The sequence below is a fragment of the Wolffia australiana genome, chromosome 10, assembly GCF_029677425.1.
Source record: "Wolffia australiana isolate 7733 chromosome 10, ASM2967742v1".
Lineage (NCBI taxonomy): Eukaryota > Viridiplantae > Streptophyta > Magnoliopsida > Alismatales > Araceae > Wolffia > Wolffia australiana.
In genome coordinates, this window is record NC_135844.1 from 10,312,997 (window position 1) to 10,385,085 (window position 72,089).

At 36.1% G+C, this 72,089-nt stretch overlaps 2 protein-coding genes and 1 pseudogene across 4 annotated transcripts; 1 reads left to right on the forward strand and 2 right to left on the reverse strand.

Annotated features, from left to right (window-relative positions):
- Positions 1-6,379: 6,379 nt before the first annotated feature.
- Positions 6,380-17,283, forward strand: LOC144708622 (twinkle homolog protein, chloroplastic/mitochondrial-like). Its single transcript, XM_078582028.1, has 21 exons — positions 6,380-6,689; positions 6,771-6,889; positions 7,308-7,363; positions 7,447-7,504; positions 7,597-7,710; positions 9,900-9,983; positions 10,060-10,140; positions 10,634-10,699; positions 10,778-10,891; positions 11,314-11,361; positions 11,437-11,522; positions 11,629-11,689; positions 12,573-12,755; positions 13,884-14,015; positions 14,231-14,292; positions 15,033-15,116; positions 15,321-15,452; positions 16,002-16,098; positions 16,296-16,430; positions 16,504-16,571; positions 16,899-17,283. Exons 1-21 carry the CDS (start codon positions 6,464-6,466, stop codon positions 16,936-16,938), a joined length of 2,046 nt encoding a protein of 681 aa, XP_078438154.1. The 5' UTR covers positions 6,380-6,463; the 3' UTR covers positions 16,939-17,283.
- A 19,658-nt stretch (positions 17,284-36,941) lies between these two features.
- SUF4 (zinc finger (C2H2 type) family protein) lies at positions 36,942-41,000 on the reverse strand. 3 transcript variants are annotated; one of them, XR_013582786.1, is made up of 8 exons: positions 40,659-40,999; positions 39,872-39,969; positions 39,224-39,317; positions 38,725-39,092; positions 38,019-38,164; positions 37,439-37,904; positions 37,269-37,328; positions 36,942-37,104 (listed from the first exon to the last, which is right to left on the reverse strand). XR_013582786.1 is itself a non-coding variant. In XM_078581785.1 (8 exons), the coding sequence occupies exons 1-8, from the start codon at positions 40,847-40,849 to the stop codon at positions 37,033-37,035; spliced, it is 1,083 nt and encodes a 360-aa protein (XP_078437911.1). In that variant the 5' UTR covers positions 40,850-41,000; the 3' UTR covers positions 36,942-37,032. The 3 variants fall into 3 exon arrangements, 2 of the variants coding, with proteins under 2 accessions (XP_078437911.1, XP_078437912.1); XM_078581785.1 differs by having other exon boundaries at positions 37,851-37,904; positions 40,659-41,000; XM_078581786.1 differs by lacking the exon at positions 37,269-37,328 and having other exon boundaries at positions 37,851-37,904.
- A 17,029-nt stretch (positions 41,001-58,029) lies between these two features.
- On the reverse strand, positions 58,030-58,123 carry LOC144708999 (small nucleolar RNA R71; annotated as a pseudogene).
- Between the last annotated feature and the right edge of the window lie 13,966 nt (positions 58,124-72,089).

A 72,089-nucleotide genomic window follows, 5' to 3' on the forward strand; every position in this document is an offset into this window, starting at 1 on the left:
TTAGTACTAATGCATTGGGAAGTCATTGAGGAACTATTGCTATGATATTTCCACTTACTTGGCAAAGGAATGATAATATTTGAAATCCCATGACCAAGAACCTGTTAGTCATAATCAAACAAAACCACCCATCTAAATTATAACTTTTGTGTCTTGGGTTTAGGTTACACTTCGACAACTGTAATATGAATCAACTTGGTTGACAGATAGGCATAAATGCCTCTAGGGATTCATATGGATGAATTTAATGAACTCTTTCCCTAAAGAGCACCCCTAATATATCATTTGCATCTCCCCAAAAGTGGTTACAATAACAATCATACTAGTTGTATTATAGGGAGCATATAGTGTTATTCTATCTCACTATTTTGATGTCCTTCTTGAATGTTTGATGAAAATAGAAGTGTTTAAAATCTATAATTAAAGATAAATGATGACTGCATCATGATATCATCATGATCCACTAATCATTGCACTTATTCACATATATAGTTATATGAATCAGACATTCACAATATTGAATTTATTTGTGTTAATAAATATTGGATGAGGTATGGAATGTGTGATTGGCTTAAAATCCACATATAGTTCTATGCTTGCTTCTAAATAAATATCTCACGTTCATTTGTGTACACCATAACTTCAATTGAAGTAGCTAATTTTATTGATTCAGAATACAATTTCATTGAGTATACCCAAACTTCATTATAGTCATCATATCATGGTCATTCTGCATATCTTTCACTTGTCATGAACTTGCAACTTATTAAATGTTATTTGATCGCAATAGGAGTAAATACAATGGAAACCTATTTGATTCCCCCATACTTCATTTGTTCATGCGTCCACTTATGCGCTAAAATAACTACCAAGGCTTAAAGTACCTAGTTTTGTAGATTCAGAAATCAATTTCATTGAGTAGAGTAAAACTTCATTATAGTTGCTACCTTATGGTCGTTCTACATATCTTTCACTTGTAACGAACTTAAAATGGATTAGACGGTATTTAGGCGAGGTAGAAGTGATGGCGTAGCCCTCAAGTTATCTAGTTATTTTTTTTGTTTTTCTAAGTCTAGGTTAAAATTTCCTGTTTTCGCTTAGGGTTTTTCCTTTGTAACCCAAATATAGGACCCTAAGGTAAGAGTAAGAACAAGTCTAGTTGGATTTTGGAAACAGTTCCTAGAGAGTAGAAGAGTGAAGCATCAAGAAGTAAATGCAGTAGAAACCTGTTCAATTCCCCCATATCTCATATTTTCATTTTCCCATTAACACATTTCAAAATAACCTTCAAATTTATGTTTATCATAGTTGTTAAAATAACCATAATCATAGTCATTGGTCTTCTTTTATCTCTGAACATCAATATCTGCGCATCAAATAATTTTGATAATTAGAGTTTTAAGAGTGACTTTATGATAAGCTCAGTTTTAAGGGGTTTTTACTGGTTATTTATCAGATTAGTCGTGTGAGGTTAGAGCTTACACAACAATTTTTATAAACCTCACGTCGTAGGGCGAATGAGGGTCGGTCCACAGGGAGCGGCAGAAAACAGCAGAATACTTTTTATCTCTCCAAGTTTCAGTTCAAATCCCAAATTAAGTCATTCAGTTAAGTCTCTTAATCTTGCTAAATGTTATCGGTTTGTCTTTTATAAAAACTTCTGCAAAGGTTATTCAATGGAGAATAAGTATTTTCTGTCCGAATTTATAATCAAATCTGTCAACAGAGTATTCCTCTGTTGACTGACCTTCTGCCTTTTGGGCAAAAGGTCGAGCACCTGGTGTGCAGGTTTACCTGCACCCAGGGTACTCGCTGGTGCGTGGTCCTTGAGCCACGCACAGCGCATGCAAGCACCACGGAGCGCTAGGCTGCTAGCGCAGGGCTACCCCGCGACAGCTTAGTGCGATAGTGCGTGCTGCGCCGCGGCTGCACGCGGCTGCGCGCGGTCGTGCTGGCCGCGACCTGGCTGCGTGCAGCGGCTTTGGTCGCGGCTGGCTGCTGCAGCTTGGTCGTGCGCGGTGCACTTGTGCTGGGCGAACTACGAGCCGCGTTGTAGAACTGGCTGTGAGCAGCGGCTCTGCTTGCGACCAGGCTACACGCAGCGGCGCTGGTAGCAGCCGCTGAACAGGTTGGAAGAAAAAGGAATGGATGAATCAGACAGATCTATAGGATTCCGAGAAAACGAAATTCTGATTAAAGGAACAAGCAATGTTTAAATGAAAATCAAACTAACAACAGACGTTGGAAATCAATGGAGCCACAGTTTGTGCGCTCCATCCCAGTTCTAGTTGTCTTAGAAAGGAGAAGAGAAAGAACACTGAAACCAGAGCAATTACGCCTCCGTGTGTCACTCCCTTGCGGCGCAGAGACGATCCTCTTGACCTGGCTATTCCTCAGCTTGGTTCTCTTCTCCAGCTCCAATGCTCAGCAGCTCTTGGAGGGTGCAGAAATCCTTCCTCTCCCAGCCCTAGCTTCCTTGAGAGAAATTCTGAACACCTAAACTCCTCTCTCAAGAGAGTATTTATAGGTTTTCTCTTAAGTCATGCCCAGGGGCATTTTCGTAATTTTTGCCACTTCGAATTTTTGCCCACTTCTCTTGATCCTCCTCTCTTCCTTGATCTTCTTAACCTGTTTCTGAATGTTCACTAGCCATAAAATGTTCAATATATTCTTTGATCCAATTAAAAGAATCAAGTGGGGTTAGTGATTTCATAAAACAATACATATGCATGAACTTAGCATGAATTCACAAGATAATTGTAATGAATTTAAACTTAAGAACTTGATTATTTGATGACATATTTTAGAGTCATCACTTTACAAGTCATAAAATAATTGTGTTGATTTTTAAACCTCCAACACACTTCATCTTAAAATATATATATATAATAATGACACAATCTAACCAATAAGTCATAATGTCTGATAAGCTAAGGCTGAAAATTATCTTCAACAATCAACAACCCCACAATGTCCAACATAGGCACCGTTGCAGATGCCAAATGGGGACAAAAACCAGCTGCTGACAAACTGATGACTTCCCACCGACCTATTGATGCCTTATAAGCCAAAAATAAGGGTGAATTTTGCAATTTTTTTTAATCTCTTATTGATTTTAGCTTATACAATAGCCCTAACTTAAGATGTATAGTGATAAGTAGAGGTATCGTCCAAGGGAAGCTAGTAAGGTAATTCAATTGTGATCAGTGTGAATAGTTTGACCCTAATTAGAGTTAATTTGATCTTCAATGAAGATCCAACCACCCTAGTTAGATGAATTCAGAAAGGGGGGTAGAAGAGATGGGAATAATAGAAAAAATACGGAGCTCTAAATTGAATTCTTTGATCCAATTAAAAGAATCAAGAAGTCAAGTAGAGGGTTTACGAATGAAATTTGATTTGGTTTTAGTTGACTTTGGGGATTTGGTATCAAAATTCACTAACTATTAGATCATAAAGACAATCTATTTTATCCTAGAAATTGAACCTTTTTTATAATTTTGTTTAATGTGCAAATGGAATAGTTAGGTCAATTTCATGATCTCTCCTCTCACTCCTGGTTAGGACTTGTACATGCCGCTCAAGCCAAGCGATTTAGAAATGCATACCAAGTTCAAGAGGAAAAATCACAAACTTCAATAAACATAATCAAAATTACACTAAAATTCAAATACAATGAAATAGAAAGCACCTAATAGGGTTGATCCAGGATGAAGCTCCCCTCTATCTTGCACCTGTGAAAGAACCACCTCCAAAATGACCTCCTCCTCTCAAAATTTGGCTTTTATACTCAGATTAGATGGTAAAAATTACCATTTTACCCCTAATCAGTACTTAATTTTCATCCATCAATGTAGTCTTGATCTGAATGTTCCAATTGCACAGATAGAAAGAGGAGGTTAAGACGAGCAAATCCAAATCATCTTAATCGGACTTCAGGATCAAAAGTTATTAATAAATGAAAATTGACCAATCTAAGCTGTTGGATCAATTTTTTATTTATTTAATTCATTTTTTTCTTACACGCAATGACGTGTTGACGGCTGATGGGCTGCAAAATTTTCATTTCAATTGGCGCCTCCTCTCTTTGTGCGCCACGTATCCCCTCCTATATATAAGAAAAATAGAAAAAACAACTTTGTAAATATCGTTTAGGCACGTACCTGTACTCTAGCACTGCTCTCAGGCGCTCACAGGGTGCCATGTCATCCCTTGTGTGCGCTCTGTATATGCGTGGGCCGGGCGGTGAACTTACCGCTCAGAGAGAGAATTTACTGCAATTTTGTAGATAATTCCTTAATTAAACGTGTGCGTGCAAACAGACGACGCCCAAACAAGATTTTTGTTTAAGTCTTCTCGCTCTCTAGCTCTCTCTTTCATTTTTCCTGAAAATCATTTAAAAAATCATGTTTAATTGCTATAAAACCCTACAACTACTTTAATAATGTCTTTACGCCTGCGCACAAGACCGAGAGCTGTTTTAAGGGTATAATTGCTATAAAATATGTGTGAAAAACCCCTCCAACTTTAGAAAATGCTTAAAAAATCTTATTTTTCTTACAAATATACCTTTTTCCCATTTAAAAATTCATTTCTTTCTCAAATAATTCCCAAAATCCATTAAAATCCTAGAAAATCCTATAATTTGTCCCTACATTAATTAAGATCAAAAGTAATATTTAAACCTGCCATTTTTAAAAAATAATTATTCCAAGTTTAAATAAATTCCATAAAATTCATAAATTAACATAAAATTAGGAAAAGATCAGAATTCACTTGGAAAAATTAATAAAAATGTAATTTATGATAACAAATCCATTTAAAACTTTTTAAGTGCATAAAATTGTGCTAATATCTTGAAATAAATACCAAATTTAGGGTGTTATCAATGCCTCACTATTGCATCTATTATTACTTTGTGTCGTTGGTTTGAGAGAGTGGGTTCAGTGTGTAATTGGGATATATATATATGCTTGCTCTATGTGCACAAACTCTTGCAAACACTAAACTGTAACACATATAACCCCCCACGGCTAGATCAATCTATGAGCACGAGTCTCGGGTCGGTCGTAACCTGCACCATATTTTTTGCAAACAAAAATTCTAACTCTAAGTATACATTTTAATTATGATACTCGACCAAGCCCCTAATCAGCAGCACTAATTCAATGCATAAGCTCTCGCTTTCAGACTGTTGCAAATATTAACTCTACAAATAAGTGACATGCAAAGAAAAAGATAAACATTTTAAAAATTTCAACATACTTCAAATTCATTGCATTATGAAATATCATATAGTACAAATTCATTAGATTAAATTCTACAAATAAGTGGCTTGTAAAGAGCAAGATACTTCAAATTACATCACATCCTAGAAATATAGCATAGTTTCAGACTATGCAGAGATTTGAAACTACGGTATTTGGATTGAGTATAAATAGGTTGAAGGAGAGGAGTTGGCATAGAAATATATTACAACATAGAAGTAGTAAATAATTTCAGAATATGCAGAGATTTGAAACTACGGTATTTGGATGGAGTATAAATAGGATGAAGGTTAGGAGTTGGCATAGAAATATATTACAACATAGAAGTAGACATGGTTGTCCTGTTCTGTTTGTTGTAAACGAACACAAAATTCCCACAAGAGCACCACATAGGGCCTTGTTCATTGTTCTCTTCTTTTTTTTTCAAAAACAAACAAAATTTGCACATTTGCACAAAACTAGAACAAAATTCGCACAAAGCAAATAAAAGAACCGCACACGGGTCTGTGCGATGTTCTGTTAGAATTTGTTTTTTGTTCTGTTTGGAAAACCAAACAAAACGAACTATGAGCACAAATTCACACAAAAAGAACAGAACGACCATGTCTACAGATAGAAGTAGTAGATTGTTTCAGATAGAGATGTGAAAATATGGTATTTGGATTGAGTATAAATAGGTTGAAGGAGAGGGGTTGGCATAGAAATTTATTACAACATAGAAATATTATATAGTTTCAGAATATGCAGATACTTGAAACTATGGTATTTGGATTGAGTATATAAATAGGTTGAAGGAGAGGAGTTGGCATAGAAATTTATTTCAACATAGAAATATTATATAGTTTCAGAATATGCAGAGATTTGAAACTATAATATTTGGATTGATTATAAATAGGTTGAAGAAGAAGAGTTGACATAGACATTTATTACAACATAGAAATATTATATAGTTTCAGAATATGCAGATACTTGAAACTATGGTATTTGGATTGAGTATATAAATAGGTTGAAGGAGAGGAGTTGGCATAGAAATTTATTTCAACATAGAAATATTATATAGTTTCAGAATATGCAGAGATTTGAAACTATAGTATTTGGATTGAGTATAAATAGGTTGAAGGAGAGGGAGTCGCTAAAGCGGGAAACGGAGTGACCTCGAAGTTCATCGCCGACGCCGGCGGAGAAGAACGGCGGAGATGCCGGCGACCGGCAACACCGTCCGCAATTTCATCCAATCGGGGATTCTGATGAACACCTCGAACAATCTCTCATGGCGGCGCGCCGTTTTCTACCGTCCTCTTCTCCATCGCTGTCCTCTGCCTTCTCGAAGGTCTATTTCAATCTCAGATGTCGGCATAGCTCCGTCGGCGATGCGATTGTGCCTTGTTCGTGCTTACACGCCCTCTAGTCTCTCCAGAACGGGTACCCGTTGAATTGCTCGGAGGGTGTTTGATTTTTCGCCTTGATTTTGCGCTTTTTTTGATCGATTTTTTGGGGTTTCAGCTGTGCCGGAGGCTGCGGAGGAGGATAGTCTTGAAGTTCTGAGGAGATTGTTGGAGGAGAAAGGGATACCCTGTCGTGCTGGGAAGCCTGGGCAGTACACGCATATGATATGCCCTAAGGTTTCTTTTCGGCATTCTTCCATTTTCAACATGCTTTGTTCTCTTTTTCTTCTTCTTCTACCTAGTAATCATACATAAACCGAGGACACTAAATTTCACTATTTTTTATCAGTTGCGGAATTTTCTCTAGAGTGAGAATGAAGATTTAAATATAGAATTTGGGACAAGCACACTCTCCCAGTTACATTTCCCCCCTATTTTTACTCTTCTTATTTAAGTGGAAGTGAGAGGCAGTGTTGGCCATTGCATTTCTCTAAATTATCTCCCTGTGTGATGAGAAAAAACTGCTTAATTTCCACTGTTATATGTTTTTTATTCAATCTATGGTTTGCCTTTTGGTTTAAATTTACCATCTTTCATTTAAATATTGGCATGGGTTTTCTTTGAAACATCATAATTTCGGATGTCTCTCTTGTAGTGTGGCGGAGGAAAGACAAAGGAAGGGAGTTTCTCTCTTTTCATTCGTGAAGATGGGTAAGTTGTCTATTAGCTTTTGCCTTTTCTCCACAATTGACATTGCTTCTCTCCTCAGCTACCGTTTCAAATGTATTTTACAGGAAATTGGCGATGTGGTCCTGCTTTCGAGGTAAATGCGGGTGGAGAGGACATCTGCAGGTGAGTCTTTAGCATTTTAATACAAACCAAGTTAAACTTTTACTATTTTATATCACATCCACATGATTTTTAACCTTTTTCTTATTGTGTAGGCTTCTGGGGATATGAAGGAGTATAATGCCCCTGCAGCTCCAAATGGAAAGCCTCTAAAGGAGTACAGACAACTCTGGGAGGAGGATCTTGAGCTACAGCCTTTATGTAATGAGGTGGGAGCTACGTTTTTTCCTTTTCCCTCCATATTCTGTTGTATGCATATTTATGTGGGTTGATCTCAGAAAACTCTTCGTTGACTGGTTCAGCTCCCTGACCAGACATCGCCAAGACTTATCCCGTCATAGTTAAGATTAAACAATAAACATGATAGGCTTATTATTGAATCCCATCTGAGCTGCTTAAATACTAGCTCACAGGGCGTGGGCTGACCCGCATCTAACTTAACTCATTTGATCCCCGCATGGGGAATAAGTGACTTAAAAGTAAATTGAGGTGGGCCACTTGTTATTAATTTTTTGAATAAGTGGCTTGATGTTGGCCACCTACTACTATGTTGCTTATGATGTAGCGCAGGATTTCATTTCATGAAGCCCACTAACAGATAGTGGGCCAGGCGGAGAATTTTCGGGAAGCTGACAAGATCTGCAGAAATCATCTGGAGATACACGAAATGCTCAGACAGATTCTAAAACTGACAGAATCTGCAGATAATCCCTGTTTTACCTTTTCAGAGCCAAAAATATTCTGTTTTGTCTTGTTTGAATCTGTTTGAGGCACACAATATATCTGATCAGGCTTGTTAGGTTTCTGATCTTCTTTTTTATCTTGTTAGTGTTTTTCCCTATGTTTTAAGTTGTCTTTTCAAACGGTACTGCCATCTTGGGAAACCCTCTACATTTAGTGGCATATATAGAGTCCCGTTGTAACTTAAAAAGAGAGTGTGAAGTATTTTTTCTTGAAGAAAAGAGAATGTTGAAGTGTCCCTTTTTTTCTGGGAAACTTGGTCTGCCCTCTGCTTGTTCTCTTTGTTAGAGATTGCTCCGGTGCCTGTGGACTCAAGCACAATTTCCCTTATGGACGCAAGGGTTGAAGACAGTAGTTTTGTGGATTCAGGGCTTGGCTGCTTCAAGTTGTGCAAGGCTTGTGGACTTAGTAGTGTTGGTATTCTTTTCCTGTGATAAGGCCATGTTAGCCCACCATTTCAAGAATCCTCATGGCATACTAATAACTCACGGCCCACTGATATGAACATATGCCCGATCCCATAAGAAAACCAAGAATCCTCAACGAAAACATTCTAAGTGGTCGCAATATGACCACAGTCACAAGAGAAGAAAGGGAGTGTCGGTAGGAGAGGTAGAAAGGAAGGAGAACGAGGTTGGAGCTCAGCTTGATCAGCATCCCCTTTCTGGTCCAGAGGATCTCCGTCCAACCAAGATGCTTGATGAGCAATGGTTATTGACTTTTTCATATTGTCAGTTGAAAGCCGCCTTATTTATTGGTGATTCCTGCTATTAGCTCCCTCACGCATGTGCTGTCTTAGTGGCACATGCCTCTAACTCTCACAGGAGAAGAAAGGAGTGTTGGTTGAGGGAGAGGTAGAAAGGAAGGAGAACGATAAGTTGAAGCTCAGCTGGATCAGCATCCACTTTATGGTCCAGAGAATCTCCGTCCTATCAAGATGCATGCTAAGTAATGTTAAATACTTCTTGTTATTGTGACTTGGGGGTCGTCTTATTGATAGGGTGATTCCTTCAAGTAGCACAGTTGGTAAGAGCTTGAATCCAACATGGTAACAGAGTCAGATAGCAGGTTCAAATCCCAGAAGAAACACCTTGCTTGGGCCATAAGTAGGCCAGTGTCAGGTATTGTGGCCTAGTGTTGAAGGACAACATACTGCTTAAAGATGTAAAGCAGTGCGTTTGTTATCAGCTATAGCTTTAAGCACAGTTGGTAAGCGTTTGAATCCACTAAGGATAATTCGAAAAAATCTTTGGAGAAATCTAAGAATAACAATCATATCCAGGAATGCCATGGTTAGTTTTACATGGTGCGAATATCTAAATTAAAGAAGTAATGGAACTTATTTATTATCGTATCTAATTTAAATAAAAATAAAATCGATCATAAATAAATTTTGTTTTTTGAAGTATGAAAATTAAAAACAGGAACAGAATGCATTATTTCATACTTTGAGATGGACAGTTGAAGTAGATTCTGCAAAGAGAAGATAAATTGTGAATTTTGTATTTAATCTCTTTTTTGCCTCTGATGGTAACTTCTTTTTTGTATCTCCGATGATCCATGAAAAAAGTTTTAAAATATAGTTTATAATTTTTTTTGGATGCATGACCCAAGATTGCGTCCCTCGCTCATTTTATAGCTTGATTTACTGGTGCAGATTGTTACATGGTTCTCTGAGAGGATGATATCTACTGAAACCTTGCGTAGGAATGATGTCATGCAGCGCAAGTATGGGAATGAGGTATTTCACTTGATTTGCCCACACTTATATTCAGTAGTTTATAATGTTGACTCATTCGGCTTATTAAAATGAACAGATTGTCATTGCTTTTACGTACAAACGTGATGGAAAACTGGTCAGCTGCAAATATCGAGGCAACAACAAAAGGTTTTTCCAGGTTAAGCTCCTTGCTGATCAATCATCCAGATCGGTCGTGTCTACCTTAGAATGTTTTGCATAATGTAGGTCAAAAAATACATCTTTTCCTCTCGCGTAGCCATTGAACCCATCAATATGTGGACGCCCTGGGTTTCAGTCCTGGGCTTGTCTCATTGCAGCATGGCCTTTCAGTTTAATGGTCCAGCAAATGATCAGAAATCAATCTTTTTGATCTGATCAGCCCATAGATTGGATCAACCCATGTGTCCAATCAAGATCTTGCTCCTATGATCAATCTTATCATTCTATATGAGAGCCATCTGGATTGATAGATTGTTCAAATCTATCAGTTAAAATTCGATCTGATTCAGTCCAATCACCAAACCCTGGTTGTAGTCTTCTAACTATGATGGGGAATGACACTGTTCAATACTGCATCAGGGTCAATCTTTAAGTTTGTTTTCACGCTCTTCATTTTATGACCATCTATCTGGGCATCTTTCCTTGAACAGGAAAAAAACACGGAAAGAGTATTCTACGGTCTGGATGACATAAAGACAGCTTCGGAGATCATTATTGTAATACATCTTCTTTTTCTTATCCTCACCTGGCCTCTGAACTCTTCATCTTTTTTCACCTTTTCTTTTGTGAAACAGGTTGAGGGCGAGATAGATAAGCTTTCACTAGAGGAGGCTGGGTTTCCTAACTGTATTAGTGTACCTGATGGCGCACCTTCCAAAGTATCCCCTGACATACCCCAAGAAAACGAGGTTTGTTTATATGCTAGCTGAATAACGCCTCTTTGCTGCAAAATATTGTGCATTATATAGGGAGGGCCAATCAAAGTTGGATTGCTCTTGCTTCCCGTACCATTTATCCCATTGATGTCTCTATTCTCCATCTCATTCTTGTATCATCCTTTGTATGGTTGGGGCTTTGACGTTATAATGAAATGTCACCATTTTGCAATGTGATGACGTTTATCTCATTCATCAAAAATGGATGTTTGAACAGTATATCATACTTAATCGTATGCCATTCTTCGTCGTAACTTGGTATTTATGCCACTGCCTTCATGTTTTTTCCTTAAAAAATGCTATTCCTTTGATGTTAATTGGACTCATGTGTGGAATAGGAGTCAAGACGATTTCATGTTTTTTTGCATTTTACAAGGTTTTCTTTTTATCTCTAGGACACACAATTTCAGTACCTGTGGAACTGCAAGGAGTACTTAGAAAAGGTATAGTGTGCTTTTTATTCTTGATAAGTTTGTGTTTTGTAAACGTATTGGACTCTTACCTTTCGCTTTTATCAGGCATCCCGTATTATACTGGCAACTGACTCTGATCAGCCTGGTCAAGCCCTCGCTGAAGAACTTTCTCGCCGTTTGGGAAAGGAGAGGTTGATATATGGTTTCTAATGGAATGGAATTCTTATCTTCTAGTTATATCCTTAAAAGTCTAGTTTTGGACTTTCCAAGGCAGCTTATCTTTTTCTCTATGCTCAGGTGTTGGAGAGTTACTTGGCCAAAAAAGAATGGTTTTGAAACATTCAAGGATGCAAATGAGGTGCTTTTAATTTTACAGTGACTCTTTTCTTTTGAAAGAATTTGTTTTTTTCGTTGAGTCCTTATGTTAGAGTCCTGATGAGATAACCAATTCTTGAAATCGTAGGGTTATAAATACCCCCTTGTAAGGTCATTAGAGGGACTTTTGATGAATGATCACCTTGTGGTTTCTTGGCACGATTAGCTGTATCTGACTTTCATGACGGCAAGAACTTCCGATTCGGAGGTTCTTGAGAGTTTGTTCACCAATCACTCTCTTCTTTTCTCTTACCTCTTCCATCTCTCCCATTCTCCTCTCTATTCCTTGTCCCATTTCTCGATTTCATTAGATCTCCGTGGGGATCGTATCCTCTTGTATAAAAACTATTTATGTTTCAATATGCATTGTACCAGTACATTATATGTCGTTTAGTAGAATTTTACACTACGTGAAATTTAAATGGAGCATAAAATTCAAGGGGATGTTGCTTCTTTGAGCCAGAAGGCAGTTGTCAATTTTTCTGTTCGGGCAAATTCAACGACTTCCAATTCAACATCATAATTATATTGTCGAGACATCAGAAGCATGTATTATTGTTGAGAAATATGTGCTACAGAAGCCCAAGTCTAGAGGAAAATGGCCCAAGCCCAATGGAGAATTATCGGGCCCACTAGAAGAAATATCAGAGCAAGTGGGGCCCACCGCAAAGGCTAACGGCTAGTTTAAAACTAGCCGTTAACTAGCCGTTGGGAGACTGCCCAAACGACTAGTATAAGTAGTGATAGAAAACAGTGTCTATGTAACCTTTTTTGATGAAATAAAAATTTCCTCTTTTCTACTTTCTGCACTTCTAGGATCTTCAGCAACTTGTCAATTATCAATGAGATTGATTTGCCTTTTTTAGGTGCTCATGTGTTTGGGACCGGATGCAGTGAGAAAAGCAATTGAAGAGGCAGAGCTTTATCCTATCAAGGGCCTCTTTAGCTTCAGGAACTACTTTCACGAAATTGATTCATACTATAACTTACGTCATGGCGACGAACTTGGCGTTTCCACTGGGTGGAGTGGAGTAGACGAATTCTACCGAGTGAGTTCGCGTCGTTTTTTTCTTACGTAACTTTTTTCCAGTACTTGAAATTGTATTTGTGGCATATTTTGAAAAGTCTACTTGGGGTACACTTCTGTCTTCAGTTTGATTTTCTTTCGTTTTTTGTGATTAAAGTGGGCTTATGGATACTGCGTTACAGTTTCTACACTGGCTCTTGTGTGTAAATTTGGAGGTTTTACCCATTTAATTGGTTAGTTGATGTATACGGCATTCACTGAATTATATTTCAGCTTTAGTCCTCGTCTATTTGTTCGATGCCTGGTCTTTTGAGTCTTACCTCATGATAGTGAGATCAACGATCATGTAAAATGGTATTTGTTACTGAGAAAATTGAGCGTATACTGACTAGTTTCGCTAAACAAGAGGAATTAAACCTCTCTTCTCTCTCTCTTTTTCCTTCTTTCTTTCTTGATTCATGTAAAATGTTTTGTAGTTAGTGTGTGCCATCGTGGAGACCTGTTTCAGGCTCACCATCGGAATTTTTTAGTCTTTTAATATCCTAATCTGAGCCTTTATATCGATAAAAAAGTTTCAGTAGTATCCATGACCCCCACACTGTGATGAACGCTTTGCTGTAAAAGGCTCATTTACAGCATCACAAGACCACGAGCCTAGAATCGACCAAACACAGCAATGATCGTAAAGAAGAGATATACTATTTGGGTTTTGGAGAAAGAAAGCTTTTAAATCTTCGATGATATTCCCAAACTTTTTTGAGGAAGGGGGTAAAAGGTAAGCCACCATATGGGTTTTGGAGGGCAAGAGTCGGAAAAGCTTTTAACTCTTCAATTAAGTCCTTTTTACATGAAATAAATTTGAAACGCTCTTTTTCTGTTTATAATGTTTACTTTTAGAACTTAATGCTTGCCAAATATTATGTACATAATCGACGTGCCATTTTGGCTCTATTCGGTGCTCCATTAGTTGTTATTTTGGCTACATTTTTTTTTGATATCAAGATGCACTTGATTTCCTAATCTCATGCCTGGAATTGTTTAATAAAGTTTTGCACGCTGGCGATAAATGTAAAATAACCTTTTTCTAGTCTTATGAAAACATTATAGTGATCGATTGATTGATTGTTTGCATTTCATTTATACCAAGTAGGTTGTGCCCGGAGAACTTACTGTTGTCACCGGTGTTCCGAACTCTGGAAAAAGTGAGTGGATTGATGCTTTACTGTGCAATCTAAATGAAGCTACTGGATGGACATTTGCGCTCTGCTCTATGGAAAACAAGGCAAGTGTTTGAAATCCGAAATTTGGGATCTTGGAGATGGCATTTGTAGTAGAACTCAATATGGAAGTAATAAGAGATGGGAATATAAGTCAATAAAGCCAAAACCTTACATGAAGACCCTACTTTTAATTGTTGTATTTCTTATGGATAATCGTGCTCCCAGGAAAATAATGAGTTGATATTCGGTTCTGCTTTTTGCTTGTGCGTTCCCCTAGGTTCGAGAGCACGCGAGAAAGCTGCTTGAGAAGCGCATAAAAAAGCCTTTTTTCAATGCTCCGTAAGTTCCTATGGCCATACTCATGATTCGTTTTTTCTTCTGCTCTGTTTTCAACAAAGTCCATTTGTATTGGTCCCTAATAGGGTTTGCCGTCCCTGGACAAAGTTGTATTGTCCTCGGGAATGATGTTAACTTTGTCATTGTCGTTGTCATCATCATCAACAAGAAACTTGCTGTAACGGCAGAGGTTGGTGAAAAGTTCTTCAGCAGCAGCCATGTCATCAGCACACCAGTGATGACAGGAGAAGTTGGTGGCAGGTGGAGTGGACTCATAATCATGGGATGAGGATGATGATGATGATGATGACAGTGACGGTGGCGGTGACGAAGATAATGATAATGATGATGATGGCAATGACGATGATGATAATGACCATGTAGATGTTATGAGATGGCAATGGCAGTAACGATGAAATGAGATGATGATGATACTGATGAAGGGAGAGATGATGATGTTGATGACGGCTTTGTCTTCATCGTTGTCATCCTCATCCTAGACCAGATGAATGACTTGGATGTCAATGAATTATCATCATTCATCTTGTAATTGTTATCGGCGATGGCAAGCCTCATCCTTATCTACATGTGATCTCATTTTGGCAAATATATATTATCTCTGGATGTCGATTAATTTCGTTCTAGTTCTAGTTCTTCCTTTTTATCGCATCGTCATCCAGAAAAAGTGGAATTTTCTCCGTTAAATCTGTTGTGACGTGAATGAATGTTTGCCTTTGATGCAGATACGGAAATACTATTGAACGAATGACTGCTGAAGATCTGGAGCAAGGAAAAGAGTGGCTAGACAACACCTTCCACTTGATACGGTAAAGCTGTATATTTAACTGAGGTTATTTCTCGAAAAACAAATATTATTTTCATAATACAGAAATGCCCATCCAAAGTTTCAATATCCAAATATCGTTTTGTTTTCCCATCTTTTCACGCAAGTTGAATTCGTTTTATGAATTCTGCAGTTCACATTCCTGTATAACTTTATCTTTCCTTCTTTTTTCCCTATTAAATGACAGATGCGAAGATGATTGTCTTCCCTCCGTTAACTGGGTACTGAATCTCGCTAAAGCTGCTGTTCTACGACACGGGATTCGTGGACTTGTAATTGACCCTTATAATGAGTTGGATCATCAACGTCAACCAAATCAGTGAGTATATTATTATTTTGGGAATTGCCTAATGGCTTCGCATCATCATTCTTTTTTTCACATTTTCTGTGAAGTATCACGATTCTTATTCTCATTTGTCAATCTGAAGTAATAACCGCTGTACTTTGCTCTTAGGATTTGAGTTATTTTTTCTCAAGGAAATTTATCACAGGGCGAGAATCAGGGTTTGCTGAAAGTGCTGTTAGTATGTATTTCGAAATGTTTCTATAAAGGACCTGGAATTAGTGTTGGGTTGATTAAACTTTTGATAGTTATGAGTTGATCAGATCACACTATTATTTTTCGGGAGGTATTAGATAGAGAAAATACAAGTACCTCTTATTTTCGTACATGTATTTACCCTAGTTACCGACGTCTGTTGAATGTGCAGTGCCAAAGGTCAATTGTTTCGTTGACCTTTGAGTGGGAGAAATTCCTTCGTGAATTAAAAAAAAATCTCGACGTCAAATAGATCATTTTGTCACGATGTCTACTTTTTGTTGCCATATATAGTACGAGTAAATTATAAAACGTGCTCTCTTTTAACAGGACGGAGACTGAGTATGTGAGTCTTATGCTTACGAAAATTAAGCGCTTTGCACAGCATCATTCATGCCACGTGTGGTTTGTTGCCCACCCGAGACAGGTGCAAACATAATTTTTTTTGTATATATATTTCATAAATAAATTGCTCTATTAATTAATTTTTTTCTTTTTTTTACCTTTCCTTCTAAATTTATTTCTTGATTTTTCATTTTTAATTTAATTTTTTTTAAACACTGAAAAATTGTATGGTTTTAATACCGGCATGAACTTTTAATCGTTACTTTCCTCTGGTTTTAGCTTCAAAGTTGGAACGGCTCGGCCCCAAATTTGTACGATATAAGTGGAAGTGCACATTTTATAAACAAATGTGACAATGGAATTGTAATCCATCGAATAAGGGATGAAAGCGAAGGACCTCCAAACAGCATCAAGGTTATACATACATAAAAGCGATGATCTGATATCTCTATGGAGGGTCTCAGCTAAGAATTTTGTCTTCTCTCAGGTCCATGTCCGAAAAGTAAGAAACAAAGTTGCAGGAAGGATTGGTGATGCCTCGTTAACTTACGATTGGTATGCCTCACTTATAATTTTCTTGATTCTGTTACATTTTTTATCCTTCATTGAAATGTATAAATGACGGATCTGTCTATATAAATAAGACGGTCATTTGTTTCCTCTCCTCTCTTCTTTCTCTCTTACATCAATTCGTCCCTTTTCTTCAGAATTCTACAGTAAATACTTCTCAACTGTTAAACTCAAGTGATGTTGCGCGATGACTTGGGTTCCGTAATACAATATTTTTATAAATCTTGACCTGGATTTTTATAATTCTCATTTGGATTTTGTTCTTGTTGGCGGAGTTTGTGACTAGACTTGTGGATATGTGATTTCTTTCAGTGCGACGGGGGTTTACAGAGACTGCCCCCCTCAAGTGTGATGAGAGAAGTTATATCGGCCGATGGAATTCCGAGTTATTTTCATAATTATATTCCCCTGCTCAGTTCTGATCCAGAAATAAAAGATGAAAGAGCCAGATTGGGTGAAATGGGAATCAGAAAGGCGGTATCTGGTGAGAAATCACTGATGCACTCGTCTCATTTGCATTACTTTTACTTTTCTTCCTGATTTTTATTGTCTAGAGCCTACTTGTTATGATGCCAATGGTGGGCGAGGTCCGGACTTTCTGATCAAATCAAGGTGTAAATATTTTCTTAACCTTATTTTTGGAATCCAAGCCAAGTGTCCTGCTTATCTTGAACAAATACAATGATTCTTTTATCTATATTTGTTTGCTTTAAGTTTAATACCTTGAAAGTGGAAAGTGTTTGCTATTGAAGGATTTTACAGCGAAAGAAATCAGGGGAAGAGTTATATTCTTGCATAGATTGACACAGATAGTTCGTCCAGGATAACAATTTGGGGATTTACAGTTCAACTTTTATAGAAATTCAAGCGACATTAGCTTACTGTTTTTTTTTTTTGCTTATGCAGAAATGATGAAAATTGACTTTTTTAAAACTTACAATTATATTGATTAATGGAAAAATTATACTGGGAATATTGTTCTAATCAGAGGATTGAATGGGTTTGTTGACCCAACTTAATAGACACTTGAGCGACATTTGCAAACTTTGTTTTCCACCTTTAAATATGATGAATATTGATATTTTCATATCTAGTTATTTTTATAAAATACTTCTGTTCACTAGTTAAAAAATAATTTAATGTCCTTTAATCATTTGTGGAGTAATTAAATGATTGTTGCTATATTGATAGAATGTTCCAACTAAAAATGTTGATTTATATTTGCAAGAGAAAGCAATAACTTCATTTGGGAATCTCTAATGTCTTATACTGTGCAAAAAACAAGCGAATACTACTCGTTAAGATTTTGGAAGTGTTTAATGGCCTTCTGGTCATTGAAAGAATCTGTCATGAATGATGGAAGATTCCTTTCAAGTGTGGCAAGAACGTTCAAAATGATGGGAAATTATTCTAACCATGCTAATCAACCAAATTTATATTTATCCTCATATAAAATAGGATCTGATAAGAACTTAGAGATCATTTAATTGTAATGTTCGCTCTTCCAAAGCATTGTACATCTATTTCTAATTAGAAAGGAAAAGCCAAAAAAATTTAAGGGATATTCAATTGAGTTGATCAATCAAATCTAATCAACATCCATCTAGTTTGTTTTTTTTGGCAAAACATTCAATGTCGTGTATGGCCAACCCAACGGTTGTGTCCATTGACTGATCCAGACATGCCTTGGACGCCACCTAAGGAGGTTTTATGTATTAAGTGAAGTATATATCAGCGATTATAGATGTGGAGCGAGAGTAAATGTCCCAATTATACTCGTGCCCTACTCACCCACATCCATGATGCAAAGAAGAAAATGATACAAATGTGATATTGGTGCAGCTCCTGAAGGTCTTCGGCACCAATATGCTTGTGTCCCACATTAGTGGTGATGAATAGAGTATAAGTGGTCCTCACGCTATCATTAGATACATCGTGAATGTGCGCAGAGGGTACATCAATTAGGCGAGAGGTTGCATACTCTTGCCTCTAGTGCTCAACGTGGTGGTAGCCGCGAGTCGCTTGAGGAAGGTCTGACTAAGTGATTTATAGGGGGAGATTGTGAGAGCATACCACATAATTGGCGAGGGCATCCGCTGTCTGGTTCCCCTCGTGCAACAACTAACGAATGTTGACCAAGAGTAAGCGACATCACATGATGTCTTACTATACTCTCTAGAGACGCCATTGGGAGAATGAGCCTGCACAAAATATGTTGACCCACAATTGTGAGTTTGATTCTAGGATGATATTATAAAGGTTTCGCTCTTTGCAGAGGAGCAAGCTATCATGTATCGCCATAGCTTCGACTGTTGTATTAGCTTGTACTCCATAGAAGGATGAAAAAAAAAAATGATACTCCCTGTGTGGTCTCGTAGGATACCACCTCCACCCGGTGGGCTCGGGCTCCCTTTGGCCATACCATCCATATTGAGCTTTAGAAAGTCAAATGGGGGTGGATGCTAATGGACAATCTGCAATCAAGTGGTGATGGAAGTCAAAGCCTCCGGGATTTCCCAAGTGCAAAGTATATCACATGTAAGTCGGGGCGTCAGGCAATGGGCGATACAAGATGGTGTGTTCTCCGTAGCCATTGTTTGACGCGTTGCATGAGGTCTAGTGCTCTCATGGTAGATCGTGGAAAACGAGAAGGATTTTTCCCTTTCCATAGTAAGTATGCTAAGGTGATGTGTAGATAAGGGCTAAGTTTAAAGCGTGTTGACGAGATAAATATCTTGTCAAAACACTATCAGTGTTAGCGTAGCATGGGTGCGTAAGAGCGGATGCCACTGGTGAGTAAATTGGCGCCAACAATATATAAGAATCTCACTATGGAAGAAAATGCGTTCAATAGTCTCAACTTGAGGAGAGATTTGGAACAATGGCAATGCAAACTAACTGAGTGACCAATATGGGTCACCCAATTATCGATAGGAAGACAACAGTGCATGAATCTCTAAAGGAAAAAATGAGATGCAAGTAATAATCATTGGATGCCAGATGCGTCCAACCCAAATCTGTGTAGGGAATGTCTCTTGAAAGTGATCCCAAGAGGATCGACATGAGAAATTCCCATCAAGCGCGAGAGTCCAAATAGGGCAATTTGGTGAGGTCCATACTGTAGTAGCCATAGCCTGCATTAAGAATCTAACAGAAGGCCATGTTGTTCCCATAAGAGTCGCACATTCCCCGTTAGTAACTATGCCACGGTTAACCATAGGTTGTGGTGGAAAAGGTTAGGGTGATGAGTTAAGGGTGTGTCAGCGAGCCAAGTATCATACCAAGGAGTGATCGTGCCGTGGCTAATGTGCCAACATGTCACATTGGATATCTCTAGCTAATTATGCTCCCAAGTACGCCACCTTTTGTGGTCCTTGATATCCGACTCCCTACGAGCCCACTCCTCGTACTTGGCCGATATGAAGCATTCCAACGGGAAGCTCGTGGTACGCACACGCCACACAAGCTTCTTTTGAAGCATATCTTGGATGTCTTCGGGGCGCCTGATAAGTTTATTGTACTTATGGGAAAGTTTCCTAAGTTTCACTTCCTCTAGTGCTACCTCTTTCCATCCAAAGTTTTTCAAAGCCATCTTTCTCATAAAAAAATTTCTCAACGGTAGCTTGGAAGATTTAAGTACAATAAACTTATAGGATCCCTCAAAATATGATTTTCAAGGGCCCTAATCACACTGCCATACTATCATTAGTGTTTATGCATGATGCAACCTGATGGAATTACACAGCCTGCTTGCACATCATACTTCCACCTTGTTCATCTTCATTAATATGAGTCATATTCATTAAATTAATAACCTTTGTGGACATATCATTGTATCCAATAGAGTCTCAAATGAACATACAATAAAGCACTTAGAAAAAATAATGAAAATATTGTGAAATGAGTTTACTAATGATTTCCTAATGCATTGTTACTAATTGGGAGATCAATTAATTTTTGATAGTTAATCAGGCCGTTGTCATTCTTAGAGTGTTGTGTGGAAAAGGATTCTAGAAATTCCATGAAAGAATATGTTAACTATTGTCTACTATGTGGAATATATCCATAGGTTGAAATATCAAATGTTGCCCTTTTTGACCAAGACTATTTAATCTATTGAAGATAGGTATAGATGACTATTAAGGATATATATTGAGTTATTGGATACTTTATAATTTGACAAGACTGGTACAGAGGCATCGACTATATATACCATGCCAGATAGTATAATTAAAATATAAGGGTTTTTTACTAACAAATTCCATTAAGTATAAAAGGACACTAAGTCCTAAGCAAGATAGACCATGCAAGTCTCCTCTTGGTAATACCTATAACTTCTTATTTCCTCTCCTATAACACCCTGCTGTTTTATGACTAAGAATGGCTAGAAGATTTTCAGATCTCTAGAATCACTGATTGAGAAGAACTCAAGGATATTTGACTTGTCAAGGATGGACCTCTAGAGGCTTGGGCGTGGCAAAACTTTGATGCAACTCAATCCAAGAAACAAAAATTAAGATATTTTATTCTGCACAAGGTGATGTTGTCAGTCTCAAAGCTCATATTTGGTTCATATTTTCTCCTGTCACACTAACCTTATGTAAAAAACTGATAATTCAAGAATTTGAACACGTCCTCCCATCTCTATCTCTCTGCCCCCATCTTGATCAGGTCATATATTTCTCTTGAATTCTATAATCTGAAACTCATCTTTGTTTGTGTTTATCTCACCGTAAACCTCTCAGTTGATTCCTCTCCATTTCAGTGACCCTCATCTCAAGCTTTTCATTGTTTTGTTTCCTAAATCTACCCATATCAACATCGTGGTCCTGCATATAAGCCATACCATTTTGTCCAATAACAATCTAGGTTCATGTGATAACCCAGAAATAAAAAAAACATTATAGCTCATAATACTAGTGCTGCTAACTTAGATCCAAACGTCTCATTAAAATAGTCAGGGAAGAATATATATATATATATATAAATTAAAATCAACTGTTCTTATTTTAGCTTTCTCCTATATAAAAAGTTGTAATGAAAAATTATGGGATTAGAGGAGGAGAGAGAGGAAAATAAATCTCACTTTATCTTGAATGGAAAATAATAAAAAACAGTTTATGTAATTTATGAACTCTAAAATTCAAATCATAGAGGGTTAATTACATATACTCAAAGACAAAAGATACATGATTTTACCAATATAAATAAAGGGAAATAATTACAAATTAGAAATAAAATGAGCTATACTCTAGTGGAAATTGATTGAAATGACTACTGAGATCATCAGCGATTTATGACTCCTACCCTAAAACTATTTGTAGAGATGTACTTTTTACTTTAGTAGAAATGCTATCATATTGTAAATAACTCGTTTCTCATGGTATTGTAATAAAACTATAATTACACATTTAAAGACTGAATTATTTTGGCTTTATAACTTACCGTTTAAATACTAAAATATTAAAGTTTTTAATAATAGAAGTATCATTACACATTTAAATATTGATTTATTTAAAAGTTTTTTCTGAAACATCACAATTCATATAATAAAAGTTTTTATGCATTAATATATTCATTTATTTATTGACATTCTCCTTAAGTATAGATATTTCTGTCTGCATCCCTTAAAAAAACAGGTTATTAATCACTTATTAAGAAACATTATTTTTATCCATAATTACTGGAATAGCCAGATAGTTGTAGCTCTGAATTTCCAGAAGAAATTTTATTCTGAACCACGTGATAATTTATTACCTATTCATTGAATTTTATATATAATCATTGATTCATTAAAAGTGTTGCACATCCATAATAAATAACATATTTGTTCAATTTAAAACATTCATGACCTTAGTAACACAGTTAATGTAGAGCTACATAAATGGAGAGTTGGGTGAAGCATACATGAAGCCATCTCAATGTTTTATTATTGCTGGGAAAGAGCAGATGGTTTGAACCTGAAGACATTTATATTGGGGTTAGTACAAGATTCCAAACTATTTTACTTAAATTTCCATAGTGCTGTTAACGTTTAGAGTTTAAGGAAAACACAGTTCATCAATTTATATATGTGAAATATATGAGTTGGATTCTGATGGTGCTCTTTCGAGAAAACACTACATATGAATAATATGTCTCCAATGACATTTGATCATCTCATCATGTTTTAACCTTTTAAAGGAGACCAAAGATTTCCTATCCAACAATTTTGGTATGAAGGATAAAGCCACTTATACATCGGAATAAAGATCCATCAAGAAAGATCCATTGGCACTTCAGGACTATCACAAAAGTCATATATATATATGAAATATGTTGTGGATGTTTTCAACCAAGATTGTTTGAAATAAGACTTTGGTGGATGCTTGAATGTGAAGGATGTCCATTTGGTATAATATCAAGTCATGTGGTTGTGAAACTTCATGCTACATCTTGGAGTCATTTGCTGAATAAATAATAAAAAATGCAGTTAATCGAATTCTAATATAGCGATCATACACATGTATCCTGAAAATAGAGTTATTCTAAGGTTGTCGAAAAACAACTAAAGCTCAAGTGCCTCTAAGCTCATGGAGGTGAAGTTATTGGTTATAGTCGAAAGTATCAAAAATGGATTAGTGTTTATAGATCCCATGGGGGTTGACTCAACTAGTGAAATCTATAGTGTAATGAGATTTCTCCCATCAACCACCTTTTATTTCTGACTATGATTAAATATTAATCACCATTTTTATTTATTTTTTAGAATTAAACTCCAATGTTTAAAGGTGTGATATTATGTGTTAGTCCTATACCTCACATTTTTGATATACAGCCTCAAATATTAGTAGTTATTGTGTGGATGAGACTTTACGGCCTTACAGCTCATGATGTATTAACACTAGATCAATAGTATTTACACTAGATGTTATGATCCAATAACATATGTACTCACAATGTTATTAATTTAAGATAGTAATGCAAGATGGTTGACAACAGAAAGTTAAGCAATGTAAGATAGTGTAGTTGGACATTTAATTTGCTTTAGCCAAATAAAATTTATATTAAACTCATTGAAGTATCTAGTATTAGGTCATATCAACGAGTATCTAATATTTTCGACCTTACAGCTCATTATGTATTTTATACATGAATAATATTTACACTAGATATTATGATCGAATAACATATGTACTCACCATGTTATTAATGAAAGATGGTTGAAAAAAGAAACTTAAGTAATGTAAGATAGTGTAGTAGGAAATTTAATTTTCTTTAGCCAGATAAAATTTGTATTAAACTCATTGAAGTATCTAGTATTAGGTCATCTCAACGAGGACTGAAGTTTATAGATGGACTTACTTATAAGTTAGTAAAGAAGAATAGGAACAAATAATAAAAATGATAATAAAAGATAACATGTGAGTAGTTATAATAGTAATGTAAGCTGAGATAGATAGATATGATAAAGTATAGGGCTAAAATAATAAAGGTAATGATATGTAGTCTAAGAGATAGATGAATCTTACTTATTGATGTGAGAACATAAATGATGAAGTTAGAAGATAAAATAATAGCCTTCTTAATTCACTTTGAACACTCATCAAAACATAATCTTTGGCATTTCATTAAAAATCACTCAACCTTCAGGTATCTAATTTTAAAGAAAGTTTAAAGATTTATACATTTACTTATGGTATTTTTACTATAAGATGAAAGAGAAAATATGATTAAATTCCCACAATTTTAGAATAATGTAAGGTGTTGAATGAAATGACTCGGTGAAGCTATCAGATTCTAAACATACTCAGTGTAATTCAAAGTGTTTCGTGACTCAAATTAAAATTAATAGTCATCCAAAATGAAAACATATGTAAAAGAAGCTGGGAATTATAATGGTATTTTGGAGTACATAATTGGCCTACTTTCAAAAATTGCATGGAAAGGGGCACCAACCACAGCCGCCTAATGTTCTTATGCTTGTTTGATTTGTGATATCCATGCTGGTGTGAATACTAGTCTTCATGGAGCTTATATGGTCTCGTCATGAGTTTGTCGAGCTGCCCTAGAGCTGTTGCAATTCATAGAGGCTTCTAATAGACTGAGAACTAAGGTTCTAGGTTACTGACACTAAGTATCACTAACCTAGGTCGAGTGAGGAGTTCACTAGCTTTATCAATGAATTTATATTCCTCACTGATAGGGGAGTGAGGGTCGAATGAAAGAGAGAAACTAGACCAAATTTGAGTGGATTTAAGCTAAAAACATGTGTAAGAATTTTAGGAAATGTATTCAAATTTATTATGATTAAATGGAGTGTAAAAAACTTCAGGTAAGTTAAGAACATGTTTTAGTGATTTTAGTGATTTTTATCTTGGTCGAAAATGTAATTTCGACCAAGATTTGTAGGATTCTGTTTCACCCTACACTTGTGGGATCTGCCAAGAGTTTTAAATGTAATTGGGTGTATTCTTGGGCCAAGAATACCCAATTCTCACAGGGCAGGTAGTTTAGAGAGAGAAAGAACCCCTAATCTTGATTTCTACCAGAAGGAATCAAGATTAGTCAAGAAGGATAAGGGTAGAGGGAGAAAGTACTGGCTTACCTGGCTGGTAGGCCTCTCCTTTCAACTACAGAAGCCCTGGAAGCTTCTCATTTCTTGGATCCCATGGCAGCTCCAAGGTAGAGAGAGAGAGAGAGAGGAGGGAACCCTTGGGAGAGGGAGTAGAGAGAAGGATTTCTCTCTCCCACCTAGGCCTTGTCAGCTCACCTTACACTTGGGCCTCACTAACTCTCAGAACTAAAGAGAAAGAGAGAGCAAGAAAAGAATCTTCTCACCCTTTGACTAAAATAAAAAAAGGATGTCTTTTATAAAGAAGTCTAAAGCATTTATAGGCATGCCTTAGATAATGGATCAATTTGATGGGTGAAATTAGGGCCAAGCTCATAGGCCCATTAGTGGTGCTTCCAGAAGATCTGAATCCTTTAAAAAGGTCTCTTGGAGTTCCTTCTTGGGTATTCTCTTAATAGGAAGGCCCATTAGCCCAATGAGATCTCCTTTGGCTTTATGAAGGATCCCATTGTCTTTTCATAAGAGCAATTTTCTTAGTCCTGAAAAAGTTCCAAAATTCTCCAAGGAAGAGGTTAAATTCGGCTGACTTGACTGACTGGCCAAGTGGGTCACATTGAGTACAAAAACCTATACTTTTATATTACTTAAAAGATGAATATATGTGGAGATTTCTATCATGATATTTCACTAAATGCAAATGCTCTAAGATAGGATTTAATATGAAATGTGAATAAAATGCGGCTTAGTGAACTCTTATTTAATTCCTTTATATTGACGTATCAGCTTCCCCCATGTCTATTTTTTGCAACAAATGATACATCAAAAAATGATAAAATTTGAATTTATGAGTCAGGGATAGAGCCCTACATGTCGTTGATTCAGAAGGCTGCTTCAAGGCACTTATTTGGTGACTGGAGAACTGGATTGCCATTATCCCCTTGCTGAAAATTGACATTTCGGTGAAGGGGCCAATGACTAGGGGTCAAGAAGGATGACTTTGTCCGTGGCCATTGATCTCTCTAAGTAGGAGGCCAAATGCTGTGATTAAATCACACCCATGGACCTTTTTAAGGTTGTGAACCCTTATCCTCATCAGCCTCCATCTGCACCAGCAGCCATCCCCTTCAATTGTTGATGTCCTGATTCGTCGCCTATACCGCAATTCTTCTAGACAGTGGCCATGGACGAATAACAAGGCTACCAAAGAAGTTTATACAACAAAATGGGTATTTTAATACTTCCCTATGATATTATTTAAGATGATACGACGATAAAGATTACTCCATTCCCGTATGTGATACACGCTTCATGCCATGTCAGCTCAAAGCTTGATCATTGTCTTATGAATTATTATCTATGATATTGACCTGTTGGGAAACTATCATAAATCTTCCTCCTTTGACAGTCCTTGTTGAGACATAGCAACATGCATGGTCTGCCCAATCCTCAATACACATGAAATATGTATCATCTTGTCAGAGTTGATACATTGCTGCAAGGGTTAATCTAAAAATTGTGGCACCTATTTCCACTGTAATGATGATTACACGTGAGCTCCTGATCCATCAACAGATGCATCCATGCACTACTTTATTCACATTAATCATTGAGTAATTTAATGGAAAAAATGTCTCATGGTTTCAATACATACCAAAAGTGAACACATCATGAAAAGTCTTCCCCGTGTCATCGGCTTAGTCTCTCCTCCCATTCATCCTCTCTCTTCCTCCATTGCCATCGGCTCAACTCTTCTTTCATGCAACCCCCACCTGTCTCCTCTTCTACCTCCTGTCCCCACCACTACCACTACCACTACCCTCATTTATTTGGCTGCAACATCATCTTCTGTTTCTTTTTTTATCTCGACAATATTTACTCAATGATTTAATCCTTAGGCAGATTTAATCCATAATTACTCTAGACACCTAAATTGGCCAAAATTTTAAGTAGTTAAATATTTCAATTCAATCAATTTGATTGAATCATTATTTTAGATTAATATCTGTATTACCATATCACTCACCTTTTCCAATCAAAATGCAATAAAATCTTAAACAATTGCAGTTTTCTGCTCGAGTGTGTCAAAAAAATAAATATCTGGATGAATATTTCCACCAAACTGTTTGCTCATCCTAGTGCCAACCTGTTCACCAAGCATTCCATTAGCACTGAAAATGTTGTCTCTACAATCTATAGTTTGATGACTAAGTTTCCACATGGTTATATTTTACTAATAATCAAAGAGAAATGTTCATAAATTAGTTGAGTGCAGAATCTTGGAGATTTGAAAGATAAGTCATTATGTATTACCTTAGTAGGACAAATTAATTGAAAGGTATAAAATGAAAAATATATATCTGGTTCAAGATATGATTTTTAAGAATGAAAGTGGATCAGTGTGTTGAATTTTAGATTATTATCTCCACTTTTATTGATTTCTTTCATGCATGCTATATTCTAAAAGAAAATACACTCATATTATTTGGAACTCAAAAATGGTTATGTTTTTCTGAAATCAGGATTATAAATTCAGGATCTCATCATGTTGACCTGAAATCAAAATGATAGATTTTAAATAAATTTGTTTATTTTACTCGCTAATATTAGAATTTAAATCTAAGAAATTATAATGTCAAGAAAAAAAAAATTAAGTGTTATCTATAATTTATTTTTAAGTTCAACAGATATCCCGTTACTACTTGATGTTAGAATAATCATCAGCATAGGGCCTTTCTCTTCCTATACATGGTCCAAAATTAACATATTATTCACCACCTTTAAGCCCATGGCCTAGGTCTAGATTTTCAATTTTAGAAGTAATTTTATCACCATTGTGAAAAATGTTGTAGCTGAAAGGCCGGGCTCTACTATATTTTTTCACATATCCGATCAAGAAAGTGCACATGGTGTTACACGTTGAGAGGTTGTTGGCATAATTCAACAATTACAATGAATGTTGCTTAAAAAGTGATTGCTGAGAACTTCTCAATCATTTTTATTATTTTTACAAAAAAAATTGTAGAATTTTTTCATGAGGCAGTTTCATAGAATTTATATTATTTACATTTTCCCATAAAGATATGAAAAATTTTAATTGGAGTTCATTAGATAAGAGAGAGATAAAGTTAAAACACTTCATGTTGAGCCAGAATGGCTCAGCACTAAGTTTTATTAAAATTTTATATGCTAGTAAAGTTTAAAATAATATATATTTTTTAGTTTTTCAAGAGCCAAAGATAAGTTCCTACACAAAAATAAATTAAATAAAATAATAGAATAAAAATACTAAATATTAAAATCAAATGAATGACTCTTCACAAATAAAATTTGAATTTTTATTTTATATTTACCAATATTATCACCACATATATATGTCTGATATCTTAAAACTACATATTGTGAAGAAAATTTTACATTGTCAACTTTGAAGCATCATAAAACACTATCATTAGATGAAAAATTTATACTTGATATTTACCATTCATAAACCTGATATTCAGAAACTGCTGTAACACATTTCATATTTCCTTATTCTGACACTAGCCTACATGATATTAAATATGATTTATGAGATCAGATGAGAAAAATAATGAATGTCACTGCATAATTAAACTTAAATGCTCAACATCTTTGTTTTATTAACTTTTAATTTTCAAATACGTGGGTTTCTATCATTCCAAACACTAAAATGATTCATGTAATTTCACAAACAAAAAACCACTAACAGATAGTAAGGATGATAGATCAGGTAAAACACGGACTAAGATAAAACAATTATGGAGAGCACTCATATCATTAAAAATATGTGTGCTATCCTAAAACAAAATTTTGACTTGAACATTTATCTTTATTGGATGTAAATTATTATTAAAATCATATCAAAATGACTAGCATCACATATAATGGTATTATTCCAAAAACTAAAAATACCTGAATATTCGTTTGTATTTTTTTGAGGTTAAAAATTAATATTTTGCGAATTCTAGTGATATTAATTCAGAATTTCTATTGTTTTAAAGTCTTATCAAGAAGTTGCAATAGATTTCTATGTAGACGTTCATAAATTTTCTAAACACTATAATATATGTATATGTATTATAATATCCTACTTGTAATTAAATATATATGTGCACACCTACAAATTGAGATCAAACTAATTGATACATTTTTGGGGATAATACTGGTAACCTATCAGGTTTGAAATAATTTTTTAATACATTTAATGCTAAATATATCTTTTAACGTTATACAGGTCCTCATAAAAACACTATCCTATTACAGATACCTGGTCTCCCACACATTGTTCTAAGAAATAATATTGTAAAGTTAACATTTCTCTTTCTCATCTTTTCTTATTTTATCTTCATGATTAACCAGTTAAAACTCTGGTGATATTAAGAAAGTTGTTTTGAAAGAGTTCTAAGGACTAAGAAAAATGTATCTTTTATACAAATTCACACATTTAAAATTAGTCTCCTCAAATTTGGGTACTAGTCACTGCACTAAAAAAATGATCTTAAAAATCCATCGATGACTTTGAATGAATATTAACATAATCAATCAGCATTGGAATGACAGGAAGTTTGCGGCTCTACAGTAACAAAAAAGTAGCTAGTAAAATACGGACACACACCCCTTATACTTGTTATGAGAATAGTTAGGATTAAATATAGGGTTAAACATAGTTATAGGATTAAACATAATTAGGATTAAATATAGATAGGGATATATGAAGAAAGGATCCAACAGTTACTATTTGTTTGTTATAGCTGTTATAATTTGTTATAACGTCTATGATTATAACATATAATATTTATACTTTATAACTATAACTGTACACTGTAAACACAAACCAATGTTATTCATCAATGTTTATGGATAGACAAAAATCCTAACTCTACATCTCTCTCTCTCTCTTCTCTCTTCTTCCTTTTCTTCTTATCTCTTCTTGTTCTTGAGTGGGAACAGACTCTTTCAACATTCTCTTACCAATTATCAAGCTCCTCAACTCAGACAATAGTGCAGTAATAGAGTGCAATCACGGCGACTGTTCCTTGTGCCGTCACCCTCTCTTCGTCTGCATCAGAACATGAGCCATCATAAGAATACGCTAGATTGAATGTTAATGTTTCCATAAAAACAAACAAATTCAATTATCCTACTTCCATTTCTCCATCTGCTGGAATTTGACGTACATATGATTAGAAGGCCAGTACAAGAGAGAAAGAGAACGAGAGGAACAAGTATGTTTCTCCCTCTTAATCTTTGTCTCAATATCTCTCTATGTCATGTGCATCGTTAGGACATTCATCCTGGCATTTAACCCTCTCCACAAGAAGACCTAATTGTGGAAAGATGGCCTTGTGATGGGATTAAAAACCCTGATTGGATGAGAGTATGTTCAAGGAGTTATCAAGAACTCCTGTATACACTCGCTCACAACACTTAAAGACAGGAGGGAAGAAAGAAATATCATCTTTATGATTGATTCACTTTGAAAATTCGAGATACAAACAACTCAAAAACTCACTAGCCGTAAAGGCACAAGAACACAAAGAAATGACCCTTGAAACACATCTAATTGAACAGGGTAGCTTAAATGAATGAGTGGTCAAACCACTCTCCCGAATTGCCCACCGAGAACGCTTCTGGCACTCCGCGTATGCCCCCACACCCCAATGAAGAAGCAGCACCACCTTCAATCTCCTCCTTGTTTCTTTGATCATTGAATAATTTAGTCATCCCCAGATTCTCACATAAATCTTGGTGTTTAATTCTTTCCGATGGCTTAGTGAATATGTCAACAAGTTGCTTCGTCTTCACATACTCCACCTCCACGCTTCCATTTTCAACATAATCTCTGATGAAATGATGGCGAGTATCCTTATGCTTGGTTCTTTTATGATGAGATTAATTCTAGCATAAAATGATAGCTGCTTGGTTGTCCAGTCTTATTTTAATGGGCTTGCTCCTAAATTCCATTATCTCCTTCACCATTCTAGCTATCCACACCCCTTGACACGCTGCTCAAGTAAGAGACACATATTCTGCTCCACATGATGATATAGCTACTATCTTCTGTTTCAAAGAATTCCATGTGATAAGTAGAACCCCAAGAAAGATGATCTCTTGAAGTACTCTTATCTTCCATGTCTCCAGTGAAATCACATCACTATAGCCGATGATACTGAATTCCTTCTTCCCTTTCTTGTACACCAGACCAAGATTAGTGGAACCTCTCAGACTAACTTATAATTCTCTTGGCTGCTACCCAGTGTTCAGATGTAGGGCTTGACATATATGTGCTCAAAAAGCTCACCAAATAGGTTAGATCACGCTGGGTAAGTAGCAATACCTTAAACTCCCAATTAACCCTCTATAAATAGTAGCATCAACCTTGGTATCTCCACCTTCATTTGTCAACTTGAGAGATGTCTCCAAGGGAATCTTTGTTGGATTGCAATCAACCATATGAAAGTTAAAAGTATATATTTTGCATAAAGATTTTGATTCAAAGTAATTTCAGATGTACCTTGAATAACTTGAATGCCCAAATAAGAGCTCAAAAACTCGATATCTGTCCTCTTGAATGTGTTCATCATCTCTTCCTTGAACTCTTCAATTTTCTCTTCATTACCTCCTATAATGATTAGATCATCAACATAAACATCTACAAACAACATAGAATGATAGAATGGATGAAGTAGACTCCTTGATCATTCTTGCTCATCTTGAATCCAATATGCTCCAATGTAGCATTCAAGTTTGCATTGCATGCTCTAGGGGCTTGCTTGTGACCATAAAGAGCTTTAACACATAACTTTCTCTATGTTCCTCCACAAAACCTTCTGGTTGGTGCACATATATCTCATCCTCAATTTCACTATTGAAGAAGGCTGATTGAACATTAAGATGATGCAGTCTCCAACTACTTTGAGATGCCAATGCAATCAATATTCAAATTGACTCAAAACGAGCAACAGGAGAGAATACCTCTTAATAGTCAATTCCAAATATTTGGGTATAACCCTTCACCACCAACCTTGCTTTATTCTTCCCCATGTCTCCCACATGATTTTGTAAACCCACTTGACACCTATGGGCTTATAATTCCTAGGAGCCTTCACCAAAATCCAAGTGTTATTGTTCTCAATAGAAGCAATCTCTTCTTTCATGGCTTCCCTCCATGTTTGATCTTTAGAGGCTTTGGTATATGAAGTGGCTTCTTCAAAAAAAAAGAAGAGAACCCTCTTCCCTGGCTAGATCAATGGCTTCATAGATAGATTTCACTGACCTTAATCTCCTCACTTGATCTTCAATGGATGAACACTGTCCATTCTCTTCAGTAGCAACAATTGATCAAAATTTTCTCCTCCTTGACCTTAGAATAAATTACCTTTCACCATTTTCTGTAGATTCCTAAAACTCTGATGACAGAACCTTGTATGCCACAGCCATGCCTTGCCATATTCTCCTAAAAGAAGACACAACTCGCTTATATACAACTTCATCGTGTACATGCAGTGTTCCTTCCTTGTCATGGATTGTAAGATTTCCACTCTTCAAGTTGGTCTCACACCCTTGATCATCAAGCTTTCCAAGTCCTAAAATTTTAGTCTTCATATTCGGCATGAAAAGAACATTGACAAACTCATGAGCTCACCATTCTTGCAATTTACACGAATTTCACCTTTCCCTTCATACTTGATTGAAGAGCCATCTCCAAACCTTACAAGACCCTTCACATTGTCATCCATAGTTTGGAAGTATGATCTCTTGGTGCTCATATGGCTGCTGGCCCCGGTATCAAGATACCATAAATCTTATTTGGTAGCTCCATTCACTCCTAGGAACAATGATACACCACACTCGTCTGTCTGCATCATCATCAAAGAGGATTCTTCTTCTTTCTTTGCCACCTTTGATTTCTCCTCTTCTCTGTATCTCCTCTTATTGGGAAGCTTGCATTCTTCTGCAAAATGCCCAAAAATATTTGAAAACCATAACATTTGATTTTTGTTTTGTCACAAGGCTTCCTATCTCCATCTTCATTGTCTCCTGCACTAGTCTTTATGTAGCCCCTCTCAGCTCCCTTTTCTTTGTCCTCTCCCATGTGAAGAAGAATCACCTTGGACCCTCTTGACTTGATTGAAGGCCCTAGAGAGGGGAGCTTGCTCTTCTTCCCTTGCATTCCTCTCAGAAAACCGTGTCTCACGCACCTTGAGATGCCCAATCGCTTCAGCTATCTTCATGTTATTCAAATCACAAAATTGCTCCAGTGGAAGAATTAGAGCATCATATTATTTGGGAACTGACCTGAGAAGTTTAGACACCGCCTCTCTATCTTCAAGAATTTCACTCAAATCTCTGAGCTCAGTGATAATTCCCACAAACCTTGAAGCATAGTCACTTACTTTTTCACCCTTCTTTATGGAGATAATTTCAAACTCTCTTCTCAAAGCTTGAATTCTTGACTCCACCGCATGATCCACAACCACATGGAGCACTCGGAGAGTGTCCCGATTCTCCTTTGTACTTTTCTTGTTGTCGAGATATCTCCCTTGAGATTCCAGGACATAATTTAGAATCAAGGAGAGGGCCTGTCTATCCTTTCTTATATTCTCTTCAGTCCCTTCAATCATGCCCAAAATACCATGTGAATCGAGATGTACCTACATCCTCATTGCCCAATGACGATAGTTCTGATCATTCAGCTTCAAGGTGGCCATTGGAATGCCAATATTCACCCTTTCGTCTTGCATAGACATTGATGGAGCCTCCTGTTGCAATTTTGAAGAGCCTCTCCACTTTGGCATAGCCCACTGAGTACAAACACCAGGATCAGAACACTTTGATACCACTTGATTGGATAAAAAAACCCGACTGTGAGAGTATGTTCAAGGAGTTATCCAAGAACACCTCTACACACTCGCTCACAACACTCAAAGAAAGGAGAGAAGAAGGAAAGATAAACTTCATGATTGATTCACTTCAAAAATTTGAGATACAAACAACTCAAAAACTCACTAGCCTTATAGCCACAAGAACACAAAGAAATGACACTTAAAACACATCTAATTGACCAGGAAAACTTAAATGAATGAGTGGTCAAACCACCCTTCCAAATCGCACATCGAGAGCACTTCTGTGGCTACTCCGCACGTGCCCACTGACCCTGATGCAGAAGAAACACCACCTTCACCTTGCACGTAACTCCCAATGTCTGGTGTGTTAGCAGCTAATGACCATGAATAAAGACCTAGTACAAAATCTCCCATGCCGTATTCTATCGCAAACCTTTAGAACTCCATCCAAAAATCTGTGGGACATCAGTCACTCTGCTGATGGTTCTAACAACCATAATTTACCGATAAATGTGTAGATTTTACTCACATTTTTAACTAGGTTAGGTCATGATTAATTTATAAAAAGTTTTATTTAGAGATAATTTGATGTGCTCTCCTTTTTCCTTCAAATCTATAGGTTAAGGATCAAATAAGAATGATCTACCTATGAGTATTTAATGAAACTATGTCTAAAGTCATGACAAAAATCACCTTCCCATACTTTTTCTAAATTTGAACCACTGTTTTTCTATTCTCTCTCGATCTCTATCTCCTACCATTCATTTTTTTTCTTTAATATCTCTTTTGGCCCTTGCAGGCGTTTCTCCATTATCTCTCCAATCCTGTCTCATCTCTCCGGCCGAGGAAATTTTATCATAAAAGGTAATTTTATCATAAAATGTGTTTAAAATGATTTTATACCTAAATGAAAACATTGCTTTATTGGTATTCCTTGAAATGTCATCAATGAATTTTATTTCATTTTTTATCTGTGGACACATTTAATTACATGAGGAAATTAGAATAGTTATATGAACCTGTATAGAAATTTATGAACGTGTATAGAAAAACTAATCGGGATCTCCCAATAAGCCTATGAAAACTTTCACTACATTAAATTAATATCAACACTGTTCCTGATTCATTAACTTAGAACTTGAAATAATTCTTACGTTCACTTTCGTAGTATGCATTTTTAGAATAATAACATTTTACGACATTTTAATGCAAATGTTTTTTAATTATGATTTTACTAATAATTTATAGCCAACAAATAAAATTTCAGGAGGCTTCAAAGTTGACAAAGTTAAATTTTCTTCAGAACATGTATTTTAAAGATAGCACCCATATTTTTAGGGGTAACATTGGTCTCTAAAGATCTACAACTGAAAATTCATTCTCATGGAGAATCATATGATAGAAAATATAGTCAATGGAAGCGTGACGGAGTCCATCTTCTTGGATGGGTTGGAGTGGATCTTCTGGATCAAAGCAGTGGAGACTGAATCCTCTTCAGCAAATGGGGGCGGGAGGGTCTCACATTCTACTTGATCTAGGGACCACAACAACTCTCTTATAGGCCTTTATGGGAATATCAGTTTACAAAACCATCCATTACAGTTATATAACTGACCCACATTCAAACCCTACATGCAACCATAGCAACATGAATGATGCCTTAATCCCATACCTTATAAAACCACATCAAATGGATAAATAAGTTTGATAATAATAACCATGTATATACAGTACAATGTGTGTACGCCCAATTTGAGATCCAACATCATATCCTTGCCATTGTCGATTGCTTCAGCGTGCATATTAAGGACGTCTAGCACATGAATTTGATGAGAAAAGCTAAAAGAACTGGTCAAGGAGAGCAGGCCTTGCGCGTAACTCCCATCAACTAGTGTACTGGCAGCTATTGAAAATACTTATACACTCTCTCACTGTGTCTTCCCTTCTAGCTGTATTGCAATTCTCTCGGACTCCGTCCAAACTACGAGTCTTGGATGGTTCTGGATTTTCCTACTTTGTTTATGGTTTGGCAGATACTCTAGCCCGTAGAAGGGAGGTGTGACGGGTAAAAAAGAATTTTACAGATAAGGGAGAGAAGAGATACTGCAAACACGGATCATAAAATTAGAACACACTGAATATTTCCAGCATTTTAATAAGACCTTGTACGTGTACTAGATACTAAATAACATCTCACATTAATTAAAAACTAAAATTCAGCATCTTCTGTTTGTTCATCAGTTTTTTGAGTCTATCTTAGGTACTAGCAACAGTCTTTGATTCAATAGCATGCTTCAAATCGTGGGCCTCCAAGCAGTAGGTGGGATGGAATTGTTCCCACCCTGATTAATGTCCACATTTGTAACTCATCAAATTTTATGCCGTGGATTTAAACAAAACAAAGCAGGATAAAAGGACAGAAAAATACATCTGCACGCACCTCTTGTGGAAAATCAAGATTTTTTGGATGGAGTCCTAACTTCCTTAATCTGATTAATAACAGATGGGTTTGTATTTATACATCATATATTAATATTAATGGCTAGTAACAGGAAATTCAAAATCGAAAATTTTAACTGCCTATCTAGATTTAATCCTCTCCATTAGATTTATCCTATCTATATTCAATCCTAGCCATCTATATTTTTCCTGTATTTAATCCTGACCGTCTATATCTCATAATGAGCATAGATGCGTCTTCAATTCTTACTACTCTAATGTTATTTAAGCTCCTATTGGTCGTTGACGTGGCTGACTTGGCATTGATTCCTCTTTACCAAGGCGGTGCATGTTGAAGGGATTAATCAGTAGGTGCGCAATGCAGACGAGGAGAGGGTGATGGCACAAGGAAAGGTTGACATTATCGAAGTCCCTTTATGCACTATTGTGTGAGTCGACAAGCTCAATAACGGGTAAGAGAATGCACCAGACAGGTAATTAATGAAGAAATAATTGGGCTCACTTCACAAACCATAATCAAGTGCCGCATATGATGGAGGCGAAGAAAATAAGGCAAAAAAGAAGAGTATTAGAAAGCCATACGTCCAGCAAGGCGAGACTCAGATATTCTGCGATCGATGGCTGCGTCAACAGAGTTCATCTGCAAAAAGAAAACATGAGAGAGAAAGAGAGATTTCATCAGAGATACACACTCAGATCACCCACTCCGACAACATAACGAAGAAAATTGAGAGTGAGAAAAAGTAAGAGAGATCAGCTATGGACAAGAGACAGCCAACATAGGTTGGTCAAATAAAAGCTGACCTGTACCCAATAGCTGGTCGCACACACTGTGATCAGAAACAGATAAAGAAGCAGATTACCCTACACATGGGCAAAATGGGGAAACAAAGTCCGCCTCTAAGCCATATTTTCATAGATTCATGCATAATTTTTTTTTGGGAAATAGATGACATGCATAGATAAGTACATACTTTTTCTTCGTTGATCACTGGGCTGCCTGCTATGGAGAGAGCCTCCCATATTTCCCACATCCGGAGTTGGCACAATTTCGTCAGATTTTAAAACACTTAACTAGCTGAAATTTTAGAATCTTGGGTACCTATTTGAAGTTTTGTGAATACCAAACATCTCCCAGAAGAAATGAATTTACCGGAAACAAAAAGTAGGATAAAGTTCATCGAGATGATTTTAACACAACGTTCCTAGTTTTTGGGATGGACCCCTCCATACACCCAGGAACGATCATTTTTTCCAATGGGAAAGTCTGGATTCATAAATGGATGGTGTCGGAGAATGGGTCACAGATGTTCTTACCATTTAAGGAATTTGAATAATTCTCATAAAATTATCGCATGCCAGTAGAGAGAGATGTCGGCAACTTACCTGGGAGGTTTCATCGTGCACCTGATACTTTGGCAAGCATACTCGTCTTTCCTCCTGTCACAATTAAAAAAAAAATGGCAGAAACAATGTTAATAAACCTCATGTGGTATGTACAAAATAATGGAATATATTTTGGCATATTTATGAAAGTGGGAGCCAAGAGCAGACCATTGACATGGCCTCATCATCCCAGACCAAGTAGACCTCATTTGTGCCCGGTTGAGAAGGAGCTGCCTTGCTGGAGATGACAGGCGGGGGACCAATTGAAGGTCCACTAGTATTCGGCCCAGAGGCATACATATGCGATGCAGCACCTTAAGGAAAAAAATAAATTTAAGTGGCATTAGCAATGTCTAAATAAAAAATGATCCAGAAGACAAGCATATCTAATGAAATAAAGCAACAAAAAGACCCGGCGATGAGATGACATTTATTTTGCCCTTGAAAGGATTGTACAAACGACAGAAGCCATGACAATTACCCATGGTCCATCGCTATTGCCATCATTAGTATATCATCTTTATTCAGACAATGATGAATATCATCAAGGTCATCAAAATCTGACATCTTCAGCAGTTCCTGCTTGAATGATGGCGATACTTTCATTTTCATCGTCATCGATGTTGCAGAAGATTTTGTTTTTGTCTCTCAACATCAGAGTGAGGTTGATTGAGGGAGAGCAACAAGAGATGATGATAAGATAACAAGACACATTTTCATCTTCGTCATCGTCATTTCAGCAAGGACGAATGACAGGGAAGATGAACGCTCATCAATGTTGTTGGTGACAGCATCATATTCATCGATGTTATTTCGAATTGAAGGGGCAACAAGCAAAAAAGCCAACACGAACAGAAAGATAAAGAATTGCAACCTCCGACTGCCACAGTTGTTAGGGAACTGGTGTCCACAGAGCTAGTCAGATCAGTTCCAGGAAGTGAACTATGGAGAGAAACGTTACTTGAACTGGTTATGGGGAACAAAGGTTGAGAAACTGTCGGCTGTGGGGAAGGAAGGCCAGGTGGACCCAAAGGAGGAGTGTTACTATTTATAGGAAATAATGGCTGTGAGGGTAGGCCAGGAGGAGCAACTTGGGAAGCTGGTGGGTAACCTGGTGCAGAAGTAGGAAGATTATGTAAGGGGAACAGAGATGGCTGAGGTGGCATAGAAGGAAACCATGGCTGAGGACGAGGAGGGGGTTGCCAGGCAGGAGGCTGCCCAGTTAATCCAGCAGGATTGTACCTGAAAAAAATGGTAACCATTTAACAATAATATCTTTTCGAAAGGTGTTGAATAATAAAGTTGGGCAAAAAGCCGTTAATGGCTTTTTGTTATGGTCTCAGAAGGATTGAATAATGAATCAGGAAACATACATTTGTGGCACAGCGCTGTAACCCGGCATTGGCGGAAGCCTAATACCATAGGAGGGAGTATCAATTCTGGGAAACTTTGAGAAGGCATCATCATCTGCCATGATAAAATACAGTACGCTAATTAGCAGTGACCATTTGAGTAGGGAAAAATAAATAACTCATTTCATTCGCTAATTTGATTTGGAAAAATAAGCAACATAATTTTTTCATGATATGTTTTTTCAACCAAATTGTAACTTTTCTAATTTTTAGCATTACCGAGCTGGTACTTATGTATATTATGATATCTAAGAATCAATCCAATGTTGCTTTTGGTTTTATGTGATTTCTTTCAGCCTGCCACTTTCACACCACGGTTTGCATCGAGCAGGAGAGATCAAAAAATGAAGGGAATTTCTTTTGACAAAACAGTTCAGATGTCAACTCTGCCTTCCATAAAAATTCTACCTGGTTTATGAATTTCTTTGCTGAGATCAGGAAAACCCCTAAAATAATTAAACGACAGAAGAAATAGGTATTTCAAAGCATTATTTGACGGGTGTATACATGCACAATAAACAGCCATCACATCAGTGACATCTATGAATAAAAGATATCAAGCATAGATTAGGCAATCGCAAATAATCAATTTAAAAATACCAAAAATACCTTCTCCGTAATGAGCTGCTAAAACATCAGGGGGAATCCCTTGCATTCCATATATTTCAATTTCAGTCGATTCCCGCTCAGGCTTTGCATTCGGAACCCTAGAGGAAAAAAAAATGAAGTCCGTAAAAATTAAATATTTAACTAATCAAAGTCAGTCTCAACCACTTGTTAACATAGTTAAACAAACAAAAATAAAAAGACACCAAGGTACAATCAAAATTCACGTCGAATAGCATGATCAATTAGGACATCGGAAAGCAAACTGCATTAATTTCATCAATTTAATCAGACAACTGGTTGTGAACAGCAGGAAACTGTTGACCTAGATTTCGCAAACTGGGACACATGTTAGTCAGTCATAAACATCAAAACCGAATCGCAATCAATATCAGTACATTTTCACGAATTCAAAGTTACCCAAAAGCTGCAAGAGTGGAACGTCCAAAGGGGAAGACGAATTACGATAATCACAGACAACCACATAGAAAAAGTTCAGATTGATGAAATAAACATAAATTATACGCCATCAGGTATAAGCTAGCATAATCAGAATCGCACTACCAATCTAAAAACCTGAAATTAAACTCCCTCTTTTCAACCGCTAAAAACCTATACAATACTTCATCGATTAATCTACACTAGTAATCATGACAATACGGCAACAGTCGGTCTAGATTTCACAATATTAATACACAACGGCAACGAAAGCAGACGACTGTGGACACGAAATCAAATTTACCCCAAATCCGAGACACATGAAAAGTGCTCAGGCAACAAAAAGTCATACTTTGTGACGGTCTCTTTGTGGACCTGAAGAACGTGTATCGCCATGCCTCCGGCAGTGGAGAGCTTCTTGTTACAGACATGGCATTTGAAATGCTTGGCCTTTTGGTGCTGCACTAGAATCTTCTCGTCGTCGAATTCCCGGTCGCAGTAGTAGCACCAGACCTTGGACGATCTCTTCTTCTTCTTCCCCATGCCCTTCCAATCTCGCCACGGAGAGGATCTACAAGAGAATGAAATCGGTGACCAATTTCTAGGGTTTTTCCTCTTCTTCCAGCTCGATCAAGAAGACGATCGTTGAGAGGGAGTTGGAGAGAGAAAGAGAGAAAATCAAATGAGGTATAGATAAACTATAGAACATTACTCTTATTTATAGGTTAGGGATAAGAGTTTATGACTGTTCATGATAAAAAAACAAAGTTAAGAGTATACGGCTGTTCACGATAAAACCCAAGATAAGAGTATAATGGCTGTTCATGATAAAACCCAGGATAAGAGTATAATGGTTGTTCATGATAAAATCCAAGATAAGAGTATAATGGCGGTTCATGATAAAACCCAAGATAAGAGTATAATTGTTGTTCATGATAAAACCCAAGATAAGAATATATGGTTTTTCATGATAAAACCCAAGATAAGAATGTATGTTTTTTCATGATAAAACCCAGGATAAGAGTATAATGGTTGTTCATGATAAAACCCAAGATAAGAGTATAATGGCCGTTCATGATAAAACCGGAGATAAGAATATATGGTTTTTCATGATAAAACCCAAGATAAGAATGTATGGTTTTTCATGATAAAACACAAGATAAGCTTATAATGGTTGTTCGTGATAAAACCCAAGATAAGAGTATAATGGCCGTTCATGATAAAACCGGAGATAAGAATATATGGTTTTTCATGATAAAACCCAAGATAAGCTTATAATGGTTTTTCATGATAAAACCCAAGATAATAGTATAATGGCTGTTCATGATAAAACCCAAGATACGAGTATAATTGTTGTTCATGATAAAACCCAAGATACGAATATATGGTTGTTCGTGATAAAACCCAAGATAAGAATGTATGGTTTTTCATGATAAAACCCAAGATAAGCTTATAATGGTTGTTCGTGATAAAACCCAAGATAAGAGTATAGTGGCTGTTCATGATAAAACCCAAGATAAGAGTATAATTGTTGTTCATGATAAAACCTAAGATAAGAATATATGGTTTTTCATGATAAAACCCATGATACGCGTATAATGGTTTTTCATGATAAAACCCCAGATAATATGTTTATGATTTTTTAAGCAATTTAATCAAGGACTTTAGTCTTGATTTTATTTTGTTAGACGGTGATTTATGCCATCTTCTATCATGATGTCTTCCATCATCTTTTATATAAAATTTAGGGGTTAGAGTAAATGGTTGTTCATGACAAAACCCTTATAATATTCATATGTTATTTTAAGCAATTTAATTTTTTGACTTATGAAATAATCGTTACTTTATTTTGTTCGAAGATGGTTTCTTCGATCATCTGCCACTATCCATCGTGAATTTACTTTTGTTATGATCTCATTTATAATCTTATGTATAGTTTTGGGGTTACAGCAACTAGTTTTTCATGAACAAACTCTAGATACTATTTTAAATTTATTGAAGCAATTTAATGATCGACATATGAATTCTTCATGATCCTATTTTGTAAGAAGGTGATTTCTTCCATCATCTTCCATCACCCATCATAATTTTATTTTGTTCTGGTGATGTCTTCAATTGTGCAAACTGCGAAAATCAAACTATGGATTGAAGCAGGCTTCCCTATGTTAAAATGATCAAATCTCATGTCGTCATTATGAATGAAGATGAACCATGTGTGTATACATGAAGACCAGTGGGAGCACAGCTGTTATCATAATTATCATAATTCTTTATATGGTCGGTGTTCCACTCATTGAGAATGATGTTGGAAGGTTGTCTTCAATAAAGGATTGTATGTCAAATATATTCTCCATGAAAAGATTGAGGAGATGGATAATCTTAGGGAATTACATCCTCTACTTTGATATGTTACCTTGGATAATAATAACACACAAATTATTGGTTATTTCTATGCATTTTACGTATTTTATGCATCAAAATAATTATACCTATGTTTTATCAAGCTTAAAACTATTTTTTGGAGTGATATTCTGATTTTTTGGATTTAGTGGTGTTTTAAAGGATTTTCTGACGTCATATTATTAAAAGTATTAAAATTGTCATTCAGAATGTATTTTTTATGAATTATGGAAATCATATTCATGGAGATATTAATTCTCTAAGTCATATTATTAATATTTTGACGACTTAGGATTTTTCTAGGGACTAATTAATATACTTCGTCTCTTAAAACTGCGCCCCGCCACATGTTGCTATTTGATTCGATCAAATGGTGACCAATCCTAATATAAGACCTGAAACAATATGCAATGAATAATGGTACCACCATGGCATCATAAATTGTAATGTACAAATGGACAATCATTGGCTGGCACCTTTTAACTTTTTTAAATCTGTAGGTGCCATGGACCGAAGGCAAAAATAATTTAAATTAGAATAATGGTGTTGGGAGACTGGGAAACTTTTGGTGATTCTTTTGAAGTTGAAAAGTCAATAAAGATGGCACACCTACCTAGGGACACCTGATTGGCGAAAAAGAAGAATATGTGTGACATAGATCATGAATCTGCTTGGACATGTTATGACTTAATTTCTTCACTAACACGTGTCAAGGTGTCATTGAATGAATTTATATTAAAAAATGCGTTGGCGTTGTAGTCAGAGATGCATTACCACGTTACACAAATATTTTGATTCTTTTTCTGACAAAAATGACAAGTGTCATTGACGCGTAACATTTAATAATGTACAACTTGTTTTGTGTTCTGCTCACTCAAAGGGACACTTGGTTCTCTTGCAGGTGGTGTTCATAGAAGATGAGAAGATCATCCCAATAATAAAAGAGAAATATTTATGATTTTCAACAACTAACATAAAATGAGGAAGCAGTAGTGCCTGTGACAAGGAGAGAGAAAAAAATGGATGATGAAGATTCATCCAACTTTAGAGCCTGATATCTGACAATCCAAAAGGCCCATTATGCTGAAAATTTGTGTAGCTATGTATTTCCATCCATGCCCTCTCATATATAAGTAGAAGCATGGATCTTTCTAAACTTGCTCATCCTTAAACTTGCTTCCTATATTTGTAGGTTGATTGAAAGATAAAGAGTTTCTAAAATAAATCTGATAAAACACATTGTTAATAGGTTACTACGATGATATTTACATATCTTTTCTTATCAAACTGGTCATATATGTGCGTTATCAAACCTAAGCTTATTAAATCCATTTTTAGAATGATGTTTTGAATTTTATGATATTTTAAGTATTTTTAGGGATTCTTCTAACAACATACTCTGAAAGAAAATAATTTTTAGGATTCACAATATTACTATTACAAGTTAAAATACATATCTATGTATATTTTTTGGGTTTATATTTAATTGTATATGAATTTTAAGACATTTTTGGGTTAGAATTTCCACCATGCCATGTGTCACCAATCGATTCGTCAAACAGAGACCAACCTGTGATTATGGTTAATGAGTGGCAATAATCATTAAGTCTCATTCATGATTGGCATTAGCCAATCATTTAATGTAAACCGTTATGGCATCACTAATCATGATGCCATAACGGCATTTATTACTAACAAATTCTCCTTCTTCATTTTTTAATCGTAGGTTTGACGTGGCCCAATAGAAAAGAAAGAAACTGATGGCGCGGCCCCAGACACGCCGTCAGAATCGTCACCGTAGTCCCCGACAGCACCTGCTCCAGCACCGAACTTGTCTTCGGAGACGTCACTGCCACCCTCGACAGCGCCGGCCACCCGCGTTCAGCCCGCCCGGCAAGCCAAGGCGTCGGTACGCACGCCCGGATTCAAGTATTCCGGGTAATGGACACTGCATCGTTATCTTTACGTTTATGTTTTACGCGTTGTTTTACTGATAGTCTTCATCATTCGTCGGTTTCTAACTAGTCATGATCGTATGTAAGGGGGCAGGTTCGTCCTATAAGGATCTTCCCCCTCCCTGTCGTTCCACTGCTTTTCATACGTTGTTTTCATTCCGTCGGAGTCATAGGTTAGCCATTTAAATTTTCAAGTTTTTGTTTGTTTTGGGTTTAATGGGCCAACCCCTCTCCCCCCCTATATAAGGGAAGTAGGGTTGCCCTAAAATCCTTAGACTTTGTTATTTTGAAGAAAGGAATTTTCCCCCTCGTTGGGTTCTGAAGAGGATGCACGACCGCTCATGAGAAGTTAGGGTTACGACCTGGAAAGAAGAAGGAGAAAAGCTTGGAGAAGAAGAAGCTAGCGCAGGAGAAAGAAGGCAGAGGTGGAAGGGTCGGAGCCGCTGCTCTGGGCAACCGTGAGCCAACGCTCGCTCGCCCCTCCTCTCGCGCCCCCTGCGCGCCTGCGCGCCGGCTGCACCACAGTGTGCGGTTGCACTACCAGCACGCCGCGCCGTCGGCTCTTGCCAGTTGAAGAAGCAAACCAGGAGGAGCAGGAGCAGGGGAAGAAGGTAGAGGGGGTGGGAAGAGCTGGACGTCTGCCCCGAGCCCCTGCACCCCTCGCGCCCGCCCCGCGCGCCTCCGCGCCGCGCGTGTCTGCCGTTCGCGCTCCCGCACGGCCGCGCGTCTGCCGTTCGTGCTCCCGCGCGGCCGCGCAATTTCCCGTGCCGCGGCGCGTTTCTGCGTCGCTAGCGCGCGCCCGCACTGCTCGGCGTGACCCTGTGAAGAGAACTGTATGCCAAGGCTGCTCCGACCACGGGTGTCTCTTCCCCGCGCCGGACGATCTCTCTCTAGCCCCGCCCTTGCACCACAGATTGTTCCAGTGCGCAACCGTCCCCAAAATGCCCTCGCCTGTCGCGACCGGACCACGCTGCGAGCGCCGGCCCAGTCCTTGGGCTGCTGGTTGTCACCCTCCCGGTGTCGCCTGTAGCTCCCCGCCCGCACACTGCCTCTGTAGCGCCCCACGCCGGCTCGACTTAACCCGCACCCAAACGTCACCCGGCCTCAGCCGTGTTGCACCCCGCGGAGCGCCCCTGCCACTGCCGGGATGCTCCCGGCACCCCGCGCCTGCCAGTACGTCAGACGGCCTGCCGCCCCACGCACCCGGTGCGCCCGCGCCCGACCTGTGCTCGGCCGTGCTGCCCCGGTTGACCCGCCCCGCCTGCACTCCATCAGATGCGCAAGCCGCTCTTGCCGCGCCCCACGTGCTTGAAGAATTGCCAGCTGCTGCCGTTGTTAGCAAGACTTCTGCCTGCGAAGATGAACCTCCGTACGACGCCGAGGTACGCCACTGGCCTTCGTCTCTTATTTCTTTCAGTGCGCTTTCGTTTGCCTCCCCCGCGCTCAGGTTAGACGTAGGTGAGCGAGAAAGGACGAGTGAAAATTTACGTCTCATTGAGCGTCTCACCTGGTTCTGGCACGAGTCGGTTCGCCTGCCGCGTGCGGGCAACCTCAGACGGGAAATTCCCGTTCGGTGACCTAGCAACCTCGTCCATTCGGATGAGGGTCGGAAGGTCCTCCCGTCTCTGGGCGACCCCGCCGATCCCGGTCATCGGCTCTCTTTGTTCGTCGGCAGCTGCGAGTACTACACCCCTACCGGATCTCCGCCATTCTAGCTCGCCTTCGTAGGACTCCCGTGCCCGATGAAACCTGACTTTCGTCTCGCACCGACGCGCCACCGACACCAAGTACGAACCCTCGATGACGGCCGGACCTCGTCTCGGACGTGGTCCTGCATCAGAAACTCTCTTTGACTGGTGAAGAATGACGGTGTTGTCCAACGTGTCACAAGACATGTGACGCACACATGTCCGTTTTTCATCGGTGTTTTTAAACATGTGTTGATGCAGCGCACACTGATGCACATCCACAACACAGACTAGTGTTGCCCATCCCAAGCCTGAATCAGATGAAGATGTGTGGATGGCTGTTGAAATGGATCTCAGAAATGGGTTATTTGATATCCATCTATACCGATATCCAGATATCGAGTGATGATATTGAATATCGATTTCTACAATACCGATATCCGACACCATTATCCATCCCAATATTGGCATCCATCCTCGTCTCAAAGGTTGGATGACGGTATCAAGTATTAATGTCAGATATCAGTTTCTTCGATAATCAACATACGAATAAAAATACATATTACAATATATTATGGTGCATAACTAAGATCATGGGAGCTATATATAATGTTAGTTTGCGCATATTTTCATATGCTAAAGGTTTGCGATTAATATTTTACTTATAAATTAGAACTTAGTCTGACCTAGAACAAAGTGGGCCAGACTGCCCTAATCGCGGGGCCTAATATGACTCCATTCAACATTCTGTGACTATTATGTGTAAAGTGTTGAGTTCTGTGCCTTGGTTCTTCAATGGAAAACATGATTCCATGGATGCGAAAGCGTGTTAATCGATTCATAATCAATCTTTAAAACATACATCAAATGTACCTTGTGGGGAACCTTTTCCACCCTTAACTTTGCCGCTCTGAGATTTTTCTGAAGCCGTTCACGTGTCCGGCCCCTAGAAGTATCCATGCGATCACTTGGCGCTTGGATCTCCACCTCGTATTCTTTAACTCTTCTTGAAAATCTTTAAGATCTTCTCACCATGAAGACACTCTCTTTGGTTGAGTGGAGAAGAGAGTGGAGAAAGGCACGGCTCTCAAATCTGGCTGGCATGGGTGCTTGAAATGAGTGATCCTTCCCAATTTATATTTTAGTTAAGTTTTTCTAAAAACCTTACAAAGTAAAATATATCCACCAATGCCCTTATGACCTTATGTGTGTGACCCTCTAGGCCCATGTATCATTTTAGTTAATAACTTTAGTGGCCCAATAATAATTATTGGCAGCCTCATTAATTAACTATATCAACATATAGAATAATTAACTAAGGATCAATTTAACCCAATTGATAAGTTAAGTTTCCAACCTGTGGGGTGCCAAGCTACATCTTGCGCTCTAGAAGATACTGAGTAGTGTTTGAAATCTCTCATGTAACCTTTACCATCATCTGTTACCATATATGTTTAATCCATCATCGGCGCGAGACTCTCAAATGACTTAGGGTATGGTTTATCGTCAAACCCTAGTCCATCATTTGATTAGTACTGATGCGTAACGGGGATCATGGGAGAACTTTCTCCATTATCCTCACTACCCTGGCTAGGGATTTGCTGCATCATCTTCCTTGACTTAATCTCCTCTTATACCGAGGGCTGATGATCCCGTCTTGACCACTCAATCATTTCCGTGAGCTTCTTGCTACATCCAAGCTATGACTTGTTTGAATATCATGATTAGAAGCTCGTAAGTAATAGTCACAATGCAGTCGTCCATTCACGAGATGTCCTTGGTATCTCAGGTCAGTGGATCACTTGTACAACCATGACATAAATCAACCTGATTGACGTTTAGGTATAATACCATTCAAAGATTCATACGGATCAATTTCGTGAACTCTTTCTCTAAAGAGTACCCACTATCTGTCCTTAGTGTCACCACACTAATAGCCATAGAATCAATTATACTTATCGTATAAGTAGGATCAATTGTGATATTCTATCTCAATAATTTGATGTCCATCTTGACTATCAAGCAAATAGGAATATTTAGAATACATGTTGGAATACTAGTGATCACTGTATTATGATCTCATCATAATTCTCTAGGTCATTGCACATATTCCTGGACTTCATTATAAACACTGCACTGGAATAATAATGAATATAATATTTTATTCAATGAATTTAAATAAACATAGTGGTGTGATTGGCTTGAAGGCCACATAATATTCATCATAAATGGCAAGGTTTTTTTTACCGTTAAAATGATCCAAAGTATTTATAATACTATAAACTTAATATTTTTCCATATGGGACAATATATGCTTTTTTAAACAAATATCTGGATATTAGATATTGTTATCTGGATAGCAATTTTTGGTATGGATTTTGATATCTGAGATTGGGATGTCAGATTTGATATCCAATACCGGCATCTACCACGTCTGGAGTTGTACGATATCTGTCTCAATATCCAATATCATATGGATATTCGATATCCAATATCCAATATCGGACACCGCCCTGATTTCTACCAAATAACAAATATTGGTTGTCCAATACCAGATATCAGATGAATATCGTATGGATGAATCTTATAACACACACATTAAATATTCATATTTATTTATTATTATAAACTACACCGTTATTCCTACCTTTTTGTCTTTTTCAAGAAGCAACAAGTGGCGCGAAGGGAGCCTTTGATCGAGGATGACACGGGCCAATCTGAGTCAATGATTGCATTTACTGTTATTATGAGACAAAACCCTACAAAATGACATCATAGTGTTGACTAAGAAGATGACAGAGAAATCTTTGGATCAAATCAACAACTAGGAATTGTCCAACATGGCTAGATATCCAATGTTCTAGACTCCGATTGAATCAAAATCTTAAGGACAGCCTAGAATTTCTGTTCCATATCCATCCATAAGGTTGGATCTACAAATTGGGCCATTAATATTTTTTAAAGAACATCTTTAAACTCACTTCCTCCTAGAGAGGAAAATTGAGAGAAAAGCAAGTTTTAAAGGCTCATCAAGAATGTTCTTGTTGTCTTTAGTGCCTAGGGAAGGTTAAGAGATGGGGAGATTGATCCGCATCGGGAAGATGCATTGCTTCCTGTCAAACATAGGGATCTAAGGCTAATCTCTTGCCTTATATCAATCATTCTTCAACACATTCATTTAGCTAGATCATACTCATCATCACCATCAACCATCATCCATCATCTATCCCCATTTTTTATCATCTACCATCCACATCAGGTATCACCTACACCGCTCTGATCTCATCACATGTTCCCGTCTCCATTTGTCTAAGTAAACCTAAACCACTATCTTCCTCCATTTCGTCCATCACTCTACTCCTACTTCCACCACCTTCATCACCGTGTCTCATACCATCATCTCTATAACATCTCACCTTCATACCCTCCTATCTTTTATTGAATCCCAATTTCAATATTAAACCATAAAACATATATTTCTTATTATCAATACCCCTTAGTTCTGATCTCGGCTAATCGTCACTTTCTCACGACTTCCTTCATCATTCTTTCTCATTTTCACTCTTTTTGATCACTATCTACCACTCATGTTATACATGTCCCATTCTACTTGAATGATTATGATCCCTATCTCTGATCACTATCTTTGTCCTACTACTACCTCTTACACTATACATATCCCTTCTCATCCTCTCAAATTCACCCTAAGCTCCATTCCCTGTGGAGATGACCCTTGCTCATCACTAACTAGCCACATTATTTGTAAGTAAAGGTTTATAAATTTTATTGATTAAACCAAATCCATAACGACGTAATTTTAAACTAAATTTTAGTTCGTCACCATCAAGCTTGTTCTTGGTCTCCTAGGTGTTTGAGAAGAGATAATAAAGTATAGAGGGATCTTTCTTGCACTTGCAAAACATCGCAATCTTGGTGGTATGTAAGAATCTATGGTAAGCATTATCACCTTACATTGGTTCGTTTCATCATCAACGTTAGAGTTCATCCTTCCCATTGACCCGTCAAACCATCACTTCACATCTTTATACCTTTCAATCACTTCTTACCACTTTCATGTCACAATATCTTTTTCATCCTACCATCATCCCCCTTACATGTCTCATTCATTTCATCATGTCACTCCAGTCTACTTGTTTGTCTCTTCATCACTCAATTCTTGCTCTCACTCCTCTTAATACCCTAATTGTCATTGTCTCCTATAATCATATTAAGTTTTCTAATAATTATTGCCTTCTCTCCTTATATTTTCTCCTCTATTAACCTTGTATTTTTATGTAGATCCCCTCATCCTTAATTATTATTTTTTGAGGAGATTATATGTACTCATCACTAGCTAGATTTACTTGAGTCCTTGTTTATATTTTATTAATAAATTCAAAATTACCAAAAACCCTAATTTTAAGTCCATTAGATCTAGAGGGTTTTTCTGGGTCTTGGCTCTTGTAAGTCTCACATCATTAAGAAGTTGTGGTGTATCATTACGTTGTGAAAAACATAGCATCTTGATATCACAAAATCTACAATTTAAAGAAGTATCTAAGTGGACCTATGTCCATCAATCTGAATTTTCACCTTAAAAACTCCTTGGCAAATTGAATATTAAAGGATTGAATCCCAAAATGATTATCATCCAAAATGATTCTAAATTTTAATGAAAAATATTATCACATCATTTTTCTCTAAAATTAATGAGACATATTTTAATGAGACGTATTTCATTAATTTTAATGAAAAATTAATGAGACATTATTTGATTTTGATTTGATGAATCCAAAGTCAATAATTGGTGATGATAATTTTGAGTACCACTATTGAGATGCTTTATGTAAATATGCGGAGTTATGGAATGGCTTACAAATGAACTCAAATTTTGGGATGTTAATTTATCCTTGGTATTTGAGTCAATCAATAAAATTTAGAAGAACTTAACTTGTAAAAGAATGTGACTAGTTAGTGATGAGCAAGGGTTGTCTCTACAGGGAAGGGATATTACGGATTTAATTTCTTTTTGACTGGTAGTTAGGGGATGAAAAGAGTTAGTGTATAAAGTAGGAAATATGGTGAGATGAGAAAAATGGTGATAAGGATATATATAATACAGTTGATGTAGTCAAATGGGCATGGTGGATGATGATTGAAAAATGAGAAGCATATGAATGGATGAGGAAGAATGCAAGTAGATGGATTGATGTTGAGAAAAAATGATGACATAATAAAAAACAGGTTCACTATAGATCCTTATATTCCACCCAGATCAAGGTAATTTAAGACATGAGTAATATTCATCCATTTCCCTTTAGCCTTCTAAGAAAACTTGATCGACCGCAAAATTACTTTCCTTTGCTCCGCCTACCAAGGTAGGAAAAACTGCAAGATTATTTTACTTGGATGGAGGAGTTTAATTATATATCAGAAAGTATGAATATATAGAGGAGCACGATGACCCTACCCTCAAAGTTTCTGCCCAAAATTCCCTATGGATAGTTAGATATCACAATTTAATAGCATGATATATTTTTAGCTACTATATTTTTTTCTCTCCTCCTTGATCCCCATGCCAGATTACCAGCATGTCAAGAGTTTTATGAAAGACAAAAAAAATCATAAAAATCTGAATAATTCCAAAAGTTATAGCTTAATTCATTACATGTTTGAAATATATATTCTGACTTAAAAGAAAATATATCTCCAAAGATTATGTTATAAAATTATAAAAAAATTATGACTTAAAATTTTATTTTATTTACAAATTTAATGCCATTAAATTATAAAAATATTTATTTTGAGTCCTATAAAATTATTTTTTATGGCCATGAGGTCATAACATTCCATAAAACTACCCAAAAATAAAAAATTGGAATATAATTCTTAAACTATTAATTCATTTACAGCTTGACACAATAAATATAAAATGTTTTGCTGAAAGTTAACTTTAATATTGTGAAAGTAAAAATGTTGAATCATCTCATGACATTAATCTAATAATTATCATGTTATCAAACCTCCCTAATTCATTTCTATTCCCTTAACAATCCTCTTGAATTTTCCTAGAATTTTCCGTTTACCTCGGCAACATTAATACACGAGTACAAAGTGTTAAAGTATCTATGGCACCTTTAAGTATATATATCCCTATGAAATAGTAGAACACCCATGAAAAATTTCCTTGTATTTTTTTAAAAGCTTCTGGTTACACGGAATGAAACTTATTACTCCTCATGACATCTCTTATTGTATGATTGGACAAGATGAGAAGAAAGCTCATCTTTTACTTTAAAGAAGGAGAAAGTTTAGTGGGAACCCCAAACACTAAGAGTATCCGCCACATGTGAGGGATAAACCTAGATGACAGAATATGTTAGGGTAGGTAAAAGGTAATGGGTAAATAAAAAATACTTATTGTATTTATAGAGAAATGAGAACAAAATGCCATAAAGGTGTAGAGACAAATGAGAACATAGACATGTGTCCACCTTAGAAAGGGATTATAAATGCTATGATGAACAAGCCCTTAGAATGAAGATGACAATAATAAACCACATAATACTTGTTTCTCTCTTTTTCACCTTCTTCATTTTTTCATTGAAAAAGGGTGAATTAAATAGAACAAGAACGCTTTTTTATAAAAAAAATGAAACTATTGATCAAATAAGTATTCTTGATAAAATTCATCCCATGGTAGTGAAAAAATCATGGATGTTATGTTATCATCAAGCGAATCACTTTACCACTTCTTAAAATGGTTGATGATATAGACATGCGTCCACCTAAGAAAGGGACTATAAATGCTATGATGAACAAGCCCTTATAACGAAGATAACAATAATATAATACATAATACTTGTTTATCTGTTTTTTCACCTTCTTCCTTTTTTCATTTGAAAAAGGGTAAATTAAATAAGAACAAGAAAGCTTTTTATAAAAAATATGAAACTATTGATCAAATAAACAAGTATTCTTGATAAAATTCATCCCATGCTAGTGAAAAACCATGGATGTTATGTGATCATCAAGCAAATCACTTTACCATTTCATTCTGTAAGTTCATTAAAACAAATACTTATTTTTAATTATAACCATGTGATGCTTATAAGGAAGCCTTTGAATACACATAATGATTTAGCAAAAAAAAAAGGGAAGATAATACAATGATCACTATACTCTAAGCATGTATTCTAAATATTTCTATTCAAAGGGTACTCAAGATGGACAAAAAAAAAATAGTGCTGTCCAAAACCTATTTATGTGGTTTGTTTTGCTGATCTTATGGCCATTAGTGTGTAGACTCTAAGGACAAATAGTGGGTGCTCTTTAGAAAAAGAGTTTAATGAATTGATCTGTATGAATCGTTGAATGGAATTTCATAACATAAAAATCATACATATTAAGTCATGTATATAGTGCTTTTAAAGCATATTTTATGGTATTTCATTGCGTGTTATTGTGGGTTTTATAATTTTTTTAATTACATCTAACCATACCATAAATGCATTCAATTTTTAGTAAACTTATCTTAGTTTTAATTAAGCTGTTGAAAGAAATGAATGAATGAATAAAAAGAAGAATAAATGGCAAAAATTGCATTTTAAACAGATTTGTGTATTAAAAGATATGAAAATTTGAATTTAGTAATTTATTCAACTTATCAGATCATATATATATATATTATGGTTAAAACTCAAAATATGGGCTGTCATAATGCAACACGATATCACATGGGGTTCAGCACATTCACATGTGGCGTTCACGATCCTACATCACACATAGCATGCACACGCAAGATGAAGGGGAGAAGTGACATGTACGTCTTTGTTTTTTTTGTATGGCCATAACATTAGCCTTAAAATGCATGTTTATTTTATACACATGTACGGCTGTGTTTTTTTTATAAGGCCATAACATTACCAATTTTGGCAAGGACATGTGGAGCGCATTCAGAGGTTTTGATTGTGGCGACAAACTGGACTGCACGATTGAGGGCCACGATCGAGGGCCACGATTGTGGCGTCAATCTACTTTATTGGGAGCTAATCACGATCATGATCAGATGTCACATATCAACCCGATCACCCAGTGATTGATCCAACAATCATGATATTATCTACACCAGGGAAGCGAATCAGATGGCAGTTGAAGCTTCTACCCTAGGTCCATTGGTTCGACCAACTGTCACGTGGCATAATTGGGTGATAACTTAATTTTAAGTGTGTTAATTCCGTGGTGTTGGAAAATCTATCTTATGCAATAGTATTTATATATGTCACCTTAAAAAACGAATAATATTGTACTGCATAAGGGGTCAAACCACAAGGAAGAATATAGATTATAAGTGATGAGGAGATGAGAAGATGGCTGTAGAGGGTGGGTGAGATGAATTGAGTGTAGTCGAGTGAGATGGAATGTGTGAGGAAGATGTGCAATGATTGTGAATTCTTATGGTCAAAGGTAGAAAATGTGATTTTTTAAATGATAAAATAGGTGGGGATGAAGATGACTAACTAGATGATAGTTATCTCTGAAGTGATGCTCCCATCGATGATAGATCCTTCATGAGCCTCCATATTGCATTAGACATGAGGTTTGACAAGAAGGGGGAAGAAACTCACTTTCTCTAGAAGTAAGAACTTAATTTTTTGTGATCCCAAGGTACCCACTGCACTCAGTTAGCCAAAGTTTAGAATACAAAAGAAAGCGTGAAAAAGATTAAGTTTTTGGCAATGTTTATGGGAACAGTTCAGGTGAATTTTAAAAGTTGAAGAGGTGAATATGACCTCAAAATTTGAGCCAAAACCACCTTTAAAATAATAAGATACCACTGTTTGAAATTTAAGTATTTATGGCTGCCCATTTCTGTCACTGACTTGATCTGGAACGATTCTTGCTAGTGATCCATTCAACTATCAATCAGTTGCCCTATTGTTGCACCAAGTCTCACAACTCGATTGCTAGTGTCAATTGGTTAACAACAATAGGTATTTTGGCTATCCGATCACCTTCCATAAGTGATGATAATCGATGGATTGTTGGATCTGATAGTCACTGATTGCATCACTGGGTCATGTTACGTGTCACCTGAAAGTTTGTCAAACCATTGGACAAGTGGCAGAAGCTTTAAATGCCATCGGATCAGCTTCCCATGTGTAGATAAGATCCTAACGATAAGATCAGTCTCCTGATGATGGGGTTGATGTGTGCCATCCAATCATGCTTGTGTGGGTTGCGTAAGGCCACATGTTGCATGCTGATCAACTCCCAATAAAGTAGATCGACATCACAATCGAGGCCCTTAGCCTTGTGGACCAGTTCCATGTGATTGTGCAGTCCAGATTGTTGCCACCACCAACCTCCAAAGCCACATGTGCCTACAAAAATCAGTTAAGTTAGCCCCGTATCAAAAAAATTTCAGACATGTAAATCGGTATATTCTAAAAACACATTTTAGGATATCAGACTGGCTATTTCTCCCTTTTGTTGCATGCCTGCACTTTGATAAATCCAAAATGATAGTAATATATATGTGCAATTTCAGCAAATTTATGTACTTCTTTATCTTTATCTGGATATATTATGAATATTTATGTTAAGTTGTGAAACATCATGAAACAAAATCACCTTTTTCTAATTTAGAATTAATTATTATCATTTGTGGGACTAACCCCACTTAACTCAATGAGTTAAGTGGAATGAATCTCACTCTCTTCTTAGTTTATGTGGAAGATGCAGGAATTAGGTGAAACTTTCATGAATAAAGGGGATAATTAAATGAAGAGGAAGCTATTTGGACCAGAGGAGCAGGCTCAGCCACAACCCTGGGCCAAGAAAGAAGGCCAAAAACAAGACAGTTGGCTCTAGTCTAAAGGCCCACTAAGGAAGCTCCACTAAGCCCACTATGAGAGGCATGTTGGGCCAAAGAAAGGAGGGCAAGGGGAAGGTCCAGTCATGATTACTTATGAATATTTCAGGGGCTTAAATGATGATTGGAGGAGAACCTTGGACGTGGATCCAAGCCAGAGAAGAAGATTCAGCCATTCAATCCACAAAACATCCAAGGGTGGAGACTTAAAGATAGCACCTTTAATGCTAATTAAGGAAAGAAGCCTTGAACGTCCAGGGGGTATTTCAAAGGTCTCAATGCTGATTGGAGGACCATAATGGACGTGGATCATGACCCTGAAAATAAGATCTGGCCATCCATTGTATTAAAAATCCAATGGCTCTCCTTTGCTCTCTCTCCCTATATAAACCCCTTCACCCTATTGTAAAATTCATCTTGTGATTCAATCCAAAGTAATGTTTGGTGGCCTAAGTGCAATTGATTCATAGATCCATTCACCTCAGTGAGTGCCAGACTGAGCAGGAAGCATCCAGGGCTGAAGAAGCTGGTGGAAAGGAGAAGAAGAAGTCCCTTGGACCTTAGCGGGTGTGACAAAGAGGTTACATTCTTATTTCTCCTTTTTCATTCTTTTTTGTTCGTCTTTTGTTTTTTGCTTGGATCAGCTAGCCAATATCCAGACGGTTCCAGTGCATCCAACCACGCTCTAAAATTCGTTCTAGAACTCATTCTAGAGTGATTTTAGTACAGTCCATTTTTTCTCTCTCCTCCACCAAGGCACCTTCCCCATTTGGCATCCGGACTTGGCCAAATTTTGACTAAGTCCAGAGCGCCAAACTGTTTCATTTCCTATTTTGTTTTAGCTTTCAAATACTCCTAAAAAATACAAAAAAATTATTTTCTGCCTATTAATATTATTATAATATTATAATAATATTTTATTTGTTATATATTTTTATTTAATTAGTTATTTATCTTCATATGTAGTAAACCTACCTCTAAAATTATTAAAAAATACATAACTAAAGCACAAATTCCTAAGAAAAAAACCCTTGCTCCCTGTGGATCGACCCTTACTCTCCCTACGCTAGTAAGGTTATTATAAATTTTTGTTGTTTTAATTCGGATAAACCAACGACACTAATTAGTGAAGTTAAATCATCACTAATTACCCCAAAATCTGAATTATCAACTGGCGCCGTTGCCAGGGAGCACGGTGATTGTTTTTAATGAATTTGTATTTTTTCCTCTTTTGCCAAAGTTGAGGGCAGCTAACCCTCAACAAACGGTACTTCTAACTACTTTTTTGGAGATTGATGGTCTTAACAAGGTCTAAGGCTGGGACTAGTGTTGAGGAAGATCTAGACACTCAATATCCTGCTCTTCCAGCAACACTTACAGCTCAAGATAAAGAAGAAGTCGATATGGCAGAAGATGGTTAGCCACAACAAGGGAGGAGAAGGACGATGTTGGATAGATCTACTCCATCAGGAAGTCTACGACAAACCGGCATCAACATCAATGTAGGTGAGGGGGTTATGTTTAGGTATGACAATGCCCTACTTAACTCTCTCCCTGAATTTACTGGTCATTCTTCTCAAAACCCCTTAGAATTTCTTGATGATTTTCACATTCGATGTTCCTCTCAAAATATTCCTGGTTTAACTACTGAAGCTTTAAAAATGAAATATTTTCCTCTTACTTTGAAAGATAAGGCTTTCGCATGGTATAGAAATTTAGGCATAACATTTAACTCATGGGAAGAAATGCAGAATAAATTTCTACAGAAATTTTATCCCCTTTCCAAAACTAATTTTTATAGAAAAGAAATTCAGAAATTTTATCCCCATGATCATGAAGCATTTAATGAATCATGGGAAAGGTTCAATGAATTAATCCGAAAATGCCCTCACCATGGAATAGAAAAATGTCAGCTAGCTGAAATTTTTTATGAATCACTTCCTGATATTTTTAAAAGTAAAGTGAATCAAATAGCTGGTGGCTCGTTCTATATGGCTTATGAGGATGAAGTCTTTGATCTTTTGGAAAGGGTGGCTGAAATGGACCTACATGAAATAGGAGCAAGTCAAAATGGAAGAAATGCCAACCCAAAACGAGGAGTGCTGCAAGTAACTTCAAAGGAAGCTGATCTTCATGCAGGGATAAGAGAAACCAACAAGAAACTTGAAGAATTAACTTCCACTCTAAAGAATGCTTTTCTCCCTAACTCACCCCTTGTGAAAGCACAGATTTGTTCTATATGTTCTAGCAGAGATCATGAGGATGGAGCATGCCAACTTGGAGAGGAGGAGGTCCATTTGTTGAACCACAACCAACAGCCTTGGGGAGGACCAAAGAGGACCATCTACAATAACCAAGGAATCTACTCCCAAGGAACCAAGGCCCCTTTCCAGCAAATGGTAACTAATGATGGTAAAGATTCAATGAGAGAGTTTAATCATTATTTTGATTCTAGAGTGCAAGGTGAGATTGAGACCCCAACAGCTTGAAACTTAACCGACCTATGGGGTCAAACTTATCCTTGAATAATTAATCTATATGAAAAAATAGAGTTGGCCAATGATATTTACTGGTTATGAAAGTTATTAAATATACTACTACATGGTTCTGGAGAGTCCGACACACAAGGTCTATGGACATCATAGATATACTTTAGTCATAAGGGATTTTGAGAAAAGTTCCAAATTAAGTATAAATTGAGGGAGACACCCATTCTAGGTTCCCATGCCAGACAGACCTGGGCAGCCCCCTTTTTAACTCCTCTTATCAGTTTTCCCCCCTTATAGTGAGACTGGATGGTGGGAAGATCAACTAGATCTTCAATGATGATTGATGAAGTTTAGGAGGATATCCATTATTTAATTAATCATGTGGATATGTATAGAGGCAAGACACTTGAAGGAATGGCTTGTAGAGACTCTTCCAAGGAACAAGTTAGAGTGGAATAAGTTCAGCATGATGCAATGTCATCATGTCACATTTAAAGATCAAATATGATTCGATTACTGTAACTTTTAATACATAAATAATTTTTGGATTGTCAATGAAGCCCGCAAAACTCATAGATTATTACTCTAGATTCTTCTATCTCTACGTCATCCATGAGAAATTTGAAGTCTTCATAATGTATAAATTTCAAAATTGAGGTGGAAAATAATTGTCCAAGTCTATCAAATCATTACCATCTGCTATAGAAGGTAAGAACTATTGTTAGGACATTGATTAAACACATATGCAAATATCTTTTTTCTATTTCTAGAAGAGCATGGTATACATTTTCAATACACTATGCAAGGAAATTCAAACATGAACGGGATAAATGAACATAGTGCTTAAGTAAATGGTTGGAGTTATGATGAGCCACTCAACCCTACTTTTTTCAGGGTGAATCCTTGAAAACAGACATTGATATACTAATGAAAGGGCCTACCTAGCCTATATGACTTATGGACTTGTAAAAGACCTTTAGTTGATATAGATCTTTGGGGTGGCCCAGCTGAAGCCAAGCTTTAGCATCCAAATCAGATATTGTATATTTTTGTACAATCAGTGATTAATTCATTGACTATGGAGAGAGTTCTCAAAGATATTATTTCTATTATCCTACACATAGCAAGAATTGTTGAATCTGATCGAGAAATATGCTTAGAACAATATTGTGTTAGATATAAGTATTTTAAGGGAATTTTTGTTTGAGGAATTGGCAGGAAATGCTATTGAATATCATCACAAATGATATTGGTACTTGTCCTCCTTTTCGGATAAGCATGTGAGTCCAAGAGCGACCTCCACAACCCTTGAACGAATCTGTTGTAGATAAAAATATAAATAGAGGACAACAGGTTAGTTTAAACACTAAACTAGACAGAGGATACCAAATTTTCCTTAATATTATATGGTATTCTTATAAAGTGAATATATGGCTCAAGGCAAAAATGACCTGGTACAGTTTTGAAAGGACTATTGAAACTCTAGACATTGTTTTCACGAAGTGAAGTAGGAGCTTAATTAAATCTATATATATAAAGTTTGATAAATCCTGGACTCACCGTGTCTTAAGAAAATGATCGGTTGTGAGTCTACAAGACACAACGATGGTAATTTCAGTGCAATTCAAGGCCAAATTTGTTGCGAAAGGGTTCATGTAATGGGGGGGGCATTGCCTATTGTGAGTCCTTCTCTCCTATCTGTTTAAAGACTAATTTATGTTGGATTTTGTGGCTGTGATCAATGATTGAAAGAAAATTCATGTAGTGAAAATGAGATGAACCATAGTGGACATTTAAAAATAAATAAAAGTGGAAGGATCAACTCATCTTGTGCATAACAAAAAATGAAAACTCTTTTGTTCCTCAAATGAGTCATTACAATCCAAATACATGTAAACCCTATAGACAGATGAACCCAATCTTGTGTTCATTAAAGCTCCTCTATCTCTACTTGTTAACCACCACCATCAATCTAGGATGATATTGTCACCATTCTGGTCATGTTGAGAGGGGAGGGCATCTTAGGAGAGAACGCAAAGGAGGGGCACCTAAGAATATTAAACTGGAGATATTTTTCTTGGAGCTTTCTTCCTTTTATATTTTATCATAAAAATAATTATCTTTCAAATATATCCTGCAATGTCTAATAAATCTTATCGGTGTAACCCTCTAGGTCTGTGTACTAGTCTAGTTAATGACACCATAAGCCAAATGAATACTTATTGGCTTACCCAATTAATTAAATATATTCACTGTATATGTTACGTTATAGAGGTCTGATATAACCCAGATGATTGCTCAAGTCACCAACACATGAGGTTCCAAGATATATTATGTGCTTCAAAAGATACAAGACATTCATTGACCATCTCATGGAACCTTTTCGTTACCGTTTATCATGTATGTATAATACTTCATCCAAGTGGGACTCCTGTAATGACTTAGACTATCGTGAATGATACAAACCCTAACTAAGGTTTATATAAGGGTGAGTCATTCTCCTCTTACATAATAAGGGTGAATGATACAATCTCAATTACTCAATCACCATAGTAGATTTTTTGCTGCATTAACCTAAAGCTTGCTTAAAATCATATGTCATAATAAAAACACAATTTCATATCTAAAATATTGAACTTGTGTTTAATTTAAGAATTACATAACCTTACTCACCATATGAATAGAAGTATTTGAAATAATTAGTAAATTATTATTATTACATGGTGAGTATGTTTAAAATTTTAGAATTTAAAACACGAAAGAACTTGAATTACTACTACGCATAATCTCATCCAGATATTCATGCGGATCAAGTGTGTGAAGTGTATCTATTAAGAGCACCCCCTATCAACCATGCTCACCATATGAGCTGGAGAAGATCCTGGATATTTAGAGATAAAGTTATCATCACTTCATGATCTCATAATAATTTACTAATTTTTCCATATAATCATGTATTTGATTTTAAGTATCACACACAAACGTAAAAATGGCCTACTTATTAATGATTACTGAACGAGACATGGAATGTGTTATTAACTTGTCTGACATATATAACAGTTTAGAACCCTCATGGTCTTTGTAACTCAATTTAATTTGGAGCTACATCAGATGGATGTGACGACTTTCATATACGGTAAGTTAGATCAAGTGTAGATGAAGCAATATCAATGTTTTGTGACTAATGGGAAAGAGGATATGGTTTCCAATCTAAAGAAATCTATATTGGACTAATCAAAGCTCCCAAACAATTATACTTAATTTAATAAAGTCATTAAAAGTTTTATTTTTAAAAGAAAACATTATTTATCAATATATATACCTCAAGGAAAGTAGGAATGGTAGGATTTTGATGGTGCTCCTCAGATAAAATAATATGTCCATACTACCAGCCTCATCATGTTTTAGCTTATTGAAGGAGATCAAAGATTTCCTATCCTACCATTTTGATATGGAGGACATGGGTAAAACCCAATTTTTCACTGGAATTAGGATCAATTAAGAAAGATCCTTAGGCACTCTTGGACTATCACAAAGATCATCTATATCAAAAATAATGTGGAGGTTTATGATGGAGAACTGTTGTAACTCATACTTTGATGGAAGAGTGGATGAAAATGATGTTAATCTAGTTAGAGTTTTGTACTTGCTCGAGGAGATGTCCCATGATCGAATATGAAGTAGAAGAATACTACAACATCAACAATCTAAGATACATATCATGCCTTGATTCCATGCATCTTGGAAGCATTTGTTATGCAGAACTTCCTGTCACATCTTGGAAGAATTTGTTATGTTAAGAAGCCCATAAAGATATATTGTGAGAATAAGGTTATTGTAAGGTTTCTTAAAAAACTAGAGCTCAAGTGCTACAATGATCAAGGAGGTGAAGTTATTGGTGTTCATTGAGGATCACAGATACATCAATGTTTATTGAGCAGGTAGATGTTGGTTCAATTCCAGTTGGCCCACTTCTAAAGGCATTATCACTTTCTAAGTGTCATGTGCATGTCTTGTGCCCTATAGTCTAGTGAGATATGTCCGTTAAACCACTTTGTATATCTGGATATGATAATATACGAATGGTATTTTTTATTGAATTGTTGGAATGAAATCATAAAGTCAGTTGGTCATATATCTCTCATGTTTGATATAGAGCCTCAAATGTGTGTATTTAGTGTATGACTATGACTTTACAGCGTTAGATGCATCATTACCATGGCTAGGAATTACATTCTATGTTATGATCAAATAAAATATATATCCACTATGATGAATGATGAAAGTAAATTAAATGGTAATATTTAGTGTCATTGAAATTTTATTTTTATTAAACCAAGTAAAAGTTATGTTAGCTCACTCTGAATGTGCATCTTTGACCAAGGTCATCTCCACAAGGACTGGAGTTTAGAGATAGATGTAATTACAATTAAGCAAAGATGGAGAGATGATAAAAATGATAAGAATTGATAATAGGTGACTATCTATATAGTAGTGTTAGATGAGTTGGATATTTGTGATAAATGTGATAAGGATACCAAAAAAGTAAAGGTAATACTAGCTAGGCCAAGTGTAAGGCCCCAAAGTATGCGACATTCCTGCACAGAGGCCTGCATGCTTACTGTGGGGACATGTTCACGTGCTGGACTCACAATTTGGAGACCGAGTCCGTTAGTGCAACACCACAACACACACTAGAGGCGGTTACGCCCGACCCTAATCTTTTACGCCATCACCATTATGGTGCGCATGCTTGTCGGTGCTATAATGCGGCGGATTAGGGAAGGCCAGTGCGTGCTGGGCGTGCAGGTCACTAAGAGTATGCGGGCAGGCATTAAGTGCTGCGCGCGTGTGCGAGATGCGCAAGCTGGGCGTGGGTGACGCTACAGGTAATGCTAGGCGTGCTGCACCTAGCTTGAGGCGCCGAGCACGACGCTTTCAAGCGGTCCACACGCTTTCAACCCCTTCAATGAGTACTTAAGCTATTGCAAAGGCATCCACTGCAAGTGATCAAGGTTGCTCGGTGTTCTGCTCCAAGCACTTAGGCTGGCACACGCCAGATTTGAACGTTGTTCCTAGCTCGGAATTTGACCACGTGACACCAAGAGATAGGGGAATATGACTCAATGATGAGAAAACAATAGTCACTATTTTTCAAGAGAAAACATTTTTTAGTATAATTTTTAAGATATAGTAAGATTGTAGGTATTGAGAGAAGAACTTATTATAGTATCATAAGATATCTAACTCATCTTACACTAGTATATAGCAAGTCACCAATTATCCCTGCTTATATATTATCTCTTCACCTTTGCTAACTCCTAGGGTATTCAATGAAATGCCTCAATGAGGATATCTTAACAATATTTTTTTTAGGAGGCATTTTCAAAGAAATTACACTATATATCCCTCAACATAAATCTATTAAAAAACTTTTATAGGAACTCATTAGATAAGAGGGAGTAATAAAAATACAACTCTTGATGTTGAGTCATTATAGTTTTTAGGTTTCAAATAATAAAATTTTCAGTTTTGCAAGAGCCTAAGATGATGGATATTATATAGCCATCAACCCAATCACGCTTACATTTTATTTAAGCTCATTGAAATAAATATTTTTTCTTTATTATTTTCTTATGATTTTTTAAAAAGAAGTCTCTAAATACATACACAATGTGGCGAATATTGTTGACACACTAAGAACAGTTGGTTAATGCTCTTTAAAGAAAGAGTACATTGTTGTGATATGTATGAATCCCTTAATAGTACTATACTTCAATGTTAATTATGTTCATTCAAGTCATGGTTGTGTAAGTAGTTCATTGACTTGAGAGACCAAAAGATCTTGTCCATGCATGACTATGTGGTACTTGCTATATAGTCAAGATGTGATCATGCGACTTTGGTATAAGGGGAGATTGTCTCAAGGAAGAGGATGCATTAAATTCCTAGCCAGGGTATTGAGAATATTGTGGAATATGTTCTCCAATCATCCCTGTTACGCATCAGTACTAACCAAATCATGGATCAAGGTTTGATGACTAACCATACCCTAAATTATACATATACATGCATCTCAAGCTGATGAAAGATTATACATATACAGTAACTGATGACGGCAAAGGTTTCATGAGAGAGTTCCAATATTATCATGTATCTTGGAGAGCACAAGGTGTAGTTTGGCACGCCACAGGTATGGAAACTTAACTAGTCGATTGTATTAAATCGATCCATGATTAATTAACTTATACGTTGATTTAATGAATTAATTAATAAGGTTGGCCAATAATTTTTGTTGGGGTGTAGTTATTTACTAGATTGATACATGGGCCTATAGGGTCACACACATAAGATTAAAGGACATTGGAGTACAAAATATTTTGTAAACTAGTTTGCACACAATCATGACCAGAGAACCTAACATAAGAAAAGTTCATACATGAAAAAATAATTAATTAAAATAGTAGAATAAATCCAGTAATCGAAAAAAGGCAAATGAATGATTCTGCATCAAAACATATCTTGAATTCTAAATCCATAGAGCCCGAGGTTATTTCCCTAAAAATATGGCTACTACCTTGTAAATACCTTCTTCGTGAAATCTTTATTTTGTTCACTTGGAAGACTCATAAAACACCATTATCACACAAAAGACTTTAATTTGATCTTATGAGATTAAACAAGAAAAAAAGGATCTCACTTAATATTTAATAATAAATAGTTAAGTTTAATGTTAACCTAATTAATCAACTTCCATTTTCAAAAAATAAGGTGTCCTTCTTTTGAAAACTCTAGAATAGTTCATGTGATTTCACCAAAATAAATCAAGAAAAAATCCCAAAGAAATCAAGTAGAAATGACAAATCAACTAAAAAGTCAGTCAAAGAGAAAAATATTATGGAGATTACTGAGATCATCAGAGATATGTGTCTGATCCTAAGACAAAATTTTTAACTATCGTGGATCTAAATTATTGTAAAAAATCATAATAAAAAGAAGCATCATGTAAAATGTCCACTAAAATGTGATGATTCTATAAATTTTTACTACACATGTAAATATTTTTATTATTGCAGGTTTTCAATTAATATGTCATGAATTGTACTCATTTAATTTAATGTAATGAAGGTTTTGAAAAACTTCTCAGGAGATTCAAATTAGATTCTCTATACAAGCTACTATGTTTTCTAAACTCTAGAAAACCTGTACGTGTATTCAAATATCCTACTTGGAATTAAACATATGTGTGCACACCTGAAGAATGGAATCAAGTTTATCAATATATTTTTAGCACAAACTACTGTTCTCTATCAGTTTTGAAATCATTTGTTAGTACGTTGATGCTAAATTACATTTGAGCATGAAATTTTACTTCCTTGGCTCTGAAATTGTAAAAAGCTCTTCTAAAAAACACTGTCATATTTCAAAACCTGATCTCCCATACGTCATTTTAAGAAATCATACTGTTAAATTAACTTTGGCCTTTTTAAGCTTTCCCTATTTTAGGTTCATAATTAACCATCAAGCTTCCGGTGATATTAAGGTAGTCCTTATGAACGAATTATAAGGATGAATATAAATTTCTCTTTTACACACATTCATACATTTAAAAGTATACTAATATTCTCCCCTTCTTTGGATATTAGTGACTACGGCTGAAGAATGGGTCAAGTATGTTACTCAACCCTGATGTTATTCTATTGGAGTGAAGATTTCTTATTACGTAATGTATGTATTAGTTTGTACTCTTCTTTTACTTCTAATGACATCAATAATCCTAACTCTCCCAAGGTAGCAAAGTTTCTTTTCAAATAGCTTGAATGGATACTCATTTGTAATATCAATGTATGCCACTCAAATACAATACAGATTTGATTTTGATCATTTCCATAAAGTTTGTTTCTTTCTCCTGATTCACTTGGATTTCTATGTCATCTTCATGGACTTCCCTTGACTATTAAGTATGAAAAAAATTAATTATCTGATCATAACAATCCAAAGAACTCATGTAAACATGTTATTTGGAGCTTATTTTCTTTTTAAAAAAATTTGTAGCAAAGCTTTGGGCTATAGTGTTCTTAGCAGGATGAAGGTCCCCTATTCTCTCCATGTTGCCCAAAAAATTTTAGCTTTTTGACAGGAACTTAATCTAAATTTTTCCTGATTCTAAATACATTTTGGTTTGAAAAATTTCTTCTGCTAGTGTCGGGTGTTTACTGAAGTCAGTCAAAATTCGGCTTCAGTGTCAAATTGTGATGCAAATTTACATATCAACTTGTATTCCAGATTTGTTTGATTTAAAATAATGTGATATGATCTTATTTGTTGTTAAATAACTCGTAGACAACAGTTATTCAATCTTAACCATCCACCTTAACCTCATTCAAATGACATGCAAGTATTATTTTCCTAAATAATCCTTTTGTTAATTTTGGTCAAAATAAATTACATCACAGATTGTTTACTCTTCTGAAACAGTTTTACTGAATTTGATAAAACATAGTCCTAATCTAAGTCAGTACTTCCTTCTTTTGTTCATTTTACCACTGTTTCAGGTCTATTTGAACTGTATTTTGACCAAAATTCAGCAAAATTTATGCCCCATATTCAGTATAAGAAAAAAACAAATCCACTGAAAGAATCATTAATTTTATTAATTGTACCATTAGATTATGCTTAAAACCACATATCTGTATGGGATATAGTTTGTTTCAGCTTCTTAAAAATAAAACCATTATTTATTAATATGCTTTATTTGAAAACTCTACTGGAAAATCCATTATCAATCCCTGACAAGGTTTTAACACCAAGTTTGAATGCTAGAATATTTATCTTAAACACTTTTTCTGTCAAATATTTTGATGTCGTTGAAAACATAGGAAAACTTAAAAAGGTTCGATTAATAGATACAACAAATATTTGCTCATATTTTTTATGCACGTACATTTGCTGTGAACTGTTTAGGTTACAATGGAAAATTTTAGAGCTGCCTTTATTAAAAATAATGGATATTAAGATATCTCAGTTTTATCAATAGATAAGATATATATTCTAGCTACCTTTATTAAAATTTATGGATATTAAGATATCTCAGTTTTATCAATAGATAAGATATATATTCTCCCTGACCCAATAACCAATTTTAGCACCGCCTAACTCATGTCACTGATCAAAATTTGCCAAAATTGTAATATTTATTGAATTTAGAATTTGTTTCACTGAGACTAACCTTATGTGTGCTTCAATTTTCAAGAAACTAGATAAAATAAGGTAGAAAGAATGTAATTGAAACAGATTTCTAGTAAAAGTCAATGTAATGTGTTGAGTTTGAATATATTTTTGTCCATAGTGTGGATCTGTAATAAATCAAAACTTAAGTGAAGTGCATGATATATTGGACTAAACTTTTGAAGAGGAATTCATACTATATTAGGAGATAGACATGAAAATCATCTTTATACTTTGTATTGGTTAACTCAATGATCATCTTTTTTTTGGAGTTTATTTATGTGAGCTAATCACCTTGATTTTATCAGATAGTATCTATTTAATTTCATGTGGTATTTGAGTTATAAATAATTTTAAAATATTTTACAAGCTTGATCTATAAATTATTATATTGCATAATTTTAAGGTAAAAATATTTTTTAAATGTTTTTAAATGTACATCAAACTTATATTTGAGATAACTTTATTCATAATTGATCGATACATTTGAGCTCTATTATTTTCATTTCAACCTTTATGTGGAGGCATATTCCTGAGCATGTTAGAATTTGTGACGAGAATCTCTTCAAAAGAGAAATAGAGGTTTGATATGACTTAAGATTTTATAAGATGAAGAGTACTTGTATACAATTATCTTAGTTATAGAGAAAATTTGTGAGTGAAGTTTTGGGGTCTTAAATAAATATGTCACAGCCATTAATGTGGAAAACTATGGAGCTGAGATGAGGGTGTTGAAGTGTAATTTATAAATACTTCATATTGATGTATAATGTTTAAGGGTGTGGTCTTTGTGACAAAGACTCTTGATAGGGATGATAATAAAATGAACGGGGAAGTTAATTCCTAGAAATGGATTGGCCCGTGAAGTATTATCTAAGTTATTATTTTCTGGTTCATTAAAGACGTAACATACATGAGTATTTGTATCTATAATTTATCAGATTCAAATTACTTTTAAAATAAAATTAATACCTCTAAAGGAAAATTTACAAATCATATTACAATGTCCACAGGTTGGAAACTTCAGCATTTTAGTGCATCAGAAATCCATAAAATCCACATAAATTTTAGTGCATCAGAAACCTAAACCTTAAACTATCCTTGTACATTTATCCAAGATGTCATATACTTTTGTTGACTTTATGGATCTTCCTTCTCTGAATATTTCATTCACTTGATATATATGCCTATAAGACATGAAGTATCATAAAAATGGCCAAGAAAATGGTGTAAAAAAGTACCAAGGATGAAAATAAATTTGGATTTCAAAAAAATGGCCAACGATGTAGAGATCATAAGCACAAGTGGAGAATTAAAAACAACTTGAGAAATGAGATGTTGAGTCAAAAATATATAATGATGGTTCTGACCTTACTGTTTGGAACATGTTTGGTCCAAATAATTCATTTAGTCAATCTCATAAGAAAAATTTAAATTCTCTCAAGCATTGCAGGCTTTTTTAGTCAAGCTGAAGCTCCAGTTCTGAGCTGAAAGTTTTATGTTTTACGAATGATGGATAATGAGTCTTTTACTCAGAGTTCAGGCTGAGAGGTAAAAATATTCTTAAATATGGAGGTGACCTTTAGTGATGTGATAACGCACATTTTGATAACATAATATGACGGTATTTACACGTTATATTCACTAAAGTGATTACATCTGTCTATTTTCAAGCTTATAATGATTGAGTTTATTTTTACAATCACATTTTGAATTTTTAAGTATTTTTACAGTTTTTCTGAATTTAGATTCTGAAATAAAATATTTTTTGGAGTTGAATATGTTTTTTTATAAATCTTTCCACATAATATTCACAAAGATATGATTATTTCAGAATCAGAAAATACTTTTTTATATTTTATGAGTTTTATTTAATTTTACATTAATTCATTAAGGTATTTCCAGGATTAAGCTTGATCTCACCAGATGACATGATCTGAACCATCGACCATAGAAAAATCATTGATTTCCACAATGAATAAGAGACCAATCATTATGCAAAGTGCCCTTTTGGCATCGCAAAATCATGATGTCATAACAACCAATGATTCTTAATGGTTTTATTTATTTTTATTTGTGGTGATGATGTGGCCTAATAAAAAAAAAGCGAGACTTAATTTCAATATAACTGCAATGTCATAAATCAAGAGATAGGAATAACACATTGGCTACCTTTTATCTTTTTACTTTGGACCAGTCAAATGTTATGGTGCTGATCTGATACGTCACAAATTGGGTTGGACATTTAGGACCGAAGAATGGTTTGACCAGACTGAACCAAGACCACAGGTCCTCCATTTGAGGGTGGACTAGTTGGTCAGACATGTTTAGGTCCAAGGGACAAACCGGACCAGAACTGGAAATAAATTATTAAATATTTATTTAATACTTTTTGTAAAATTCTAAAAATATCAAATCAAACTTTCCGGAGAGGTTTCTATTGAGGTCAACATAGCTGCCATATATTTTATCATCTGAGGGCACCCACTTGATGTAGATGATATTTAACATAACCATCAACATAAATTTCCTTATTTGACATTCACTAGTCCATCTGACCAGGCTGGGACCAATCTAGACCAAATCAGGACCCAACAAGAATGGACCGGAACCAGACTAAATTTTAGGTAAGGTTTAGGTCTTTGCTAAAAACCCACACTGGACCAGAACTATCAAACCCTAGTCACAAGAGATGCTGATATGTCATATAACCTCTGTTGTTTAACCAAATGTGTGGTGACATGGCCCACTCTGACATATTGCCATGACGTATGCCTCTTAATATTATAATTAATATACCATTATGCATGTTGTTTTTGTCTTTTTCCTGCAAAGACTCGTGATGTGATGCAAGCCGTAGATCAATGATGACGTAGGTGAATTTGAGCCAATGATTGTATTAAATACCAAAGTAAAGACAACAAACTAAAAGTGAAAATAGATGAATCAAATCAATGGCTGGGAATTTCCCAACTTCAATGATGAAATGTATATTGATCTAGAAGGTTGATGGAGCTGAAAATTTTAGGTCACCTTCATCTTTAGCTCCTCTATCTATATATACAGTTAGAGATATGAATTTAGACCCAGATCTTTGTAAAAACTATATATCTTTGAAATCACTTCCTCCATCACAGGCAAATTGAAAGAGAGTAAGGTTTCTGAAGGTCCATCACGTTTTTCTTGGTATCTTGAGTCTTGATTCCATCAAGGTCAATAGAGAAGAGAAAGGGCTGATTTGCATCAGGAAAATTCTTTGATCCTCGCGGAACGTTGGGATCTAAGGTTAGTCTCTTGAGTTACATTGATTTATATACATCACATACATTAGATAGATCCATATATGTTTGATCTTTTCTATAGTAATATGATATTATCCATCATCATCACATGCCTCACATCATCTCTACCATACCCACTCTTATATTGTCATCTAAAAGATAAAAAACCTAAATCATCCATTTAATCATCTTCGCATCCTTATCGCCTTCACTTATGTCTTCCGTCCTATTTTTCTCTCTCTCATGCTTATTACCTAGTCATCATAACCATCCATCATCTGTCTCATCATGATCGCGTCCCCTATTCTCTCCTCCATTTAAATCATAAACCCCAAACCACTATCATTATCACCATCCATCATCTGTCTCATCATGATCTCATCCCCTATTCAACTACTTCATTCATGATTGTCCCCTTACATCTTCACCTATCTTTTTCCTTGATTTCTACTCATCTTATTCATGTCATCCTACCTATGTCTCTCCTTATGTATCATCACACCCTAGTTAAATACTGAGTACCTTCCGTTTTATCTCACCATTTCCATTGCATCACCACCTCACACATTATATGTATTCATTCTCATAGAACCTAAATCAGTATCTAGAAATAGTTAAATCCCTAAGATCTGTTCCCTACGGAGATGACCTGTACTCATTGATGAACTAGAAATTACAGTCAAATATGTTTTTTAACCCTTTGTGTTTATACAATGATAAGCCAAAAATAGGGGTAAATTTTATGCAATTTTAAACCCTTGTCGTTGTCAATTTTAGCTTATACAATAAAATTTATAAAAACTCTACTTAAGATGTGTAGTGATAAGTACGAGTGTCGTCCAAGGGAAGCTAGTAAGGAATCCAATTG

Excerpts from the sequence above, each read along its gene's own strand:
- LOC144708622 (XM_078582028.1), top strand. The coding sequence starts at position 6,464 with ATGCCGGCGACCGGCAACACCGTCCGCAATTTCATCCAATCGGGGATT. Across the intron at positions 10,892-11,313 it reads ACATACCCCAAGAAAACGAG|GACACACAATTTCAGTACCT; the intron begins GTTTGTTTATAT and ends TTTTATCTCTAG. Across the intron at positions 15,453-16,001 it reads CATCAACGTCAACCAAATCA|GACGGAGACTGAGTATGTGA; the intron begins GTGAGTATATTA and ends CTCTTTTAACAG.
- SUF4 (XM_078581785.1), bottom strand. The coding sequence starts at position 40,849 with ATGGGGAAGAAGAAGAAGAGATCGTCCAAGGTCTGGTGCTACTACTGC. Across the intron at positions 39,318-39,871 it reads AGCAGCTCATTACGGAGAAG|ATGATGATGCCTTCTCAAAG; the intron begins GTATTTTTGGTA and ends TTATCATGGCAG. Across the intron at positions 38,165-38,724 it reads AACAACTGTGGCAGTCGGAG|GTGCTGCATCGCATATGTAT; the intron begins GTTGCAATTCTT and ends TTTTTCCTTAAG.